Genomic DNA, 72,089 nt, shown 5'->3' on the forward strand with positions numbered 1-72,089 from the left:
CCACAGTGTTTGGGATCCAGTCCTGGCTTCTTCATTTTTAACTGTGTGGTCTTGGGCAGGTGACTAACCTCTCTAAGTCTCAGTGTCTGCAAGGTGGGCATAACGGTACAGGGTTTGGGGAGCATAAACTGTTTAGCATCACTCCTCCACAGAGTAAATGCTCAATAAATGTTAGCTGTTATGATCAGCATCACTGCCATCATCCTTCCTTCCTTTCCATCTCCTGAAGAGTATCCATCTTCTTAATAGATTGTTATATTTGCTCTTTTACATTTGTTCTTGGGCATGCACCCGTCTTTCCTTCTTCTGTTTATGTCCATTAAATTTCTGAACTCAACAGCCAGGGACTCTAGAAACCACATGGATCATTCTACAGCACGCCTTCCCTTCTTTGAGAAAACGCATAGAAACTATACACTGTAAAGCAGAGTGAAAGTGGTAGTTACTGTATCACTGTAAATTGAGATACATTTCAATCGCGTGGTTCATATTCCATTTTAGAGTTCACACCCATCCTTCTGTCTTCCTAGACTTCTTTTAAGAGCTGTATGGAGCCATGTGTTTACATATTACACTATGAGTTACCTGAGGGCAAGTCAGTGTTTAAGTCATAACTCTCCTTTTTTTTCGATCTTTAGCATTCATGAAATAAATTAATCCTTATGTTTATCAGATTTCTGTTATGTGGCAAGTACTGCCATTATGGAAACAGTAAGCTATAATTCCTGCCTTCCAGAAGCTAAGTTAGCTGGGGGAGAGTTCTGTTTCTGGTTAGCATGTGAAAGATTGTAGTAGAACTTCATTCCCACAGTAGCACCAAGAAAAATTTGGTTTAAGAATCATATGAAATTTATCCAGGTTCTGGCCACACTAGACTTTAATTATAAACCAGAAGATCTCTAGAAAATATTAAAATATTGGGAAATTAAGTAATACACTTCTAAAGAGAAAATCTCGGGGAAAATTAGATAATATTTTAAAATAAATGATAATAAAAGCACACAATATCTAAATTTCTGGGATGCAACTAAAGTGATACTAAGAATAAAATTTAGAGTTTTAAATGCTTATATTAGAAAATGAGGAAGGGCTAAAATCAATGATCCTAGTTTCTACCTTAAGAAGCTAGTAAAAGAACAGTAAACAAAGTAAATAGAAAGAAGGAATAATAAAGAGTGGAAATAAATGAAATAGAAAACAAACAAACAATAGGGAAAATAAACACAGCTCCATAAACGATTTTTTGAAAAGACCAATAAAATTGATAAGCCCTTAGTTAGACTGAACAAGGAAAACAATAAAGAGAAAATGCAAGTGACGCATATGAAGAATGAAAGAAAGGATGTTCCCAGGATATTCCCACAAATCCTACACACATTAAAGGAATAATAAGGGGATATTTTAAACAACTTTATGCCAAAAGGTTGGCAATATAAACGAAATGGATAAATCCCTTGAAAAACAGAATTTTTCAAAAATGACACCAGAAGAAATAAATGACCTGAGTATCTGTTAAAGAAATTGAATTCATAATTAAATGTTTTCCACAAAGAACACTTCTGGCCCAGATAGTGCTAATGGCGAATTCTGTCACACACTTAAGAAATCATACCAGTCTTAAATAGTCCCTTACAGAAACAGAGGAGGAAGGGCCATGTCTCAACACTTTCTAGGAAGCCAATGTGTTCATAATACCAAAACCTGACAAAAACACCACAAGAAAAGAAAATTGCAAACCAATATTCCTCATGAACAGAGATGGAAAAATCCTTAACAAAACATTAGCAAATCAAATCCATCAATATATGAAAAGAATAACGTGTCATGACCAAGTGGGGTTTATCACAGATAAATGCAAGCTTGGTTAAAATATAAGAAAAACAATAATGTAATCCACCTCATTAAAAGAATAAAGGAAAAAAATCATATTAACATCAGAGTAAATCCAGGAAAATAACTGACAAACTACAGCATCATTCTGTGATAAAACCTGTAGCAAACCAGGAATAAAACAGAACCTTCTCAATCTGATAAAAGGCATCTATAAAAAACCCTACATGTAACATCATAATTAATGATGGAACACTTTCCCTCAGGTCAGAAACAAGGTTAGGATGTCTACTCTCCTTGCTTCTATTCAACATTTTATGTGAGGTCTTTCCAGTAGGCAGAAAAAGAAATAGAAATTGTAAAGACTAGGAAAGAAGAAGTAAAGTTATCTTCATTTATAATGGCATGATTTTATATACAGAAGATTCAAAGGAATCTACCCTTCATATCCTACTAAATCTAAGAAGTACATTCAACAAGGTTCAAAGATACAAGGTCAGTATGGAAAACTTATATGTCTACACACTATCAACAAACAATTAGACAAGGAAATTAAAAGTCAATACAATTTATAACAGAATCAATATTATAAAATACCTACAAATAATTTTTAAGAGATGTACAAGACCTCTACACTTAAAAATATAAAAGCTTGCTGAGGGAAATTAAGAAAATCTAATAAGTGGAGAGAGATAGGCCATCTTTACAAAATTGTAAAGATGTTGATTCTCACAGAATGGATCTATAGATTAAATGCAAGTCCAATCAAATTTCCAGCCAGTTTTATGTAGAAATTGATGAGCTGGTAAAATAAAATTGTTGGAGAATTTACACAACTTGATTTTAAGTCTCCCTATAAAGTTTTTAGTATTTTTAAATGACTGTTTTAGTCTTTCACATTTCCATGTAAATGTTAGTATTAACTTGTCAGTTTCTAAGACAGTATGGTATTGGTGTAAAGACAGACAAATAGATCAATAGAACAAAAAAAACAAACCCATGATTACAACCTAATGACCTTTCCCAAAGGTGCTAAGGCAAATCAATGGGGAAGGGACAGGATTTCCAACAAATGGTGTTGGAATTCATTCAGCCACAAAAAGAAATGTACTACACATACTTGAACCAACATGGAGGAATCTCTGAAATATTGTGTATTAGACTGAAAGGAGCCAGACACACAGGAATACATGCTTAAAAATTCAATTCATATAGAACCCAAGAACAGGCAAAACTAGTCTGTGGGGACAGAAATCAGAATAGTGGTTGCTTCAGGATGGAGGAGGGTGATAACTAGGAAGGGATACAGAGGAATTCTCCAGTAAAATGGCAATGTTTTATGTCTTGTTGGTGTGTTAAGTGGGTTTTTACATTTATCAAAACTCATCGAAAAATCTATGTACTTTACTGGGTGTTATTTTACGTCCATAAGCAAATATCACACACACAATCTAGGAGCAGGATAAAGGGGAAGAAAAAGACACATGAAGATAAATTATAATATGATGTTGTAAGTGTAATGGTAGAGACATGCGGAATTTAATGGGAGAACATGGAAGGAGGACAAACAGCTTGATTGTTCACAAGCATTCAGCCTAGATCTATGAGAGGTATATTTCTCTACCCATTCTGGGATCCCTTGTCAACTTGCTATCAGGAGCATCTCACTTTCCAGAGGTTGATGGAGGTCTTAACATCATGAACCAATTCTGGTCTGCCCTTACTCCTGCTTACTTGAACCTAGGACAGTTCATTGTGGTAAAGGGAGATCCCTCACTTGTGGAGGAAGAGAAAAAGAGGGACAACCCAGAACCCACTCAGTTGCTGATAGATACTTGTTTTATCCGACAATTTTCCCAGTGCTTACTGAAAAATCCATCAGGGTTCTGAACACCCCAGCTTTATGTATTCCCTCCAGCACCAAATCCTCTCATTGCCCTTTTGTTTTGTTTTGCTTTGTTTTGTGTGTGTGTGTGTGTGTGTGTGTGTGTGTGTGTGTGTTTGGTCTGATTTAACATCAAGATTCAGTCCATCCAAATCTGTTGAAAAATCTGGCTATTTGCAAACAAGGAAGATAATGTATTGCCTCACAAATCATATATCCAAATAAATCCAGATGGATAAAAGAGAAAATTTTAAGTGAAACCAAATTTTGAGACTATTAAGATGAATATTTGTCAGTGCTCTGGGTGGAAAAGGATTTTCAGAGGGAGTCAGAAAAGAGCAATAGATTCCTCAATGAAGATATAAAACTGACATATGTCAAGAAGTCATTACAATATTTAAAAACTTTACAACAATCTGACAGAAAACATTTGCTACAAATATTTCTGAAAAAGGATTTGTATCCTTAATAACTAAAACAGTAAAGAGGAACACTATGACTACAATTTTTTTAAGTAAGCAAAGGACAATATAAATGACTAACAAAGTTGAAAAAAAATGTCACCCTCAGAAGTATTCAAACAAATAACCTTGAGATGCCATTTTAAAACCTATCAAAATAACAAAGAGTTTGAAAAATGACAACACTCAAAATCTGGTAAGGTCAGCATTTTTTTCCCCCCACTGTGGAAGGAGTGCAAATTGGTGCAGTCTTTCTGGAAGGCAGTTAGGCAATTTTGTATCAAAAATCTTTAAAATGTTCTTAACCTTCTATTAAGAATTCCATGTGTGTGAGTCTATCCTAAAACAGTCAGAAGTGTGCACAAATCTTTATGCCCAAAGATGTTTAACAAAAAAGGAAAAGTACCTAAGTGACTAATTAATGATGTGTAATTGATTGAATAAATTGCTGTATATCAAAATGATGGAATATTTTGCAGGCTTTAGAAGTTAGTTTTTGAAAAAGGTTTGAAGACCTCAAAGACACCCAAAATATGTTAATTAAAAAGGATACGCACCTTTATACTCTATAATTTCATAATGTAATAAGACAAAATATACACGTATACCTAGAAAAATACTGGTAGAAAATACACATATTTACTGAATCTTTACTCAAGAGAAAGATGGAGTTCCTGATTTAGGACTCTAGCCCATCTGGGAAGCTGGTTCTATACTGCCATGGGTTTATGTAGAAGGGAAGACAAGTTTCTCACTGTGGAGTATGGAAGGTAGAAAAATGGGGGAAAGGGGAGTCCTCCACTCACATATCCAATAAGCACTTAGGATCACTCAGGGACACCAAGTGCTCTTCTGGACTTCTCCCTAGGGACAGAGGGTCCTAAAGGCATTCCTACATATGACTGTCCTCTTTCAACATACAGTGAAAAGAGCTCTGCTGTTGGAGAAGAGCCAGGTTTGATTCTGCCTCTTTAGAGCTGTTAAGTTCAAGTAATGCCTGTTAAGTAGGAATCTGAATTTACATTGAGCAAAAAAAGGACTCTGATGGTTACAGGACTCTGATGTTTGGGGCTGTCTCACTTGCTCAGGGCTTCTCTGCTTTAGTAGGATATTAACCCTCTTTTAGAGCAGAAAATCTGAGAAGGGGTCACAGGGGAGTGTCTTTCCCTGGGGGCTTTGGAAAGCAGAACCCCAAGTGGAGGATTTGTGGAGAGGTGAAGAGAACACCAGACTGGAAACCAGTCCCCATAAGTCTAGTTGTAGCTTTTGTTTCTCAACTGCACTGTGACCTGGGAGAATTACTTCCTCGGAGCCTCACTTTCCTCATGTACAAATTGGGCATAGTGGCACCTACCCAGCTTACTTCCCGAGTTGGGGAAGATTGAATTAGCTGGATATGCACTGTGAAATTGTTTTGCAATGCAAATCTAAGAAATGATTATGTATCTAGTATACACTGGCTTGTTATGTAAGAATTTAGATCTTGTGTGTCCTTATATTTCCTCTGCTGTGTGATTTTGGGGTATAGGGCATATCATGCTCACAAACGAAAGCACTTCTTTGCTCATCACGAACCTGGCTGAATGGTGTGTGCCACGCTTAACACATGATCGGTAGAGCCACATAAAAATAAACAAAGGAGAACAACCCTCTCTCTCTGAGAAAAATCAGAATCTGAGAGTCACAGCCTTCTCCTTAACCTTTCTTGAACCATGGGATATTCATTATAACAGGGACAGATACAGTAGGTAGAGGGTGTAGCCAGTAAAGAATGTAATGACAGATCTATTAAACAGAAACTGGCAATCATACTCTTGTAGAATAAGTTTGTCATATCTTCTGTAGATGGTCAATATAAACAACATTAAGGTACCATCTGTATATGGATATCCTAACTAGGAAAGCAGGAAATGCAGCAAAGTGATAGAATGGTTGATGTTTGTTTTGTTATTGTTGTTGTTTCCCCTTAAAACTCAGGGGATGGCCATAACTGGTATAATAGTTAAAGAGTGTATGCTTTAGAGTCAGAATAATTTGGAATTGAACCCTAGTTACTCAATTGTCTTGCTGTGTGACTTTGAATAAGTACTTTAATCTCCCTACACCTTGGTTTTTGAATCTGTTAGAGTTATTTTCAAACTCATAGGTCTGCATTGAGAATAAAAGAGGAAAATGTATGTAAGCACTTAGCATCATGGCCAGCACAGAGTATGTGCTCAGCAAATGATAACAATTACCATTCAGTATTTTTAGCTATCGGGATCATTATTTTCAGAGTATTTTTTCTAATACAGAAATCAATTGCATTCTTACAATATGGTATGATTACTTAATACCTAAATACAGTAACAGTTAAAAACTAGAAAATGTAAGCTAAAAAAAGATACCATTTACAACAATAGCAACACACACATACACACACACTTTATTTGACTAGCAATAAATTGAACAAAATATCTGCAATACCTCCCTGAGAAGAATTACAAAATGTTACTAAGATACAAAAGGAACACCTAAATAAATGAAGAGATATATCACGCTTGTAGGTTAGAAGTCTCAATAATGCGAAGATGTATTTTCTCACAAAATAAGTCTATTGATTCAAGACAATTCTAATTAAAGTCTCAACATATTTCATGGAATTTGAAAAGGTGATTTTAAAAGGTATGTGGAACTTCCTTGAAAACACCACAGTGCATAAGAAAGCTATGATTTATGAAATGTCAACATATATGTCAGTCAGTGAAAATAAATTTACAATAAACTTACATTGACAACAAAAAAATTTTTTTAAAATAAAAGTTATGTGGAAGAAGAAAGGGATCAAGATTAGCCAAGATGTTTCAAAGAATAAGGAAGAGAGATTTCACTACCAAATATCAGGACTTACAAGTAGCTGTATTAAGATGCTATGTTTCTAAGGTAGACAAACTGTCCAGTGAAATGGAATAGAGATTCCAGAAATAGACTCTTGAATAGATTGAATTTTATATCTGAGAGAGATGGTATGGAAGGTCAGTAGGGGAAAAAAGGCTATTTAATAAATTAACCTGGTCAGGGGGTATACCAATATGGGAGGAAAAAAAGTGAAATTATTTCTTAAAATAACTCCAGATAACTCAAAGGCTTAAATGACAAAAGAAAACTACTTTTTTAGGATAAAATATAGGTGAATATCTATACTACAAAACTACAGTAATCAAAACAGTATGGTACTGGAACAAAAACAAACACATAGATCAATGGAACAGGATAGAAAGGCCAGAAATAAATCCATGCACTTCTGGTCAGTTAATCTACAACAAAGGAGGCAAGAATATACATGGGAGAAAAGATGGTCTCTTCAATAAGTGGTGCTGGGAAAACTGGACAGCTACGTGTAAAAGAATGAAATTAGAACATTCTCTAACACCATATACAAAAATAAACTCAAAATGGATTAAAGATCTAAATGTAAGACCATGCACCATAAAACTCCTAGAGGAAAACATAGGCAGAACACTCTTTGACATAAATCACAACAATATTTTTTTGGATCCGTCTCCTAAAGTAAAGGAAATAAAAGCAAAAATAAACAAATGGGACCTAATTAAACTTAAAAGCTTTTGCACAGCAAAGGAAACTATTGACGAAATGAAAAGACAACCTACTGAATGGGATAACATATTTGCAAACGGTATGACAGATGGGGTTAATATCCAACATATATACAACTCAACATCAAAAAAACAAACGACTGTATTGAAAAAAGGGCATGAGAATGGAATAGACATTTTTCCAAAGAGGAAATGCCGATGGCCAATAGGCACATGAATAGATGCTCAACATCGCTAATCATCAGGGGAATGCAAATCAAAACCACAATGAGATATCACCTCATACCTGTCAGAATGGATATCATCAAAAAGAACACAAATAACAAATGTCAGTGAGGATGTGGAGAAAGGATAACTCTTGTACACTATTGGTAAGAATGTAAATTGGTGTAGCCACTGTGGAAAACATTATGGAGGTTTCTCAAAAAACTAAAAATAGAGCTACCATATGATCCAGCAATTCCACTTTTTGGTATATATCTGAAAAAACAAAAACACTAATTCAAAAATATATGTTCACACCAGTGTTCATAGCAGCATTATTTACAATAGCCAACATATGGAAGCAACCCAAGCATCCATCAACAGATGAATGGATAAAGAAGATGTGGTACATATATGCAATAGGATACTATGCAGCCATTAAAAGAAAGAGATTTTGCCATTTGCAGCAAAATGGATAGACTTGGAGGACATTATGCTAAGTGAAGTAAGTCAGACAGAGAAAGACAAATACTGTGTGATATCACTTATATATGGAATCTAAAAAATACAATAAACTAGTGAATACAACAAAAAAGAACAGACTCACAGATATAGAGAACAAACTAGGGGTTACCAGTGGGGAGGGGCAGAGGGGCAATATAAGAGTGGGAGAGTGGGAGGTACAAACTATTGGTTGTAAAATAGGCTCAAGGATGTATTGTATAACAAGGGGAATATAGTTAATATCTTGTAATAACTGTAAATGGAAAATAACCTTTAAAATACATAAAAATTTTTAAAAATTAAAAAAAATAAGAGGATACTGGCTGGAAGAGAAATTTTTGCTCATGTGGTCTTAGGACACAGAGACAGCTATTAAATTGTTTTTAATTTCAGGTTTTTATATTATCTTTGAAAATTAAAAATACTTCCATATAAATAGTGTCAGGTCTGTGTGAGTATGTTTGTAAGGTGGAGGTGGTAACCTAGCATTTCAAGTATTATTGTAATCAGGCGTTCACACTGTAGAAAAAAATATAGGTGAATATCTTTCTAATCTTGGGGTAGGGAGAAATTTTTAAACAAAAATGTTAACCATACAATTTTAAATTAGTAACATTTTTATATTAAAATTAAGAACTTCTGTTCATCTACAGACTACTTGGTCTGTTGATGAATGTGGTCTTAAGACCACATTAAGACCATTAAGAATGGTCATTAAGAATACTGCTCAGCAAGAAAAATGAATGACATAGGTGAATTCTAATGTGCTATGCTAAGTGAAAGATCTCAGTATCGAAAGATAACATACTATATGATTCCATTTTTATGACATTCTGGAAAAGGCAAACATGTTGGAAGAGAGTACAGATCAGAGGTTTCTAGGGGTTATGAGAGGAGAGAGGGTCTAACTAAAAAGAGGTAGCAGGAGGGAATTCTTTAGGAAATTCAAATTGTGCTATATCCTGGCTGTAATGCTGGTTATAAGAGCTGACACACATGTAAAAATGTATAGACTTGTACACCAAAATGTGTATTTTACTTTACATAATTTTTAGAATTAAAGAAAAGTTTGCAGAATTTCTACTGTGTACTATAATCTCTAACAGTAGGAGGATGATTTAACCTTTTGAAAGGGAAATTAAACTGCATAACATGAAAATGTAACTTCTGAGATTTCCATGAGTCTAGTTTTCATTCCAAAATCACCTTGCATTCTAATCAATTTCATGTATTCTGGGACTTTCTATATCTGCTGGCCTATAGTGGGCAAGGGGAAAGAAGGCTGCAACTGGTGATGGTAATGGAAGTAAGAAAAGGTCTCTGATTAGAACATTTAAAAATTTCTCTTTTCAATCATGGTTGGTGTTGACAAGTAACTTGAAACCACTGAGCAGATGCTGTGACTGGGAACAGCCGGGGTCCAAGCGCCGTCTTGCCCAGAGCAATAGGGACAGAGTTTCAGCTAATCCTGTGGTTGCTTAACCCTCACCGTGCGTAGTTCCAGCTGGCCTTTTATTTGGGGGTGGGGGGGGGTGGGGATGGTGGGAATAAAAATTTATATTCAAATATGTCAAGTAAAAACAATAAAGGTTCTTCGTGTCTAAAATGACCAAAGGGGGAAAATGGGTGGTATTGACCAGCTGTAAGAGAATAAGACAATGGATGTAAAAGAACTGAGTAATAGCCTCATTATTGAATTTAATACCCTAGTATATGTATCTGTCTCTCAAATGTGCTCAAAGTCCAGGTTAGAGTTCCTTGAAGCATGGGGTTTACTACATAGAAATCCAGGTGGGTATAGGCTGTAAACTGAATAAGTTTTGCTTTCACTTGCAGTGATACCGACACATTCACCAAGAAAAATTAGCTTGAAAAGTACAGGTGTGCTTCCCCAAACAACATTCAAAGAGCCCCCTCCCTCCCACAATTAGAGGAAGCAAAATCCCACACAACCAAAGAGATTAACACTGCTGCGATTATTTTCATTTCAAAAAGGGTCCACTTAAAATATTTACTCTGGTAGTTCCTTCAAGTATGGACCGCCTCTGGGGCATTTAGATTTCTTTCATAAATCATTAACCACCGAGCTGAGGTCACGCAGTGAGGGAGAGTTCAGACTCCTTGCCAATTGAAGATCAATACAAGTAAAGGTGCATCATCTCTGAAATGAGGCTGCGAGTCAGTGGGAGAGATGTGATTATGATGTACACCCATGAAAATGGAAATATGTCTATGGGATGAAGGGAGTGGTCTCCATAATGTGGAGGTGGGAAACCGCTCTTCCCAAAGTGGGCTGCAGGGTGCCACAAGAGAAACAGCCCTGGCCTGTCACCTCTGCCATTTGTCCTCTCTCCGCTCAAAGGCCCATGACTGCAAGTGACAGGTATTGGTGATGCTCGATCCATTCTGCCTCTGGGCCTCACTTGCTCATTATGGAAGGCTGCAATTTCATTTCAGATTGGCAGTGTAAAACCTGTTGTCATATTTTATGTGATGATGTTAAGTCTGCTATGAAATTATACCCAGAGAATACCCCAGAGCCAGCTCAGTACATAGAAATAGCCATTTATCAGATGCAACCCGTAATCTTCCCGCTGCCGTGACCCATTCTGTAATTTTCCCTCAGATGACAAGCTACAAATGAAGAGTGTACTTAGATTCCGGTTATGAGGTTTAAAATATGGATGTGGATATAAAAAGCCAAGCCCTTCAAGAAGAAACCGGGGAATTTTCCCATTAAATTCTAAGGGCCTTTGTCCATCTGCTCTATAATCGTACAAGACTCTTGTGATCCCTTCACTGACCTCAGACACAATTTCTTACCCACTGACTCTATTTCACCTCTGTCACCTCCCTCCCTCGCCCATCACCCATTTATGTGCCCATTCCCCCTCCCACCTACCAGCAAATGCTGTACTTTTCTCATACAAGTTTATAGAATGTCTCTAAGATGAGAACTTCATCGTGTGTGGACATACTGATGGCAACTTTAACCACTGAGTTATTTTTTTTTTCCATAAAACCAACATTTCATGAAGTATTACTGGGTGACAAACACTATATACTAGACCTCTTATACCTATGGTCTCCTTTTATATAGAAGAAACTGAGTTCAGAACAAACTATGTCTGAGACTACACAGAATTAACAGTTGAAGGCAGAAACCAAGGCCAACAGACTCTGTATTTGTTTCCTGGGGCTGCAGTAACAAATTACCACAAACTTCGTGGCTTAAACAGTAAATATTTGTTCTCTCACAGTTCTGGAGGCTGGAAGTTTGAGGTCAAGGTGTCAGCAGGCTGCACTCTTTCCAGAGTCTCTAGGGGAGAGTCCATTCCTTGCTTTTCAGCTTCTAGGGGCTGTCAGCGTTCCTCGGCTTGTGGTCGCATCTCTCCCTGCTTCATCTTCATATTATCTTCTCTGTGTGTCTCTTAAAGCTCCCTCTGGGGGCTTCCCTGGTGGCTTCCCTGGTGGTACAGTGGTTAAGAATCTGCCTGCCGATGCAGGGGACATGGGTTCGAGCCCTGGTCTGGGAAGATCCCGCATGCCGCGGAGCAACTAAGCCCGTGCGCCACAGCTACTGAGCCTGCGCTCTAGAGCCTGTGAGCCACAACTACTGAAGCCCATGTGCCACAACTACTGAAGCCTGTGCGCCTAGATCCCCTGCTCCACAAGAAGCCACTGCAATGAGAAGCCTGCACACCACAACGGAGAGTAGCCCCCGCTCACAGCAACTAGAGAAAGCCCGTGTGCAGCAACAAAGACCCAACACAGCCAAAAATAAATAAAATTAAATTTTAAAAAAAGGCTTCTTCTATCTCACTCTTAAAAGGATACATGGGGGCTTCCCTGGTGGCGCAGTGGTTGAGAGTCTGCCTGCCAATGCAGGGGACACGGGTTCGAGCCCTGGTCTGGGAAGATCCCACATGCCGCGGAGCAACTGGGCCCGTGAGCCACAGCTACTGAGCCTGCGCGTCTGGAGCACGTGCTCCGCAACAAGAGAGGCCGCGATAGTGAGAGGCCCGCGCACCGCGATGAAGAGTGGCCCCCGCGTGCCACAACTAAAGAAAGCCCTCGCACAGAAACGAAGACCCAACGCAGCCATAAATAAATAAATAAATAAATTTTAAAAAATGGTCCACATCAAAAAAAAAATCTTAAAAAAAAAAAGGATACATGGGATTGCCTTTAAGCCTATCTGGGTATACCAGGATAAGCTCCTTAACTTAATCAAAATGCTTAATCACATCTTTTGCCATTTAACGTAACATTCACATGCTCCAGGGATTGGATGTGTATATCTCTTTCTGGGGGGCGGGTATTTTTCAGCCTACTACAGACCCCAAAGCCATCAAAGTCCTAACAGACTGAGGTCCCCATCACTAATCATACATGGGAAATCCTTGAGCTGGAGGGAACTGGAGGGAGGAGGCCAGCCCATGAAGTGCAAGTCTCTCCTTGGCCAGCCTCCACTGACTTGAATTTCCAAGGACCTGAAATTGACAGACTCCTTTAGATTCCAACATGAAACATCACGGTAAAAACCACAATGTCTGGGAAGAGTCATGAGGCATTACCAGCCACAATCTCCTTAACATAGATCAGATTATCAGATTAACCCTAGTCACTCCCAGCCCTGCAGAAGTGGAACACAAACCAGGTCAGGTCTGATAGCTAAGGTGGGATGTTGATGCTTTCTCCAGGTACAACACTGTGTTGACGTAAACAATGGTTTTGAAATGCCCCTTGAGTTGCTTTTCTTTGAGTCCTGATCTGCTGGACACCAGAATATCTAGATGAAAAATAATTGCAGTATTTAATTAATTATGTGTAAGATTTATCTACATAAATTTTATATGCTTGATTATTCACAGAAATTAGCTATCTGGCCATCTCCTTATTGGTTTGTTTGTCAAAATGGCATTTTTTCATCCATTTGTTTGTTGTTCCCATGTCCCTAGGCTGGAAACTCTCCACAGTATTGTTTTTCCTCCTGGAAAAGACTTTTTTTGTAACCTTGTAAGAAATGCTTATTTTTCAAAGAATTTTATATCAACATTAAAGAACGTTTTTGAAAGGATTTTTAAAAATCACCCATAATCCCAACAACCTAGCAAACAAGAGTTTTCACGAGAGAGGAGGACATGCAAACCTTACTGACCATCACTGCACTGCTCCAGCAAGAACTTGAAACTGGATGCAAAAGAGAAACAGGAAAATATTTGCCTCTCAGTTGTGAGACATAAACCTATTTTAAGAATCAATTAAGGCACTTAGGCAGCCTGGCAACAGTCTTATGAGAAAATAGGTCCTTATCATGCCCTGGCACCTGAAAATGCTAACAGATTGGATAAAATAAGTGGGCAAGAGCCTGGTAAATCCCAGGTGCTATACATTTTCAGTGTGATTCGTTGGAGGGTCAGTGATCAAACTTTTGTCATAAGAAATCTGAGTCCTTGTGGAGATTGGGATTTTCCAGTGCAAAATGCTCTGTTGGTGGCTCACCAACATTCAAGCCGCCTCTTTCCACTCTCTGTTGAGTTCAAGGAAGGCACTCTTGCCTTCAGGATACCAGGAAATACTAGAGGAACAGTCTTTTTTTTTTTTCTGAGGGAAAATGCTAACATTTAGATTATAGCTTAAATCCAATTGATTGTCATGGAACGTGATGAAGATAATTATGAGTTAACTGCAGGGGAAAATCATCAGGTTGGTGAGATGGGCTTTGCTGACCCTGCTGTTTCACCCTTTCTGCTCCCTGAAATGCAGCCCCCAACCACTCGTGCTGCTCTCATGGCACACCTGCTGTCACAAAGAAGAGGTGACTTATGGCCCCTCATTCAATCTAAGTTATGAAGGTTTCAACGTGGAACCCCTCCTAGGAGTCTGTGGGGAGCCTGGATGGGGCACCAAGGAATGAGTCTACACTGGAGGCCCTGGATCCTGTGGCAGATGAAGGTAGTGGTTTTCTAAGACTGGGGGAGGGGTTGGCGGCTTTCCCAGAACACCTTGACCTTCAAGTCACATCAAAGGGGTGGCTTTTTCCTTCTTCCAACAAGCTAGATCTTGTTGGAATCTGTCTGCATGTGCATGTGTGTGCATGCACGGGAAAAAGACTGAAAAGTAGAGTGCTTCCAAGTAAGACCACAAATAATTGTGCTTCAGGAAATCACTATCAAATGAGTCTGGTAGTAAGTACAATTAAAAGAGGTTTATTGGGACTTCCCTGGTGGTGCAGTGGTTAAGAATCCACCTGCCAATGCAGGGGACACGGGTTCGAGCCCTGGTCCGGGAAGATCCCACATGCCGTGGAGCAACTAAGCCCGTGCGCCACAACTACTGAGCTCGCATGCCACAACTACTGAAGCCTGTGAGCCTAGAGCCCGCGCACCGCAACGAAGAGTAGCCCCCGCTTGCGGCAGCTAGAGAAAGCCTGCGTGCAGCAACGAAGACCCAATGCAGCCAAAAATAAATAAAAAAAATTTGTAAAAAAGAGGTTTATTTTCATTTGTCTGTTTTGGTTTCATGAAGCTGAATAAGACAGCAGAGAATTTAATGGAGAGTGGCCTGGACTGGAGAGAGCACGAATTTAGCTGCGGGTCCAACAGGAAGCCTCTGTAATCTCTCAGGCAAGGCAGTGAGCCCCTCTCCACTCTGCTGTCCTCATCTGTAAAATGGGCGCTGCAGCTGACCACCTAAAAAGCCATTTCCAGCTCTGGAAATCTGGTTTAACTGTTTTATAACTGCTCTCAAAACCAGAGTCTGCTTTATAACTACACAAAGTAGAAGAAACTTGGATTCCATTACCAAATATCACTTGAGCACCAAATTTGTGTTAGGCTTAATGATGGCTAACACACAAGAGTTAACACATGGGAGGTTTGGCTTCTGGTTTCCTTGCATTTCTGTTCTCAACCTGATTATTTTCAGAGGGTCGGAGACTCACAATTTGGAAGATAGTCTTGGAGGTTTGCTCAACCCATCCGCCCAGGGCAGGAACATCCTGACAGGTGGGCCTTTTGAATGCCTACAAGGTTCACTCTCTCCCCTAGCCATCTACTCCATTCTTAGAAGACTCTTACTTAAAAATATTTTCCTTATAATTAAACAAATTCTGTTTCCCGTTGTCTTCTAGCATCTCTTACAAATAAACTACTTCTTTCTTTTTTTAAAAAAATATTTATTTATTTGTTTATTTATTTATTTTGGCTATGCCGTGTCTTAGTTGCAGCATGCAGAAATCTTTAGTTGTGGCATGTGGAGTCTTAGCTGCAGCATGTGGGATCTACTTCCCCAACCAGGGATCGAACCCGTGCCCCCTGCAGTGGGAGCATGGAGTCTTACCTACTGGACCACCAGGGAAGTCCCTACTCCTTTCTTTTTGATATTTGAAACTTTTTACTACAAACATCTGCAAAAAAAACCCCCACACAATTATTCTGGTTTAAGTGCATCTATAGCACAGCAACTGTTTCCTATCTCATAGATTAGTTGCCTCTGCGGCAGACAACCCCTGTCTATTCACACATCTCTTGAGGTCGGAGAGCATCCTTCCTCATTCCTCAGTCTCTCAGAGGACACAGCACAATTCCTTTCACATGGCAGGTGCTCAGAAAATGTTTCTTGATTGTAGGAATAGCAGCCCTTTAAATATTTGAAGGCTGTTATCAGGTTTCCCCAAGTGTCCTCAGGCTAAAAATTCTAGGTTCTCTCAACTGTTCTGTGTACAGCAAATACCCTTCTTTGAACACCTTCCTCCTGTCAGGGCTCTGCCCACCCTGGCACTTTGGTCCCCCAGACAGAGCCTGAGGATGAGGTGGGCTTATTTACACAGCTTAGGACTGCCTCAGCTCCCAGCTGCTTTACCACCTGGGGACTCAAATAGGCTGGTGGAAACCCAAAAATCCCATGTTTTCATAGGAACTTCAATTAAGTCAGGGCTCTCTCATCCTTCACTTGCATAAATTGAGTGTTTGAAACAGAGTTTCACATTTGTTTCTGTTAAAATTCATTTTATCATAGTTTTAGGCCTCTACCCTCTGAACTGTAAAGATATTCCTGAATCACATTTCTATCCCCTGTCTCACTAGTTATCAATCCCAGCTATGAGTCATCTGAAAGTGGTTCAGCAAGCACTACACATGTCCATGTAGGTTTTTTGACAAAAATATTGAACAAGAAAGGTGCAAGTAAGAGGCTGAACATATGAAACTACCATTTTTAAAGGTCAAAATAGTCAAATACCACCAATAGTTGATGATGCAAACTAACATATTGTCCCAGGAGCTTCCAGGTTGGCAAGGATGCTTCAATCAAGCTTCTCTTGCTGCAACTGCTAAAGTGGTATTCTTCCTCAGTGTAGTACAGGGTGGCCTGCGTGTCCTCATTTTGTCCTGAACAATATGTTGATACACATTATTAATAGCTTTGTAAAATCATAATGAACAAAGAAGAGGTTCCAGTGTCAGCCTACTTCGTTGAGCTCCAGCTCTGTCGCAAATTAGCTGTGTGACCTCCGGCAAGTTAATTGACCCCTCTGTGCCTCTGTTTCTTCATCTGGAAAATGGAGATATTGGTAGTATTTGCATCACAGGATTATTTGAGGCATGAATGAGTGACGTGTTTGGAGCTTGGCGTACGGTGGCTGCTCAGTAAATGTTGACGATGATTAATATAACTCCTTTCCTTGGAAAATCATGCTGAGTCCAGAGATTTTTACTCCTTTGTTCCCCCAAGTACTCACAAACTGTCGGTTAATTAAAGCAGCCTAGAATTTTGCCAGGGATGAGCATCAAGCCCACGGGGTGTTAATTCCTAAACTTTGTTTCCCATTTTTAAGAGTAAGCACATCATTTGTCCTTCCTAAGTTTTTCAGCACGGGTCCGCCCGCCCCATTCACCTCAAGTTTTGCATAAGTTTTCCCAGGCACATCTGCACATCTTTCATCCAGCCGGCAGGTTTGAGTCTATTTACGGTGAATGAGGTGGGCTCTCCCTATTCACTCAACCAGTTAGTGCTCAAATCCTTTCCAGCCAATATCATGCTGGCCATTATCACCTGAAGATCATTTTTCTTGAGAGAAAAGATTAAAGAAAAATGTGAAACGAATTGTTCTGCCTTCTTTGTGTTGCTGTTAACACTAAAATTGAGCCATGGACATATGCTTCCTTGTCTGTCTCCCAACTTCCATACCTGAAATGCCTTTTTAATTGCCATTAGCATCCTTCCCAAGCCTCCACTAATTCTGTTCTTCAGGGTACAGGCACATTGTATCCATCTGTGTCATTCTTTGTGTTTGCCCTGGGGTTGTGTGTTCCTCCTTCACCCTGTGGGGATCCTTTAAAGACCTGAACTCGTCAGGGAACACCCTCCGAGGCAGCTGACCTGTTTCCTTAGGTGCCACGCCCCCATCCTGTTCACCATAACTTGTGACCGAAGAGTTAGAGCTTAAGCCACCTTCCTTTTTGAATTCAGACTATGAGTCACAACTATGATTTCTTCAAACTTTTTGAATTCTGCTTCCTTAAAATCTAGGGTCTATGTGAGAACTTGGACAAGCATTCTCTTCCTACACCATCATGTGATGGTCCCCTGTGGCCCAGGCAGCTGTCAATTCCATGTCAATTCCACTTCTTTCCTTCCAGTTTGGCAGTTTGGATCAAAGAGCAGAAAGTAACCTGTTTCCTTCACTGCATTTTCCCCCTTCTGAGATATTGAGTCATTAGCAAGGGAAATCAAGAATTTATTAGATATTGAAGGTTCTTTTAGAGGAAGGCAGAATGAGACTTCCATGAAGTGTTTTAGTAAACTTTTCATTGATTATAACATAGGTACAGAAAAGCCCTTAGATCCTAAGTAGCTGAATGAATTTTCACAAAGTGGTTGCACCATATCACCACCTACTCATGAAACGTATGAGCTCTGCTGAAACTTCCCTCTTGCCTCATGAATTAGTTTAACTGGAGTCAAATCTGTGCTGGGAAGGTGACAATTTCCGTAATGGAGTTAACACCTGCTGGGAACTTGAACTATGTGTCCAGCACCGTGCTAACCACCTGACACATCCAGCCTCTTTTAATCCTCACAACAGCTCTAGGCGTGGGGCTAATTTCCCTCATTTTAAAGATAAGAAACTGAAGCTTCGAGAGGTTAGGTTACCTGTCTAAGATCACTAGCTAGTAAGATATGAAGCTGGGTTTCAAAACCAGGTCTAGGTAATTCTAGCGACTTCACTCTCACCATTGCAGTAGATAATCAGCCCATAGTTTTCACCTGGCCAGCCAGGTTACAGACCAGGGTTTCTCAACCTTGGGACTATAGACATTTGCAGCTGGATAATTCTTTGTCATGGGGACTGTCCTGTGCATTATAATGTTTATCAGCATCCGTGGCCTCAACCTACAAGATACCAGAAGCACAGCTCCTTCGCCTTGCACCCCACCCCGCCATCATGATAATCAAAAATGTCTCCAGACATTGTCAAACGTTCCCTGGGGTATAAAACTGTTGGGTATAATCCCAGTTGAGGATCACCGTTGTAGATGATCCCATACGCCTCCTTTCTCTCTCCTCATCCATAACATCCATAAATGGTAGTAAACACAGGTGTACACCTTCCTGGTAGGTAGTACTATTTTAAACTCCTGGGATCCATCAGTTTTTTCGGAACTCCTGCCCTGAAGTCACAAGCCTCACTGCGTGGGTTGCATCGAACAATATGAATAAGAAGGTCCACTTCACTTTATCATCCAAATTACGTTCATTGTCATGCAGTCTTCTGAAGCCACAACTACCACTGCTCCTGCCACAACTGTCACAAGCCCTGTCTCTCTTCCCTTTCACATTTCTATAGAAAATCACTGGGCACTTCCTCCCATACACTCCCTTTTTTCTACCTTGCACCCATCATCCTCCACATATACAGCAATCTGTCAGAGTCATGGAAGATAAAGCTGGCATCCTCAGGTAGGGCAATGTGAGAAGCAGTTATTAAAGATATTACAAAGAGGAGAGCATGCTTTGGGGAAACTGAGGCAAGATCATGCAGGACCCTGAGTATGGGAGCTGTGTGGAGGCGTTACCAGTCCTAGGATTGAAGGGCAAGAAGAAGGTGTGGTTACTTGAACTTAGAGAGTTTCTATAAGGTGGATCTCATGGGTGCAAAACAAATAGAAGGCACAGGAGCCCAGTGATTCAGCTTGTATGGTCAGATTCCCAGGCTCAGAGTAAGGGGAGAAGGACAGAGAGATGATATGGAGGGGCCAGGGGATATGTGCAGGACCAGATCGTCACAGTTTTGTCTGAGTACATTCCCTGCTCCCTTCCCTAAATTTCATTTTGAAGTCCTCTTTATCAGATCATAGAGCTTCTTGCCAAACATGTTCATCTTGGTTTTGACAGATGCCTTCTTCTTCTTGCCAAGAGCCTATCGTTCTAGTATCACAAGCCATGGTTTAGAGAACCAAATCCTGTTTTTGGATAGCATCTATAGAGCCAGCTGTTCATTTCTCCTCTCCTCCTGTCTCTTCCAAAATCACAAACCTCAACTAGGAGAAGAAAGGAGAAAACCTGATTTACCTTGTGGGATCTGGGTGGGTTTTTCCATCAGCTTCAGGAAGGAGTGACCATCTTCTAGTCCTTTGCCTGATGTTCAAAGCAGGATTTCTCAAAACTTCAGGTCTGGAAGTTCTCTTGATTATTTTTAAGGGCACAAGATGCTGCTTTTCCCTCAGATCTGTATTCATCCTGAGCAGGAAGGTCTTCAGGGCTCAGGGAAGAGAGCTCCAAGGATGGAAAGTTTCTGTTCTTTCTCTTTCTCCTTCAAACTTTACGCTTGCTGGAATTCCCCTCTGTCTTCTCAGAAATGTCCCCACATTTTTAATACATTCTGTATTATTTCTTCCACCCAGTCTAAGAATACTTTGTCCTCTATGGTAAGCCTTTTCTCACAGCTTTTTACCTTCTCAAGGGAGACTAGAGGCATTTATAGTGAGAGAGAGAGATTGTTGGTGGGGGGGAGAGAGAGAGAGAGAGAGAGAGAGACCAAGTGAGCAGACTGAAATAGTTCCTTTGATGTTCCTACCACCTAAGAGTCAAGTTGAAAAACAACCTCCTATAAATTTCTGCTCCAGTTTGCTTCCGAGTTCCTGGTCTCTTGGGGATTCTTGGTAACAATGCCATTAAGTTGACATGGCTATTTTCCTCCCCCTCTCACCTAACCTCTGATAATCTGCAAGCTATTGGTAATTAGCAGTAAATTGCACTAGCTATGAATCAAGCCCAGTTCTTCTCAGTAAACAGGGTGAGGCAGAGATATTGCGCTCCATCCACACGGACCCATGGTGGAGATACTTCATGCCGATCTTCCTACCTCTTGCCACGCACACTGTTTTGCTGCTGGGCTCCACATTGTAATTGTAGATTATATTATGGCTATGTTAAGACGTCCCTTCTCAATCTAACAGTAAGCTTAACTATTGGATTTTTATTTTTAATTAAGATAGCCGAGCACTTTAAAACAGTGCTTACAATAATTACACTTAAGAACAACTACACACATATACAAATACAAATAATAAATTTGAAGAAAATGATCATAACAATCTTTAATTTATGTGACATTTTTCATTTTTCAAACTGCTTTCAACACTTTAAAAATGTTCATAGCATTTTTGTGACACCTGTAAGACATGTATTAGTTTTCCTATTATAGAGGAGACAACCCAGGAAAGACATCTGATTTATTCTCACTGTTTGACTTCATCAGTCTTACATTTATTGACTGATGAGATTAAATCAACATTTTTAAGTTCCACTGTCAATATCAACATTAATCCCTGATTTTGATAACTATAGTATAATTATGTCCTGTTCTTACAAAATATACACCAAAGTATTTAGGAATAAAGGAACACAATCTGTTACTCATTCACAAATGTTTAAAAAAAGAAACATTGGGCTTCCCTGGTGGCGCAGTGGTTAAGAATCTGCCTGCTAATGCAGAGGACACGGGTTCGAGCCCTGGTGTGGGAAGATCCCACATGCCGCGGAGCAACTAAGCCCGTGAGGCACAACTACTGAGCCTGCGCGTCTGGAGCCCGTGCTCCGCAACAAGAGAGGCCGCGATAGTGAGAGGCCCGCGCACCGCAATGAAGAGTGGCCCCCGCTCGCCACAACTAGAGAAAGCCCTCGCACAGAAACGAAAACCCAACACAGCCAAAAAAAAAAAAAAAAAAAAAAAAAAAAAATTACATGAGTGTGTATATATATACGTATATACCTATATACACCTACGTATCATCTATGTATCTATATCTATCTATCATTTATGTAGAGAGAGAGTGCAAACAAAGTTCTATTGGTCACCTTTACAGGTAGATAGGACACTACCCTATTAGCAACCCTATCTGAAAATTGGGAAATAAAAATAAAATATTTAAAAATTTCTACTAGTCTTATATTAATGATGCAAAGGTCATTTGTTGAATATTTTCTTTAGAAGGTACTCTCCAGGTATTTGCTCACACATCACAATCAGTAAAAAATCGATTTTTTTCTTCTAGTTTTATTGAGATGTAATTGAAACCAGCAGTATATAAGTTTAAGGTGTACAGCATGATTAGATCTGACTTACATACCTCATGAAATGATGACCACAATAAGTGTAGCAAACATCCGTCATCTCATTTAGATACAAAATAAAAGAAAAAAAAATTTTTTTTCCTTGTGATGAGAACTCTTTGGATTTACTCTCTTAACTTTTACATATAACATAGAGCAGTGTTAATTATATTAATCATGTTGTAATTTACATCCCTAGTACTTATTTTTCTTATAACTGGAAGTTTATACCTTTTGACCACCATTAGCCATTTACCATCCCACCTCTGGTAACCGCAAATCTAATCTCTCTTTCTATGAGTTTGTTTTTAAGGTATAATTGACCTACAACACTGTTAATTCCTGGTGCACGACATAGTGATTTGACATTTCTATACACTACAAAATGATCACCATGATAAATCTAGTTACCATCTGTCACCATACAAAGATATTACATTATTATTGACTACATTCCTCACTCTGTACATTTCATCCCTGTGACTCATCTATTTTGTAACTGGAATTTTGTACTTCTTAATCTCCATCTGTTTCACTCATCCACCTAACACCTTCTTCTCTGGCAACCACCTGTTTGTTCTCTGCATCTATGACTCTATTTCTGTTCTATTTGTTCATTTGTTTTGTTTTTTAGATTCCACATATAAGTGAAATCATGCAGTATTTGTCTTTGTCTGTCTGCCTTATTTCACTTAGCAAAATGCCCTCTAGGTCCATCCGTGTTGCTGCAAATTGCAAAATTTCATTTTTTTTATGACTGAGTAGTATTCCATTGTATATATATACCAGTTCGCCTTTATCCGTTCATCTGTTGATAGACACTTAGGTTGTTTCCATATCTTGGCTATTGTAAATAGTGCTGCAATGAACATAGGGGTTCATAGTAAAAAATTGTTTAAATACACTCCCCTACGTGTGTTTGTTGCTTTATTTACAAATAACATACAGTACTAATGTACTGATAGGGAACACATGAATAGTAAATAAATCATATTTTAAAATAATACACATTTTGTTTATTGAGAAGAGAAAAGCCCTTTTTTCTTTTTTAAAATTAATTGATTAGTTAATTAATTAATTTATTATTATTGGAGTATAGTTGCTGTACAGTATTATTTATATAAGTTACAGGTGTACAATACAGTGATTCACAAGTTTTAAAGGTTATAATCCATTTATAGTTATTATAACATATTGTCTATACTCCCTGTGTTGGACAATATATCCTTGTAGTTTATTTTATACCTGATAGTTTGTACCTTTTACTCTCCTACCCCTTAATTGCCTCCCCCCCCACTGATAACCTCTTGTTTGTCATCTTTATTCGTGTCTCTGCTTCTTTTTTGTTATATTCAATAGTTTGTGGTATTTTTTAGATTCCACATATAAGTGACATCATACAGTGTTTGTCTTCCTCTCTCTGACTTATTTCACTTAGCATAATGCCCTCCAAGTCCAACCATGTTGCTGCAAATGGCAAAATTTCTTTCTTTTTTATGGCTGAGAAGTATTCCACTGTATATATACCTATACCACATCTTCTTTATCCATCATCTATTGATGATTGCTTCCATATCTTGGCTACTGTAAATAACACTGCTATGAACATTAGGGTGCATGTATCTTTTCAAATTAGCGTTTTCATTTTTTTCAGATACATACCAAGGAGTGGAATTGCTGGATCATATGGTAGTTCTAGTTTTTTGAGAAACCTTCATACTGTTTTCCATAGTGGCTGCACCAATTTACACTCCCACCAACAGTGTTCAAGGGTTCCCTTTTATCCACATCTTCGTCAACATTTGTTATTTGTGGTCTTTTGGATGATAGCCATTCTGACAGGTCTTTTTAATCCCACTGAAATTAACAAATGATATATGGAGAGAGCAATGTTATTGAAGATGTTCATTTACTTTTTAAATATTGGCTTCACACATTGTGATTCAGCAATTCAAAGTGCTGGTTCCAAGCTTAGTCTACCCTGATTCTTCATTTTAAAGACGACCACAGTGAAAAAGATATCTCACAACACGTGTAGATCCAAATAGGAGAGGTGTATCATTGCCTGCACATACTGGCTTTCACTGAAATTTGGCTAGTGAAATTCCATTCGTCTCTGCTGTAAACCACTTCTTCTTGCACACTAATCAGAAGGCATTGAATTTTATTATTTACAACTTCTGGATTTAAAACCCATTGAAAGCCCTTGTTTTGGAAAAATTTTAAGAGGAGTAGTTTCTAAATTGTTTCTAAATTATTTTTAAAAGTACAGATATGAGTGTTTTAATAGGTGACACATTTTTTTCTGGTGACAAAATCACATGTTCATCCTTCAAAATAACTACTCAAAAGCACCAGTTGCTTTTGAAACATTGTTACTTTCTCATTTTTGTTACTTTGAGCAGATTAAGTATCTTTATTTTTTTGACAATATATGCTTGGATATAAACTACTTACTGTCATAAATTGTCATAGAAAGTTAGTAAATTTGAAGCACTTCTCTTTTGGTAAAAGAAAAATGTTAATTTCCATCTCTAAGTCCACAACTCTTCAAAGTAATTTTTCACGAGTTCACCAGTACATTTCTATGAGATATAAACAGTTTTCCTGGTCACTCCTCATCTCATAAAACGTACTGTAGGACTTGCCTGGTGGTCCGGTGGTTAAGACTCCGCACTTCCACTGCAGGGAGTACGGGTTCCATTCCTGGTCAGGGAACTAAGATCCCGCATGCCGCACAGTACAGCCAAAAAAAAAAAAAATGTACTGTAAAGATTCTTCAATGTTTTACTATTCTTGCTTTAATGAAACCAGCCACACCAGTGATGTCTTATAGCACTTGGAGTACATGCATTGCAATTCACTGAGAGCAAAATATCAAGTGAGGTTTCCGCTGCTAGCCCCTCCTTGCACAGAATATACACGTGGCTTGTGGCCACCAGACAACAATATGGTGAGGTCATCACTGTTGGTCTGTGTGTTAAGAAATAGTAACACTCATTTATTTCAATTTAGCTAAAACTTAAATATATGGTTCTAATATTTTATCCACGTACCCCAAAGGATTAACTTGCACTTCCCCTGGGGTACACGTAACTCCTCTTTAGGGATCACTGACTTAAAGAATATATTCCAATTCATCTTTTCTTCCTTTCAGTGCTGTATCCACCATAATGTGGCATCATTTCCCCATAGTGTTGCTTTTCCATCATTAAGTTTGAACTGCACACAGCTGCCCATTCCCTAATGTCTTCCATGTATTTCAGTGCTTTCCCTCTCTGGACCTCAAGACTTACAGATCTACCCAGAAAAGTATGAAATGGAACATCATTTTACTTTCCAAAATTGATGCTAATTAAGATATAAGCATAAATATTGACTATAATTGTAAGATATTGGAAACAACCTAAATGGCCATATGTAGGCGAGTACAGGACGTTACACAATAGAGCACCATGCAATTATGAAAGAGAATGCAGAAGATCTCTATGAATGGAACTAGAGTGATTTCCAGGATATGATGGCAGAGACTCTGTTTTCTTGTTTGTCCCCGGTTCCTAGCTCAGAGCCAGGCAGGTAGTAAGTAGTCAATAAATATTTTTTTAATCAATAAATAAAATCAGGCAATATCGAGCAGCCAGAATACAGTCCCAATTCTGGAAGAAGACACAAAGGTCTCTGAGCAGCAAATAGCAGTCACAAAGTCTAAGTGGGTGATGTCTTTAGGGAGGCAGAGTGACCTCCATGACTTCACCTAAACAGTGATGTGAAGAATGAAGCAACTGATTAGAAGATGCAGGACATGCCAGGCCCAGAGAAGTAATAGGTGGAGTAAAGGCAAGAGACAGAACCATCAATGACAACAACGACAAAGCGGACCAAGAGGCATCCAGTGGGGCTGTTAGGGACTCCCTAGTAATGCAGCATGGACGCTGACATTGGTCTCTTCCAGGAGTCCCTTGAGCATCAGCTGTAGTATAATGTGATGCATAACTGGTGTCTGTAGTGATCACCACGTCACCACATTCACTTATTTATTGTCTATATGCTCCCTCCTTTGAAAACAGACATGAGGCCTCTTAGTCATTAAGAACAATTAAATCATACTTCATATGGTTCATCGAGCAAACAAATTTCCATCAAAAACTCTTATCAAAATTGGTAAAATCAAAAACTTGGCCAATCTCTATTATGAAATTTTAAAATATAAAATTGCCTCTGGAAGGACAAAGCTTCTGTCACTCTGGAAAACGAACAGAAACTCTTTTTTCCCGTGGTAGTACCAGTGTTACAAGCTGCCATGGCTCCTGGTCAGGGGAGATGCAAGGAGAGGGGAAGGGTGCTGGGGGAGGGAGGTAAGGCATCTAGGGAAAGCAGAGTAAAAGGAAAACTGGTGTGGCAAGTTGGAGGCTGAGAACATAGGAGCTAGGACAGCTCTTTTCGTCCGCCTCAGCCCTGGAAAATGTCTGTGAGGCCCCTGGGGTTGCCGTTGAAGCCTCTGCTCTGGGGCACAGACCCACACCAGCCCACAGGCTCCACTTCCTAGCTTGATTGGGCCTCCAGCCTCCACCCAGGTGCCTCAGATGCCTCCTCACCAGGCAGCTCTTTGTGCAGCTGAGGCCCCTGGGCCTCCAGCCCTGTCATCCTTGCCCTCTGCTCTAGCTCCAAGCCTGCTTTGTGTTCAAGCCTCCCCTACTCTCAGCCCAACCTACTCTGTGCTTCCTCTTCTCTAATTTGACCTCCCATTGCTCCCCCCCACCTCTCAGACTTTTTCAATGAGTCTTCAGAAACTCCTGCTCTGGGTTAGGCATATTCAAGCCACATTTCCCACCTGTCTCGGCCTTAAGCGAAACCTAAGGACATTGCTTCCCCCGGGGCCCTCTCTCAGGAAGGTGGCTGATTCTCCACACTTTCCAGACCTTCAAGTCATCCTCATTTGCCAAGGCTGCTTCTGCACCACTCTCTTCTACCCTCAGGTAAATATCCCTACTCTGTTGAGTCTGACATCACTGTGCTTTACCACCTCCCGCCCCTCTCATCTCTATCGCTTAGCAACCTTTTTCCATTTCCCCAAATGCACTGAAACTGATCAGACTCACAGTCTCCCTGTTTATCCCCTGGTGACTTCAGTTTCCATGTGGACAGCCAGGCCAGTTCCCAGCCTAACTCTTCATTGACCTCCTCAAGGTCACCACGAGTCTTCTGTGGCCATTTCTCCCATGGAACCCAGAGTCTTTCCTGGAGTTCTGCTCTCTGGTCACAGTGCACTCCTTCCCATTTTCCTGCTAAACCTTCTCTTCAATCCCAGAGCAACTTCCATTCTGAGGTTCCTCTGGTTTCTCTCAGTCTTTTGGGACCCACTTCCCTTTCTTCCTTTCAACCTGGACCCAGGAGAATCTGGGTCCAGCTTTCACCACTGAAACTGCTGTAGCTAAGATGGCCAGTGCCCTTGACATTGCCAGATCCAAGGGACAATGTTCATTCTTTCTTTTCTGGAATTCTCTGCTCCACATGACACCAGAGTCACTCCCTCCTTCTTGAAATACTTAACCCTTTGGCTTTGGAATCTCACCCTCTCCTGCTTGTTTTTGTACCTATTGGAACAATTCTTTGCTGTTCTCTATGGACTTCTCTCTCCTGCCCCTGTTGTAAATGTTGCTGATGCTTCAGGGACTGCCCTTGGTTCTTGACAGGAGGAATGGGCTATTACAGGAGCAGGGTTTGTTTACTTAGGTGTCCAATTCCCTGATTGCACGCTCATCGTGTGTGAAGCACAGTGACTGCTCCTTTCCATACCAGCTGCACAAATGCTGATATTCCGCAGGGCCCTGTACTTGCCCCCTACTCTTTAACCATGCACACTTCTCTGGGTCATGTCATTCACATCTCATGGTTTCAGCTATCACACATGAACTGAAGGTTATTTCCAGCCCAAGCTGCTCTCTAAAATCCAGGTTTTGTGACCCAACTGCCCTATGGAAATTTTCACCTGGATTTTCCATTGGTCCCTCAAACTCATTAGGCTCAAAATGAAACTCGTCACTGAAGATACATGCACCCCAATGTCCATAGCAGCATTATTCACAATAGCAAAGACATGGAAACAACCTAAATGTCCATTGACAGATGAATGGATAAAGAAGATGTGGTGCATATATACAATGGAATATTTCTCAGCCATAAAAAAGAATGAAATAATGCCATTTGCAGCAACATGGATGGACCTAGAGATTATCATACTAAGTGAAGTAAGTCAGAAAGAGAAAGGCAAATACCATATGATATCACTTATATGTGGAATCTAAAAAAAAAAAGATACAAATGAACTTATTTCAAAACCAGAAAGAGACTCACAGACATAGAAAACAAACTTATGGTTACCAAAGGGGAAAGGGGGGGGGGAGGGATAAATTAAGAGGTTAGGATTAACATATACACACTACTATACATAAAATAGATAACCAACAAGGACCAACTGTATAACACAGGGAAGTCTACTCAATATTTTGTAACAACCTATAAGTTATAGGAAGAGAATCTGAAGAAAGAAATAATATCTATCTATCTATCTGAATCGCTGTGCTGCATGCCTGAAACTAACATATTAAAAATCAACTATACTTCAATTAAAAAAATAAAATAAAATACAAACACCCCCCCGCCCCAAACTCGTTATCTGCCTGTAAATCTTTTCTCCTTTTGATTGTCTCCAACCCGTTTCAAGGTAGAGATTTGAGCTCCATCCATGGTCTCACATCCAATTAGTCAAGTCCTGCTATCACCATGGACATACTCTTTGTAGCCATCCCCTCTTCTCTACCCTAACTCAAGCCTCTATCATCTCTCAGCTAAATCACTCTAACAATTTCCCAGCAGGTCTTCTTCCTCCAGCCTGCTTTTGTGCTGCCGACACAAAGGTAATATAATTCAGATCTTGTCTCCTGTTTAATCTCTTCTAAGTTATTTAACATGTTGTTTAAGACCCTCGATGAACAGGTCCCTACTTAACTCTCTAGATTAATCTCCCTCTACCACCTGCCTTATACTTTTCAAATGAGTAGCATTTGTTTTTCCTCTGCTTAGAATAGCTCCCTTATTCCCTCATTACCTAAGTAACTCCTACTCAACCTTTAAGACTCAGATTTGTTGTTCGTTTCTCTAAGAAGCTGTCTCTGCTGTGTACCATTCCTCTTCATCCCTTTTCCCCTTCCCCCAGAACTGGATTAGTTCTCTCTCTTCTGATCTCCCATAATGTATTGTGCAAACTCTATCTTGGCACTTGGTGCATGATATGTAAATATTCCTTTTACGTGTCTGTCTCTCTCATAGGACTAAATTCCCTAAGGGCAGGAATTATATCTCATTCATCTTCAACTCTGATGCCTTGTATAGTATTTGCCTCATTTTATCACTAAATAAATATTTGTTTTTGAACCTAAATAACCCAAACAAGGATAAATTTATGCAGTAGAGGGGTGATATGGAGGGAGAAGAGGCCATGGTGATACACATCCTGCCGTGGCTTCTGTGGTTCTGTGGCTGCCTCAGTGCATTGGCTTCTGCTGAACCAGTTGGAAGGCACTGGAGAGCAGAAGTGACCATCACAGTTAGTGCCAGTGAGTGTACCTCTGCCTGAAAAAGTTCCTCAGCCCTCCCACAACTCTCAGGCCACTGGTGTGGTCATTATCCCTTATGACCACGTACCCACCCGGACCCTGCCCCTTCTGCACTTTGTTTGTGTTGTTTTCTTGGATGCAGAAGGCCACTTTTGTCTTTGATGACCGCAATGCTCCCCAATGCCAAGGCTCAGCCCAAGTGTAACGTCTCCATGTACCTCTTTCTAAGACTCCCTCAATTTGTATTTAACTCCCTTTCTCTAAAATCAAGTGGATGTTATCATCAACATGATACAATTTAGTTAATATATAGTATCTTGGATAGACTTCTATTTTTTTTCACATGGCTGTCATAATTGACTCAGTCCCTTTGGTAAAAGATAAGGCTTCTTGAAAGTAGGGGACCATGTGCTCATGGTACTTACTCAACAAGTACAAAATTTGCCTAAGTACAAAATATCAGGCCTATACCAGGAGTTGGGAGGAATAGCAACTGAGATACAAGTTCCATCCTCAGTGGACTCAGAGTCTAGTGCAGTGTCTTTTAAGTAAGGGTGTATGCAAGCTGGGGAGAAGAACAAGAAGATCTGTTAAAATTTAGGGAGAAAATATTATAATTTCTAACAGTTCTAATTTCTCTTTCTAATGTTTTAACAAACTTTTTATCTAAAAAAAGAGATTAAGCTTTACTAATATGTAATATGAGGATTGATCCTGGTTGCCTCAATTGATATTTATGTCTTATAATCATATGTCATGCATGGTATAAGAGGATCCTCAGGGAAGAGTGGGAGGTCTCAAACTTACAGGGATTGACAGTGGAGACCTCTGTCATTTAATCACTTTCAGTGTATTGTGATGTATTGCAGTTTGATATGCTTGGTTAAGAGGATTTGCAATTATATTATCTAGCTTTAAGAAAATTAACCCTCACAAAGAGACAAGCGGCTTAAAAGAAATTCATTTAAAGACGTCATAAATTAAACATAATACTAATAATGCAGGCACGAACAAACAAGAAAATGGCAGCTGTCACTCTGTCCACTGCTAAAATGAACCCTTCATCAGCCACATTTTAATAAAAAACAATGTTGGTCTAAACAGATCCAATAAGAACATGTCCCAAAATTCTAAATTATCAAGAATGTTAATTAATTCACAATGAAATTCAACCTATGTGTATCTTTTACCTTGAGATATAGCTAATGATAGTTCAATGCTATCATAATAACCAAGATTTAAAAATATTGAGCCTGAAGTTTCACTTCTGCTTAAGATGTAAAAAGTTGCAGAGAATGTTGTTTCCATCCTAACGATGAGAAAAATCCAGATAAAAAACAAAATCTTAAGTTTTATTGAGGGCTTCCCTGGTGGTGCAGTGGTTGACAATCTGCCTGCCAAAGCAAGGGACACAGGTTTGATCTCTGGTCTGGGAAGATCCCACATGCTGCGGAGCAGCTAAGCCCATGCACCTCAGCTACTGAGCCTGTGCTCTAGAGCCTGCGAGCCACAACTACTGAGCCTGCATGCTGCAACTACTGAAGCCCGCATGCCTAGAGCCCGTGCTCCGCAACAAGAGAAGCCACCGGAATGAGAAGCCCATGCACCACAACAAAGAGTAGCCCCCGCTCGCCACAACTAGAGAAACCCCACGTTCAGCAACGAAGACCCAACACAGCCAAAAAAAAAGTTTTATTGAACCTATCAGAAAACTGAGGTCACAAGACAATAGAACAACTTGAGTTCCAAAGAGAGACAAACCCTTCTAAGGAGAGACAGGAGACACAAACTCTCTCACCTCTGGCAGAGCACATGAGAATAAGGTACAGTCTATGACACAAGTAGGGAAGAAGAAATAGCTATAATTCTAGGGAACTGCCAAAGGCCAAGTGTGGGCTAGTGTGTCAGTCCAGAATAGTGAGAGCCCCAACCCAAGAGAGTTCATACTGTTCACAGACTCTTATTTTTGGACCTCTACTGAGTGCTCATAAAAAGACTAGAGATAGAACATGTATACAGAAGGTAACTGACAGGTGTGAGGGTCAGACACAAAACACCATGCACTTCCCCAGACTCTTCTTGCATGTGAAGCAAAAGCTGTAAGCTTCTGGGGGAGGAGCAGCAAAGATTGTTGCCCAAGGCACAGAAAAAGATGCGTTGTGGGAGGAAGGAAGGGCATAAGAAAAGACTATCTCTAGGGGAGAAGCGGGAGGAGCAGCAAAGATTGTTGCCCAAGGCACAGAAAAAGATGCATTGTGGGAGGAAGGAAGGGCATAAGAAAAGACTATCTCTAGGGGAGAAGCACAAAGCCATCTTGAGCCCAAAATCCTAAACTAATATCAAGTAGAGGTTTCCTACCACTGGGAGAGGGGAAGCAAACTCCTGCCCAACATCGACCATAAATACAAGGAAGAACTTGGTTGCCATAAGGAAGAGGAGCAGGAATGCAGAGAGGGACCTTGCACCTGAGGCTCAAGTACATAGGTTCACCCCTTAGACTGGGGTAGAACAACAGGGAAATTCTTTTATCCCCAATGGAAGTAACAAAGCACCATCTGTCTAAAGCTGGAGATGGGGCAAGCACATGGTGAGAGATCTTCTCTGTGATGCAGGCATGCAGGAAAGGCATGGTGGAGCAAAAATCCTGAGAAAAGCCTCTGGCCTAACAGTTCCCACCCTAAGCACAAGGCAAAGACAGCCCACCACTAGGAGAATTTGAAGTCTGTGGGGTACTGATGGTAAGCATAGCATCAATAAAACCCAAACCCAGCTCAACTCTTGACTAGATTGACTTTCCTGACTCAACCCTCCACATTAATGGCCTAAGAGAAGAAGAGTAATGCTCATTTCCTGGCATAAATAATACTTATTTTATTCTCTCCTGTGCTACATGTAATGTCTGGTATTTACTCAAAAATACCACACACACACACACATGCACATACACCCTGCTGTCAAGAGACAATGCAATCAACAGGAGAAAACTCAGGTAACACCCAAATGTTGGACATACCAGACAGTGACTTTACAGCAACTATGATTAATGTGTAAAAAGATATAGTGGAAAAGGTAAACAACATGCATAAATAGATGGGGAATTTCAGGAAAGATGGAACTGCTTGAAATAAAAAACCCAATATTGGAGATGAAGAATGTCTTCAACATATTCATCAGTAGACTGAACCAGCTGAGAGAATCAATTAACTTGAAGATCTGTCAATAGAAATTATCCAAACAACAATCCAAAGAGAAAGAAGAATAAAACAATGACAGTAACAACAAGAGAACAGAGCATCCAAGAGAGCTAGAACAGTATTAAACATTATAACATACTTGTAATTGGAGTCCCAGGAGGATAAGAGAAGGACAATGGGGCAGAAAAGTTATTTGAAAAACTAATGGGCAAAAATTTTCCAAAAATAATGAATGACAGTAAATCACTGATCCAAGGAACCCAGACAACCTCACAGAGGATATATGCCAAACAAACAAACAGAAACACCATACACACACCTAGATACATCATAATCAACCTGCTGAAAACCTAAATCAAGAGAAAATTTCAATGGCAGCTGGAGGATAAGAGGGAGGAACACATTATATACAGAAAAAGATAAGAAGTAAAGCAGACTTCTTATCAAAAACTATGCAACCAGAAAGAAATGAAGTACATCTTTAAGGTACTGAAAGAAAAAATTAAAAAACAACTACCAACTTAGAATTTTATATCTAAAGCAAATATTTCAAAAACAAAAGGAACATAAAGACATTTTCAGAAAAATAATAGGTGAGAAAATTCAGTGCCAACTGACCTGCTCTGTAATCAACAGTAAAGGGTGTTCTTCAGGCAGAAGAAACATGTTACCAGATAGAAACTTGTATCTACACAATTATGTAAAGAGTTCTGGAAACAGTACTTTTTTTTTTTTTGGCTGTACTGTGGGACTTACAGGATCTTAGTTCCCAGATGGGATCAAACCCTTGCCCCCTACAGTGGAAGCGCGGAGTTACAATAATAAATACTAGCGAAGATGCGGAACAACTGCAGTGTTGCTGGTGAAAATGCAGATGGTACAACTACTTTGTAAAACAGTTTGTCAGTTTCTTATAAAGTTAAACAAATACCATACATGCCAACAATCTCACCTCTAGTTTTTTACCCAGGAGAACTGTATACTTATGCCCTCATATATACCTGTATGTGCATAGTTATACCAGATTTATTAGCTATATTCTTAGTATCTAACTGGAAACAACTCAGATGTCTATTAACTTGTGAATGGATAAACAAACTGTATGATATCCATACCGTGGACTACTACACAGTATGAAAGAGGAAGGAACAACTGATACAACAATATGGATGAATCTCAAAAATATTATGCTAAGCAAAAGATGTCAGGCTCAAAAGTTTACATACTCCATGATTCCATTTTTATGACATTCTGGAAAAGGCAAAACTACAGGAACAGAAATCAGATTAGCGGTTGTCTGAGGCTAGGTGTGGAAAAAGGGATTGGCTACTAAGGGGTACAGGGAACTTTTGGGGGTGATGGAAATGCCCTATATTTTTATTGTGATGGTTATATGAATGTATACATTTGTCAAATTCATAGAAGTGAACATCTGGGAAGGGTGAAGTTTATTCTATAAAAACTATACTTAAATGAACTGACTTTAAAAATTAAGCATCCAAAAGCTGAATGCAAATCTCTTGAGTTTTCCAGTGATGTTTAAAACATGCCATACTCAAGGTCTAGTACTTTTGAACATTTCACTAAATATAATGACAAATGTTTAGAAGCTTCTTTTGAGGTTTCTTACTTTATAGCAAAAGCCAAACACTCTGCAGGAAATGGCAAAACCAATAAGGTGACGAACTAAAGTGCATTCCCATGTTAGCAAATCCCACTGACAGATGCTTGAGAAACATTGCTGAAGATGTGAAGAAACAAGTATTAGACCAATTTACATGGTGTTGGAAGTTTGCTATTTAGTTGGATGAGAGAACAGCAGCTATTTCTAACATGCTGCAGCTCATGGTACTTTACAGATTCTGTTTCAATAATGAAATACATGAAAAACTTCTCTTTTTAAGAGGGCATTAAAGGTAAAGTGTATGGGAGAAGATACACTCACAACTGAAATGATCTTTAATAAAAAAATGACTTATGGAAAAACTGTGGAGGTGTAACCACTGAGAAAATGGCTGCTTTAATTCAAATAAATATAGGATCTGGGGCCAAAGTTTCTATCACAAACAAAATTGATTCACTAAATAATTCCACTGCAAGAATTTTCCATAAGGAGGTTGGAACAGAAGGGTACAGGATGTAGCCATGTAGTTAGTTTTAGAAATATGAGTTCTTTAAAGTATGGGTGAATCTTTGCAATATATGAAACTAGAAGAGAGCATATATTCTGCTGCCCCACAAGGAGATATCCTGGCTAGCACCAGCTAGAGACCTGCACGCCGCAACTACAGAGCCGCGTGCTCTGGAGCCAGCGCATGGCAACTAGAGAGAAGCCCGTGCCCGGCAACGAAAGATCCCGCGTGCTGTAACTAAGACCCAGGTAGCCAATCAATCAGTCAATCAATCAATAAATAAATATTAAAAAGAAAGATTAGTGTTCTAAATTTATTTTTCTTTGATGATAAAGGGCTGTAATAGCATGCTACCAGCAGATTAAAAATAAACAAACTCACGCTCAATGTGTCTCTTTAAGTAAAATATATATTTTTAAAGGAGTTAAATGATAACTTTAAAAAAAAAGAAGTTTGTGCTGTGGAGAATGCATTTTGAAAAGAAATATTTGGACATTTTTCTATCGTTACGTCATTTTTTTGCCACTGAAATAACGGAAATATGCCACATATTAAAATCTCCTGTATCTGAACACTTAAAACACGTGGAAATAGAAATTTCCAAACTGTTAAAAACTTTTTCCAAATAAAGAGTTTCAGGGCTTTGAACCCATTTGTTAAAAAGAATAATTCACATTAGAAAGAAAATTGCTAAACAAATTTCAAAAAATCTTTGGCATATTTGTTAGATAATATAGAAAAATGAGAATCATAATTTAGTACAATCAATGATGATCTTCTATTTGGATCTTTGAATCTTTGTATTACATCTTTTTCTGCCATATTAGCCATTAATAAATAAATTGAGCTTAAAACCAGACCATCAAATCATGTTATCTCAAAAGATTAACCAATAACTATAGTAAAATAAAGCTTATTGCTCTTTAAAAAAACTATATATTACCAATAATATCTTGTGCTGTTAAGAGGTTTTTGTATGATAATAAATAAAATTATTTTATAAATACTGCTAATTTTATGTTTATCACCCTTTTAAAATGTCTTTTTGCGTATGCCTTATAATTACAGAATATGCTACTACAATAGTACATGTATAAAGTTTGTTAATAATGAACATACATACACTGGATATGTATGCTGAACATTTTTACTGATGGGGTGCAAAATTTAAGAAAATAGATTGGAAATAGCTGTCTAGTTGAATTAACAAATAATTATAAAGCCTCCGTAGTCCGACAGTGTCTGGCACAATACGAGACTCACAGGAAGTATTCAAAACTTACTGTGACTCTCTGACCACCTCTGAATGAAAAATGTGGTAATTTATATATGTTTTATGTGTATATATACCTCTCCCTCAAAATATGCATTTCATTTGGTGAGTAATTCTTCTGCATGAGTATATTTGCGTAGAAAACCATGACCATAGAAGCAGCAGTGCATAGTAGTTGCAGTTTCTGAATTTGGACCACCTGAGTCTAAACCTTGGCCTTATAATTTATTAACTGTGTGACCTTGAATAGACTACTTCTCTGTGTCCCAGTTTCCTTGTATGCAACAGGGCCTACCTCATGGCTTTGTGGTGAAGATAAATGAGTTAATATGTGTGAAGTCCCTTGACCTATGTTTGACATATGGAAAGTGCTCACTCTAGGCTACTTGCCAGATATATACATATCTATCTATCTACATACATACACACACAGATACACACACACGCACACACTGGATATGTGTATATTTTGTGTAATTTCATTTATATTTCCTGTTCTCAGTATATATTTATTTATATATATTTATATTGAATAATAAGAATCATGTTATTAACAATATTAATAACCCACACTTATTTGGCATGACTAACTAAACTAAATATTATATATTTAAATATATTATACATAAATATATATATATATAAACGAAAGACTAAATAAACTAGGCATTAGTTTAAGCACTTTACACAGATTATCTTGCTCATCTTTGGAAAAATATATAACATAACATACTTTTGTTATTCCCATTTTACAGATAGAAAACTGAGGTCCAGAAAGGTTAAGTAACTCACTTAAGTTCACACAGCTGGCATATGATAGAGTCAGGAAGTCTGGCTTTTTCTACCTCTCCGCTGATTTAATAATATTATTTGCTATTAGGAGTAATAGTTCATAATATCTTTATTTGCCTGGTGCTTAGTATTTTATAAAATACTTTCATATACATTGAGATTCATAACCAGCCTGTGAAGTGAGTTGGGCAGGATCATTATCCTCACTACTATAGGAGAGAAAACTGGTACAACTGAAACCATGGGTGTCTTTTGGAGGAAGTGTTTCTGTGTTACAAACATCCTGGGTGCCTCTGTACCCAGGGAGTCATTTACCATAAATGTACTGAGTCCTTATAACATGTCAAACTCGGACGGGGTGCTAGCGATATGAGCCACAATCCTCCCCAGAAGCATTGCAGCCTAGTGGGAGACCAAGGTATGGAAACCAAGAATCACAGCACACAATGTAGTCTCTAAGGGAGATATGAAAAGAGTGCTTATGGAGCACAGAAGGAGGGACCATCTGTGCCGGAGAGGTCTTAGAAAAGGCAAGGGTGGGGCCTTTCCTGGAAGAAAGAATGCGTGTGTGCGAGTGTGAATCCATGTTTGTGACCATGACCGTGTGACTAGTTGGATCTGAGTGTGTACCTGTTTACACGGGCTTACTCATGGGTTAATTTATGCACATGCAGGCTGTAAGTGTGAAAGCAGAAAGCCTGAACGTAAAAGAAAGTGTGCTTGGATTCACACACACCATAGCGGAATCTGACCTGCCCTGGATGGTCTCCCCATTTCTCCTTCCTCCCCCCAACACCAGGGTAACCAGTTGCTTGCCACTCTACCAGTTGCCTTGTGAGCTATGGTGATTAGACCCACCAGGTTTTCAATCTGTCAGTCTGAATGTGTAGTGGTCTAATAGAGCCCACCAGCTTGTGTGATTGGGGGTGAAGAGTACAAGTATCTGTGGGTGTATATCTGTTTGTATACTTCTGGCTATGTGTGAATGCTTAGCGTTGACTGCTCCTAGCCAGAGTGGGAAAACCTCCCCTCTCCCTTCATCTTCACTATCTTGGGAGTTCATACCTGTTTCCATTGCCATCCAAATGTGGCTGGCTTCTGCCTTCACTTAAATGTCCTGGGATATGTAAATATACTTCTGTGCCAGGACTGGACAGAGGCAAGGCTGGAAAATGCTGGTGCCCATTATCTGTGGAGGCACTCCGTGCTCTCCCCCATTCTGGTCCAAGAATCTCCCACAGGATGAAAAATGTGTTCAAAGGCAAACAGGAATGGTGACAGCCATGAAGAACCCAGAGGGTCACTCCTAGGGGCGAGCTGGTCAACACCCTCCCCTGATGATAAAACCTGTTTTTATGGTAAAATTGATCAAGGAGGGAAAGCGAGGACTTTTCTCTCCACAAGTGCTACCTCAGGGACTAAGGAGGTCGGGGGGTAAGGCTGCAATACTCTTTATTTCTTTAAACTTGCACAATCAAAAAAGCTAAAATGTTTACAAATAATACGCAACTGGTGGTGACTAACAGTATCTCTATAAAGTGGCCAAAGAGTTGAACTAGATTTTCCCTTTTGTCATAAGACATATAAATTCAGGGCTGCGGGGTCATGTAAGGCAAAGGTATCATGTGCTGGAATACACTGATGATTTGTGAGTGTTTATGTCCGGGCCCAATGCACTGCCACACAGCTAAATATTCGCATGTAAAAATAAGCAAGAATGAACTGCAATAATCAACACATGCAGTATGCCATATTTTAAGTTTAATGAATGAGTGGGTGAAGAGAAAAACAAACATATTCAGAAAAGTAGAATGGTCTCATATATTGATCCTTGAAATTACAATACCTGGATTCTGTTCTCAATATCAGCAATGACTTAATCTATTGAAAGGTTTTTATCATATATGGGAAAATTAGTCCAGTGGCAGGGTATCTCTCAAAAATATGAATATGCTTAATCAAGCCTTGTTGAAGTGTCTTTTAAAATGTAAATGATTACAAATAAATGTTAGCTGTTGCATATCGGAATATATTTATTGTAGCACCATATATAGTATATATTTCCATGTTCTGGACACAAACATTATCCTAAACTTTAAGGGAAGATATTGGTTTTATAATGTGCCAGGAGAGTTTGTCCATAGTCAATATGTTGTTTATTTGCACTTAAATATTGCATCAATAATCTGAAAAAGAGAAATAGCCTGATTATGGCTAGAGATTCTGATTAGAGGCTAAGGTTTCTATCATGGACTGCTTTCAACTGTTATATTTTATGGCACAGATTCAGTGGGAATCTGATCTGCTAAAATATTTGGGCTGTGAAAACTCCCACACTGTGACAGATGTCAAGTCCAATTAAGTGACTCATGTCCAGGTTTCTGTCCAATAGGATTTCCCATTAAATATCAATTTAGGGAAAAAAATTCCATCCCCCTTCTTAAGCCTTTATCTCTTCCACCATCTCCAGGCTGAATCAATTGGTACCAGGAGAGCCAAGAAGCCACACACTCATCTCTGCCTCTTTGCTCTGGCTCTCCCACCCTCCCGCGTCTTTCTCGGCTTCCCTGTCACTGTTACTCCGGGAGACGTTCACTTTTCACCAACCTTTCTCCAAACATCTCCAAGCCACTGACTATATATATTTTGCTACAAGGTAAAGAAAGGATGGGGTGGGGGGTGGGAGATGTAACCAAGCCTTGAAAGACTTTGAAACTGGAAATATGTGTCTGTTTATACAACATACAAGTAAATGAGGGAAGAGGAAGAGGCAAGCTAAGCCCCGAGTTACAGTATTGTGTTCCTGGGAACTGGGGAGACATCAGCTGAACAAAGCCTTATCTCAAAAAAAAAAAAAAAAAAAAAAAAATCACTTCTGAGCAAGATCGAATCTCTGCCTTGCACTTCCCAGTTTCTGCTCAGTCGTATTAAGGGAAGGAAAGGCGTTCTACAGGAGCGGAATCTTATCTTAACCATCTTTCTTACTGATTCTTCCGCTATTAGAAAGTGGAGGAATCAGCCCTTTGATGTGATTGTGTTTATCTCTGCATCTCTTTTGTTATTTATAGAGACCTAGAAGAGGAAAAGAGGCACGAGACTTTTCAACACATCGTTTAAAAAAAAAAATCAACAACGAATTTCCCGAAATGTTTGAGAACAATTAAAAGGAAAAGCCGTTTTTGATCTATCAACTAAGCGAGCAATCATTCATATCGTCCACATCCTGAGATATTATCGTCCCTCGCTGTGGACACCAGCGAAATGACAGCTGCTTTTTCATTTTTGAATGTAATAAATATTTGCTGCTTCTAATATATTTCGGCATTTCTCCCTGCTATTCCCTGGGATTTTAACTCTAAAAGATTGGAGAAAAGATTATCGAAAAGGCTTTTACAAGGTAAGCCTCCTTTAAATGATTTTTTTCCAGCTTGGAACTAAGTTAGATGATTCATATCGCATTTATAGATGTATTTCAGTGAATGGCTGAAAAAACCAAAATGCATACACGACATGCTATTTACGAATATTTTAAAAAGATTTCTGGAGAAGAATTTAACATGCTTCGAGGGCAGCCCGGGAACTTTTTATCCAAACTACAACTATGTTGTGGTTTATTGTGATTTTCCATTACTCGCCTATTTATTTATACCCTTTCAAGGCGAAGGTGTAGCTGCAAGTTGTTCTACTTAAAAACGTATCCGTGAAAAGCCCACAGGGAGTCACATGTATTTCGCTTGGAGCATTTGTTTTTATTTTGCCTTAGAGGACTTGTTTTCCTCGCAGGGAAATGAAAGCTGCCTTGGAGCCAAATTCGCTCCTAAGCAAGTGCGGTGCTGGGAGCGGATAGCACAGCCCCCGCTTTTGTCTAGGAGCAAACGCTGCCGCACGTCGCCGACTCGATCTCTCTTCCAGCGAGTATCCCTCCAGCGGCGCACTAGGGGCCCGGGGCTCGCAGCCTGGTCCTCCCTCCCGGTGCCCGCGATCGGTGCGCGTAGCCCCCGCAGGTGCCTCCCCGCCTGCCGGACCCTTTCTCGAAGCCCGAATTTCCTCGAAGCCCCACGGCTGGGAGCGGCCCCCTCCCCGGAGGCGCGCGATCGGGGCTGGTCCTCCAGGCGCCCGGGAGGAGCCGGGCAAGGAGGCCTTTCTAGGATCGCATCCTTAGAGGAAGGCTGAGGACGGGCTAGCTCGGCCTCGGCCAGGCCGCCCGGGGACAGCTAAAGGCTCCCGACTCCGGGCCCCCGAGCACCAAACTTTGCGGGCGGGGATGCAGCTCGGGCCGGGGCAGCAGACGCGGCGCCCGCCTCCCCCCGGCCCTTCCCTTCCCTCCCCTCCCCAGCCTCTCCTTCCGCAGCCACCCGGCCGCCGACCTGTTCCCGGGAGGTGGTCGGCAGACTGCGGGCGCATTGTCTTATCCCACGTCGCCGTGTCCCTAGGTCCCCGATGTGTGTGGCTGTCTGCGTGACAGATGGTGCTTCGGGAGCCTGCGAGGGCATGAGAGTCCATTTGCTGTTGAAAGGAGCCTCCGCGTTTGTTTAGTCATCTATTATTTCGGAGAAGCGCGAGGAGTATGGGGAAGCCTTCCCGCTCCGGGACGCCTGCTCTCCGTCCGCGCTCGGGGCTGGGTTCCTCTGGAGTCCCGGCCGCCCCGCGCCCCAGACCCGCGCGCGGCCCGCGGGCGCCCAGTTCTCCGGCGGCTTCACCCCAGGCCCTCGGGGCGGGAAGCGCGCTCCGCGTCTCCCCGCCCCCCCGCAAACCCCAGATGGATTCGTCGTTCGGATTCATTCGTTTGTCAGGGTCGGAGAAGAAGTAAGGGAGGCGGAATGGCCGAGTTGTATCTAGCCGAAGGAGGCACGAAACCCAGGAGCGGCCTCGCAGGCCTGCGGTCGTTCCCCGGAGCAGGCCCGCAGGCCGGTGTGGGTCTCCCGCAGGCCTCGGTGTCAGGCCCAGGATGCGGCCTGGGCCGAGGCGAGGCCTCGCTGGCTCCTGAGCCGGGCGGTGGCGCGGGGCTCGGCTCTCGGGCCTGCCCGCCTCGGCGCGCTCCCTCCCCGCGGGGTCCGCTCCTCGGAGCTCGCCGGCCTGCCGTGGGGAGGCGGCCCGGGCCGCGCGGAGGCCCGGCAGGCTAGGCCCTCGCCCGCTCTCGCTCCTATCCAAAGAAGACCCCCATTCCTTTTATTGATCGCTTTTCTGACTCCCCCTCAGCCTCCAAAATGATGCTGAGTCCAGACCAAGCCGCCGACTCGGACCACCCCAGTTCGGCGCCCTCGGACCCGGAGTCGCTGGGTGGCGCGGACGCCAAGGTGCTGGGCAGCGTGTCGGACCTGGAGCCGGTGGAGGAGGCCGAAGGCGACGGCAAGGGCGGCAGCCGGGCCGCGCTCTACCCGCACCCGCAGCAGCTGAGCCGCGAGGAGAAGCGCCGCCGCCGGCGCGCCACGGCCAAGTACCGCTCGGCCCACGCCACCCGCGAGCGCATCCGCGTGGAGGCCTTCAACCTGGCCTTCGCCGAGCTCCGCAAACTGCTGCCCACGCTGCCCCCGGACAAGAAGCTGTCCAAGATCGAGATCCTGCGCTTGGCCATCTGCTACATCTCCTATCTCAACCACGTCCTGGACGTGTAGGGCCGGGGTCGCGGCGCGGGGCCGCCTGGCCGGGAGCGGGTAAAACGCGGCCAACCCGGGAGGCCGCCGCGGCGATGGAGGAGGAGGCGGTGGCCCAGCGGGACGGCCGCCGCCACGGCCTTGGACCGGGTAGGAGGCTCGCACCGTGTTCTCTCCTGTCGGCAGGGCGACTCTGGAAGGTTTCCGACTCCAGAAGGGTGGGGTTGTCTGGCGAGCCCTGGGGCTTGTAGGGAGTATTTTCCAGGCAAGGCGAACCTCCTGGAGGCACCGAGACGAGTGGCCTCCAGGCCTCCCCTCCACGTGTTAGGATCCCCTTAGGGGTTGTTGCTTTAGCTCACTAGAGACTGAGTTCTCCTACATTCGTCTCCCACAGATCTTCATGTTTTGAAAGAATGAGGGCAGAAGCTCAGAGTCTGGGCTTCTAACTTTAGACTATCTGGATTTTTTCTAACTGACAAATCACCAAACATCGTGAGGGGAGGGGAGGGAATCTCCTCCAGGGCAGAGATTCAAGACACAGAAAGGTGGAACAGGAAACTTTCTGATCCGTTGTGAAAAGAAAGATTATATTAGAATCCAAGTAAAACAGACGAGCCTAGAAGATATGGTAAGGTTAAAAACATGCATTGAGAACAAACAGATACTGTGGGAAGATTTGAGTTTGGTGAGATTTTTAACCCCAAGGTCTGACGCTAATGTAGACAGGAAAATCCATATTTAAATGGAAATATCTGATTGCTTTTTCAGGCGAAGTGCCCCTTTATATATCCAAAAACATCTATTTGTGACCTTAAACATGTGGACCCATAGGTGCAGTTAGAAAAGACAACCTATTTTTATTTATGTTAGAAGGAGTAGAGTATTTTTTTCAAGACACTTATTTTTCAGAGTGGTGATAATTTTACTTTGGACACTCTGTGCCAATTTATTTATAGTCAAGTGTTTACACTTTCTCCTGTGGAATAATTATGTCTAACTTTTTACGTGTTTGTTGAGATTATACTGTGGTCTTTCTTTTTGCTCTAATTATATTGCACTTGTATAACAAATTTCCCACATCTCCCTGTTTCTAAACATATTTTATATATTAAGATGTTTGTTCCTGAAAGGTTCTTTTGTTGTGACATCAGCAACACTAGCACTTCACTGTTATAGTTTTTTAAAAAAAGTCAGTGTTGTTATCCTTATCTGTAGTTATGTCTGAAAAGTACTTTGCAAACCGTTTATAAGGAGAGTAGCTTCTTTGTGTGTGTGTGATGTTTGTGTGTGGGATGATTTTAGGAAATTAAGTTATTTTCCTAAAAAAAAAAAAAAAGAATTCAGAACTACTTTCCTCTGTGACAACCAAAAAGAAAAGTCTATAACCTGAAAATGTTTCATGTTCTCAGCTGTGAAACTCTTAAAACAAGGAGTGTATTTTAGAGACAAGGGAAAAAAAAAAAAAACCACATCTGCTATCCAAAGAATTTAGTCTTTTTCAGGGTTTTTTTGTGTCTCTGTTGCTTTATATAATGCAATATTTTGTAGTGAAAATAGATATAATCTGGTTTCTATCTGACGAGTTTTTCATATCTCATGAATGGTGCGCTGTTTTGCATATAAATAAAGGTATCAAATAAAGTCATCTCCTTTATTTTAAGCATACTGTCTAAAAATAATGAACATACTGGCTGAGCATGAAATATCTTAATGGACTCAATTCCTCAGAAAGGAGCTAAAATTAAAAAACAACAACAACAAAACCAAATCTTAACATGTATTGAGATATTTGATGCTCTTCCTGAAGTTGGATACTGATCAATCTATAAATAGATGCCCCACATATGATGGTGACATAAATCATGTTTCTCTCAATGAAGAAAAAACATTATCAGTGTTTATATAAAAACATTGCTTGAATCATAGATTCTTTTGCTTTAAAAGCAAATTTAGTAACTGACCCAATCTCTTCAAATTAGAGTTGGGAAACTGGGGTCCAAAGAGTTTATATGCCCTGCACTAAGTCACATGGCTACTTAATGAAAATGAGAAGACCCCAAGATGATGACTCTTAAGTCCTCATGGCACTTATTAAGAACAAGGTGCATTTCACGATTGTACTATAGCACTCAGACATCTAATCAGGACATAGATTTAGGACATGACATCTGCAAGCAAGAAAAAATAACTAAACCCTGGACCAACCTGGAGATACGAAGAATGTTATCTACAAAAGCCCATACTTAATATAATAATGTGGAATACTCTGTCTATAAGCAGAAGACACGAATAACTTAAAGACTATATATATGTGTATATGTACACACACATATATAGAATATTATCTACTGTGAGTCTATATCACACCAAATCTCTGGTTGCAAAGTAAAAAATGCAATTATGTGGATGCTTGGTTTTATAGCTATAAAATATCTGGGATTCTGAGCATTTTTCACTTTTTCTTGTAGTCAGGTTCACAGATATCTGATCAGGGAGACTTCATTCTCTTCTTCAGCTGAGGAGAGCACTTCCTAGGACATGAAAAATAACGGTGGCTTCTTTGGCCTTGTATCGGGACCAAGTTGTGGTCCCTGCAGCAGTGGTTAGTTGCTCGGCCTGCACACACACACAACCTTTGGACTGAGTGTTTGCAGGTCTCCCTTCCCACCTCAAGGAGTGTGGTGAGGTAGCTACTCCCCGTCCTAATAGCACTTCTCTGTGGTAGGACAGAAAAATCGGCCCTGCTCCTTTGCCAAGGAAACGAAGTCAACTTCTAGCCTCCCTTTCCTGGTTTATGAGCCCAACTTCCAACTGACCAACACGGTCCTCCCTCCGACACCTAGGAGGGGCCTATTAGCTCCCCTCTCTAGACCAGGTCCCTTTGCCCTTGGAGTTGGACGTAGGGCAGACGTGGACAAAGGGCAACATCCCTTCCCAGGTACACAGCCCACGTGATCTCAGGAGAGGATCTTTGCAATGTCACTTCAAATCCGAGGCTTGTGAGAACCCCCCAAAAAGAAGGGCAGCACTGTGGCCTTCTGCTGGACCAGAGGCTGACTGGCTGCCGCCTAGCACGTGGCAGGGACTGAGTACTCCGCCACGCATAAGGGAGTAGAGTCTTCTCCGAATAATGCTGATGGTGATCACTCAGTCTTACATTCAACAAATATTTATTGAGGACCTACTGTGTACCAGGCATTGTTCTAGGTGCTAACAATAGAGCAACAAGTGAGACAAAGTCTACTGGAGAAGAGCAGTACCCTGACGACCATAAATAATAGTTAACTTCAGGTATTGCTCAAGGCTATGGAGAAAAATAAAGCACGGTAAGGAAATAGAGAATGGCAGCTGAGGGTGCTGGTGGAGGGTATTATTTTAGCTAGAGCTGTCAGGAAAGGCCTCTCTGAGGAGGAAACCTCTGAGTAGAGACCTAGCTCTGCCTAACCAGCAGCCTCCACAGTTGCTGCCCCTCGTGCCCTTTCTTCTAGCATCCTGTTAACCTGACCTGTGCTCAGGCCACCAACGCAGCCCTTGGGGATCCCTCACCATTCCCCACGGGCGGCAGCCTCATCCTTCAGCCCCAGCTTGCTCCCTCTGTAGGAAGAGCTGGGACCACAGTTCCTCCAGCTGCTCTTCTCCCCTTCTCTCTGTCCCCACTGCTCAGCAGCTCACCAGGGCATTGCTGCTCCCCAGAAAACGCAGCCCCACCTGGCCCAGCCGACAAGGACACCTGGGCTGCATATTTCTATGGCCAAATGTCCCCTCACTTCTACCACTGTTTGGAGACGTCCAGAGAAAAGGGGCAAACGTTCTGGGCAAAAAAAAACCCCAAACAAACAAAGAAAAAACCCACAATAAAACCCTGCGCTTGCATGGGGAGGAGAACGGAAGAAGCAGCAGCAGAGGGCGTGGGTGGCGGGATGCAACGGGAAAGAAGGAGCAGCCTGAGGTCAGGGGAAATGGGTACGGAAAGAAATGAGGCTGGTGGAGGTGGAGGACTGGGGCCGGGAATGCCTGCTTCCCATATGGACCCTGTTCTTGGGGCTTCCTCCAGTGGCCCTGCCCCTCGAACAAGCATCACCTGATGCTATGATGAGGTTAGTAGACAGAGCCGACCTCTGTTAACACTGGGATTTATCCAGTTCCCATCACTGCTGTCTGTTTCTGGATGCCTGTCTTCCTCCCATGTAGGTTCAGGGCAGCAGGAGTTCAGGGGGTGGGGACAGCTAATGTGAACGTGTGTACAGCTGATACGCTTTTTCTGGGCTTAGAAGGGCTATCTCATTTAGTACTGGTAGTGGTAGAAATATTAATAGCTAACATGTATTGAGTGTATACTGTGTGCTTACCGAGTTAAGTGCTTTGCAGGCATGATCTCATTTAACTCACAACAACCCAATGCAGTAGGTACTTTTGTCTCCATTTAACATATGAGGAACTTGAGGCTTAGAGAAATAAAATAACTTGCCCAGGGTCACAGAGTCATGTTTGTCAGTTCATCCAAATCCCTGCCCTTACCCATCATACTCCATGGCTTTCCTTTGCCAGAGGGACGGCTGGGCCATGCACATACCCCACCCTTAGCTCCTGCACCCCATCTCTCCACCCACGTGATCAGGGGAAGCTTCAGATCAGACATACCAAAGGAGTGCAGGATCTGCAGTGCACGCACGAGCCACCCAACCAAGGGGACACGTGGAGGCTAAGATTGGGCCTCTGTTCCGCTTGCCGGGTCAAGCCTGTGCCCTGACTTGGGGCTAAACTCTTGGGAAGACACTGCAGGCTAGTGGCAGTCCTGAATCAGCCCCTCCTACGGGAGTCTGGCGCTGACACTGTCCATGGTGCTACTCTGCACCACCACACGGGTGAGCCTGGCTCCTCGGCCTGCCCCATCCACACCCCTCTGCCCATCAGGGCCCAGCCTCACACTACACTTCATCCCTTGCCTGGACCTTTTTCTGGACTCTTCAATGCCTATAGAAAAATAAAACTCCGATTCTTTCTCTGGGCGCAGAAATCTTTCACAACCTTGTTTCAGATCGTCTCGAGCATCACCTTCGGCCGCTCTCCCTGAAGTTAAATGTTCTTGCCAAGTTCAGATTTCCCCACTTCCCTGGAGACGCCTGTCCTTTATAACCTCCACTGGTTTTCCCTCTGCCTAGAAGGCTCTCCTCCAACTTTATTTTTGCCCAGAAAATTCCAGTGATGCCATTGTCACCCAACTCAAGTGTAACCACTTTACAAAACTTTCCTCAATTTCTTTGGGCGGCGTGAGCTGCTCTGCTCTCTGAATCCCAGGTACAATCGTCATTATGCCAGAATTTATCTTTCTCCCATCCCTGTGTTTGAGACCTAAAACTCTGGGGCCAGGTTCAGACCCTGGCTCCAACTTACTCGAAATGTATGATGTTGAACATGTGACTGTATTTCCTTCCTTTTCAAATGTGTGGGATGGGACAGTGCATGCACCTTTCTCAAACGCTGCTGTGAGGTTTCCATGGGATAAGGCAGAGTGTTTCCAGAGTAGGAAGAACATAGTAAGTGCTTGGTAAATGTGAACGATTATTAATAACTTTGTATTTATAGTATGCATAGGAAGCTGTATGAGAGAAGCTAAAAATAATAATACGTTAATAATTCATTTATGTATTCATGATTTGTGGTCTCTACCAACTGTATTCATCTGCATATGACACATTATTAACTCTACAGACAGTCATACAGTAATAATCCCTGTCCTATAAAACAGAACACATCATAGGTAAGTAAATAGTAATCCATGGAATAAACCATAAACATACACATCTAAGTTATGTACAGGTCTGAGAACCCCACTCCACTCCATGTGGGAGGCCTGGCCAATGCCTTTTCTTTTATCATCTTGGTTTTTCCCATCGCACTGAATGCTGTGAACTCCGGATCTCCTACTAACTAGCTGTGGCCTTGAAAAATTACTTAATTCTGTGCCTCAGTTTTCTCACCTGTAAAATGGGGGGGCTGATAGTAGTACCTACCCTGTAGCTTTATTAGGAGGATTAATTAAGTTAATTCACATAAAGCACTTACAACATATCCAGTGCACCTTCAGATCTCAATAGCATTTTCTGTATTGGCTCTTATGGCAGATAACTTTTTCAAAAGTTAAATAGTTAAATTACTTTTGAGGTAATGAAGAGAGAAATTGTTGAAATTTCCTAATGAATTTTGCTAAGTATTTCTGGGTCAGGAGGGAGGTTCCTCATCTCCTTGCTAATCATTCCAGAAAGATACCAAGAAAAGGCAAGAGTTCATAATGCCATTTGCAGCATCGTGGATGGACCTAGAGATTATCATACTAAGTGAAGTCAGACAGAGAAAGACAAATACCATATGACATCACTTATATGTGGAATCTAAAGAAATGATACAAATGAACTTATTTACACAACAGAAATAGACTCACAGACAGAAAACAAACTTATGGTTACCAAAGGGGAAAGGGGGTCGGGGAGGGAGGGATAAATTAGAAGTTTGGGATTAGCAGATACACATTACTATATATAAAATATACAACAAGGATCTACTGCATAGCACAGAGAACTATATTCAATATCTTATAATAACCTAAAATGGAAAAGAATATGAAAAAGAATAAAATATATATATATAAATCTGAATCATTTTGCTGTACACCTGGAACTAACCCAACATTGTAAATCAACTATACTTCAATTAAAAAAAAAAAAAAGAAAGAAAGAGTAGGGAAGATTTCATGAGCTTCTTGAATCACAGGAAAAGTGGTAAGATTTGGTGGATGGAGGAGAAGGGGCGGCCTCCCTAGGATCACCTGGAATCAGGATGGGAGAAGTAGGAGGAAAAGGATATGGGGGTCTGCCTGCCTGAGAGGGTCAGACTGATGGAAGGGCCAGAGAGGAAAGAAGATCCTCCAGAGCTGATTCTGTGGAGCAGTATGAGGGCTGGGGATTATCCCCTGAGCAGCAGGAGGTGAGCCGCACTGGAGGGGGAGGTGAGGACGAGGGGGGGAGGTTACCTTAGTTCAGGTGTGAGTCAAGTGGGGCCTGGTGAGTAAAACTCAATCTGCATGAACTTTCTGAGCAACTACATTAAAAAAAAAAAACACAAAATAAACAAACAAACAAAAAACACTTTTATGGATGATTTCAGAACATCTACCAAAGCTAAGGGGATAGTACACTGGTTTCTAATGTAACTGACATTTCTTTGTACACTTACCCATGCTTCCTCATTACCACTTTGGGCGATTTGAAGCAAATCCTAAATATCACACCATTTCATTTATAAATACATCAGTAAGTATCTCTAAAAGTTAAGGGACTCTTTTTCTTTTATTATTTTAACAAAACTGAAATGCCATTATTACAGTGAAACAAATTAATAGTATTTCCTGAATACTGTCAGTGAGCACCTACATTTTTGAGGGGAATTTCACAGCTGGTCTAACCCATGTTTCCTGATTATCTTTTTCCGCCAGCCAGTTGGATTGTCGCTCTGGTAGTCTTCCTTCTGTTTTAAAAATCCATCCCCTGTCCTCCTTAACTTTGGCGTGTTCTCTTACTCACATATCGGACAAGAGTGCCCCTCTGGCCACCCTCCCCCTGCCCCATCATGGATGGATGTAACTGGCCACTTCGGCACAGAAGGCCATTGCATACTCACGGCTGCTGGGTGGGCCGTGCTGGGGTAGGTGGTAGCTGGCCAGCTACAGCTCAGGGTGACGGAGGAGGGATCGCTAGCACACGACAGAGTGGACACAGGGCCAGAGCACAACTTAGGCCGATTTTAAAGATGTAAAAACCAACACTCTGAGGGGTTAAGTGACTCACCCAGTCTCACACCCTCTCAGCGGCAGAACCACCTAGAAGCCTTTGACACCAATCCCGCGCTCGTTCTACACACCGACCTCACGCTGTCTGCCCTGGCGTGTGGTTAGTAGCCCGGTGACTAATAACAATATCAGCAAAAACAACTGCAAACACTTAGCACTCACCCTACGCCAGGCACTTCCCATTAACTCACTTAATCCTCCGACAGCTCAGTGAGACAGGGGCTCTTATTATCCCTAAGTTACAGACAAGACACCAGGACACAGAGAAGTCAAGTAACGTGCCCAAGGTCATGCTGCTAGTAAGGACTTGCATGGGAAAATAAAGCTGAAGGGCAGTAAAATTCAAAAGCTTATACTTTGAAAAGAAGGAAGAAATACAAAAGTTTCTCTTTTGTGAAAATCATATGATAAAAAACTACAGCAATTGAAAGAGCAAATTTTCTCTTTTAAGCAGCCTGGGCCCTGGACTAGACATTGGCCCCCTAGGCTTGTCCTCTCCTGCTGAGACACCTCAGTGTCACAAAGAAGAGGTGACAAGGTGTAAATGCAGGGCGCGTTGTGAGCGTGGCTGTAGAGGACTGGGGACTGACAGCGCCACATCTTATTGGTCTGCATCAAGCCTCAGGACAAGCCAGAACGAGTCACTCTAGCGGGACCATCCTGACAGCACTTTAGTCTTCGGAAAAGGTTCAGAAAAGCCTAGCGGTTAGTGTCCTGGCCCGATTCTAAATAAATGGAAAAAAGAAATGAGTGTTCTCACTAGGGAGGCTGGGGGTGGGCACTGAACACTTACACAAAGAAAGTGAGCCCATCCAGGAATGGAATGTCTACTGCGTCGTGGGTGTGACAGACGCCAGTGGTCTAGGGCTGTCGCACCTACGTATCTCAACTCCCCTGTCCCTCTGTTTCGGAACTTAGCTATCAGGACCCCCAGTGGCAGCCACTTTGTTTTAGTGTCTTGTGGTGTGAGCGGGAGGAGATGTTACTTACTGCAATAGCTAATGATTAATTTTTTAAAACTAATGATTTTTAGTGGTTGGAACCTCAGGCGGGCTTTGATGTTCTTGGTCTGTGGGCCGAATGCGGCGATTGGCTGAGCTGCAGGCCGCGCTGCTGCCCCTGTGCTGTCGTATTTGCATGTGGGCCCGGGTTTGTCTTTGGCTGCTTGCACGGTTTGGGATGAGACCCTCGCGTCCCAGGGGAGGGGGGCAGGTGTTGCTCCAGTCGAGCGAATGGAACCAAATTACAGGCCCGTCTGTCACCTCCTCTGGGAGAAGGTGGAGGGAGGGAGAGGACGGGTGATGGGAGGGAGGGAGGAAGGGGGAGGCGGGGGAGGGGAGAGGACACTCTGCTTGCCTCCTGAGGAGCCCGGCCAGCGCGAGACACAGGGGATGTGGAGCGGGGTGACACTGCCACCCTGGGGACGCGGCGTGGGCCTGCGACCCCAGGCTCTTCGCTGATCCGCCGCGCTCTGCGGCCACTTAGGCCACGTCTACGCGGCTCCGGCCAACACTCAGGCTGGAACTGGTTTTCACTAAATTGACTGACGTATTTTCTGACTGCACTGATTTGGGGGCTGAGTCTCTATTCCGCCAAATCTCCTGAAAAGAGACACACATACTCTCTCTCTCTCTAATTAAGCCACACCAATTTGCACGTGTAGACACAGATGCACCTCCGTGATTGTAGCCCTGGGTGGGCACAGCTACTGCACCTCTGCAGGGATTTGTCCTTCAGTGAGAGAGCGAGAGAGGGGGCGGTGGTAGAGAGAGATAATGCTGATTCTATCCTGGTGATGTCCTGCAGCTTCATTAACATTTGGAAGTTACTTTGAGGCCGCCAGAGATAAGCAGAGATAATGTGAACACTTTGCTGTCTGGGGCAGCCTCTAGAGATGCCTTCTCCTGAAGGCCCCAGTGTGGCAGAGCAACGTTTTTCTAAGCTACCTGAGAAAAATGCAAACAGATGATGTGGGCCTTTCATGAAACACCATGAACAGGAATAATAAAGTGCCATCATTTTGCTTTCTCTCATAGAGTGGTACCAAGAATATAAGAGAGAATGCGGGGAGCGGGGGAAACCTCAAACCAGATAGAGTGGTTCTAATAAGAAACAAGTTCTTGTCAAATTCTCTAGACTTGTGTGGAGAAAACCATGTTTCACATGTCTTACCCTTTCTTCTCCCTGCCTCTGGGGTGGGAAAAGTCAAAGCAATTGTCAGCTCCCACTAGCTCTTTCAATGAGAAAAGAACTGAGGCATAGAGTGATGACGTACTGCAGGCCCAAGAAGAGACACATTTCTTCCCTTTTTCTTCAACAATGAAATGATTGACAGAGATAATTCCCTGAGAGGAGAAAAGAATTGCTCGCAGATAATGGGCTGTGCTCAGGTTGTGGCTGGTAAGACCCTGTCCATCCGATGTCAGGTGATGACTGAAAAGTAAAAAATTAATTCCATTACCCAGCTGTTGTTGCTGCGGGGTGCCAAACTGCCCAGATGTTTGGAAACATCTGCGTATTTGACAGCATGTTTGCACCATACATCCAGATGCTTGCTATTGTGTAGACAAAGGCCGAACCTAGACGTGGAGAAGGAAAATAACTAACTGGGAAGAGGGAGGCCAAGAGATGGGGGAAGAAAAGGAGAAATTAAAGGGAAAAAAATGTGAAAAGAGGTAAAAGGGAAAACAAGTGAATATTCAAAAAGAGAACAACTTTCTGTTTCCTGATAGCCCACCTCCTGGCCTCACTCTTACCTGGCTTCCTGAGAAGCATTTCTGCTTGTCCACGTCTGGGTGAGGGAAAAGGGGACAAAAGGATGACCTGGAAGACACCCAGGAGGAGACTAGAGGAGCTGTGCCCAGACATTAGGCTCTCCCTGGGTGGGTGGCTGTGTGTCTGAAAAGAGGTGCAACTACCAAGTGAAAAAGGGATGAATGTATTGGGAGAAGGTGTTCTCACACACAGGAATGAAAAGGCAAAATTCCCGTCAAGGATGCCCGCATCAAGCAAAGCATTGAAACGTCCCGATTAGTCAACTCTATTTCCAGTTATCAATCAGGATGATGAGCTTGGTATAGACAGAACCAGTGATGGTGTAACGGAAGGAAAAGGGTAATTGACTGGGGGAAGGTTGCGTGGTTGGGTGACAGATTTAGAGGAGGGGATGTGATGTGATTGAGGTGATGGTGGGAGTGTTAGGCTTTCAGAACAGCTCACAAAGCCTCCTGTAATTCCCAAGCTGTCTGTTATCTATGAAATGCAAATCAGGAGGGGAGTGACATCATGTCGGATTCTGGCCACAGGGAGTAATTATTTAGACATTAAAGGCTACTGAAGGGAGTGGTTGACAATATTAATGATGTCCAGATGGACAGAGTGTGATGCTAAAATTATTTTCTAGTACAAAGGACAGGGGAATTTTTATCAGGTTTTCTCTTCTATTGGACGATCTGTATCTCTTCGAGGTATGCCCCTCAAAGAGGTGGTGACACTAGGAGATGGCCTCTGGAATCAAAGCACAGTGGGTTTTGCAGAAGGGGCCAGTCTCCAGCTCCTTGGAGGAAAGGCACAGTTAACACGTGAAAACATTCACATAATAATTATGATTATAAAAGGAGGAAATAATCTCAAGGTGGTGTATGTAACAGGCTACTGTTTGGAAACCCTTCTCTTCCACCACTTGCCCACCCCACCCAGGCTTTCTTACCCAAATGCAGCAGTGTGCAGCAACTTCTTGTCTTCGTGGCCCTCTCTCCTCCCCTCCCCCTGCAATACAAACACTAATCCAGAAGTACCGGTATCGACTGTATAAGCACAGGTAATGATATTCTCAGTTGTTGATAAACATGAAGAGAAGTGCAGTCTGGCCAAGCCCACATTGTGAACAAAAAAAAGGAGGAAGCCACATCCTGGGATCCAAATTGGGAAAGATGAAAGAAAGGTTAAAGAAAATCAGCTTCAAGAAGAAGATTAAGAGGCAAAGTATGCTGATCTGAACTGTAGATCTAACAATGCTGCCTGGAGTTCTACTCTCTTCCCAGAGCAGGAAGTGAGATTTGAGTGGGAATCCACCAGGCTTTCAAACCTGCCGCTCATCTTTCTGACCCATGCCAGACTGAATGGTGCAGCCAGAAGAAACCAAAATGTGTCTCCAATATATGTGGCGTTCCTGCATAAAATTAAAGGGATCGGGGCACAGTGATGCTTTAGCCTCTTACATTTGAAAGTCATTAAATGGGTAAAGAGGAGGATTCAGAAAGTGAATAGATAACTGCAAAGATGGTTTCAAAGATTACCCTCTGGTAATTCTTTTTGTCTTAGGTTATATACCACTAGAGATACATAGTCATATTTATTGTATTTTTAAATTACTTGAAATAGTTTGTCTCTGTATGCTAACACCACCAACTGGATTTATAGTTGGGAATCATTTATTTCATTTTGCTTTCAATTTTCCAGAATTGCTTCTTTAAATTTAATTTTGTTTTAGAATTATGCAGACTATTTACATGTTTCAAAAACCATATCTAGGGACTTCCCTGGTGGCACAGTGGTTAAGAATCTGCCTGCCAATGCAGGGGACACGGGTTCAAGCCCTGGTCCGGGAAGATCCCACATGCCGCGGAGCAACTAAGCCCGTGAGTCACAACTACAGAGCCTGTGCTCTAGAGCCCACGAGCCACAACCACTGTCCTGCGTGCCACACCTACTGAAGCCCACACGCTCTAGGGCCTGTGCTTCGCAACAAAAGAAGCCACTGCAATGAGAAGCACACGCACCGCAACGAAGAGTAGCCCCCGCTCACTGCAACTAGAGAAAGCCCACGTGCAGCAACGAAGACCCAACACAGACAAAAGTAAATAAATAAAATTATTAAAAAAACCATATCTATAGAATTAGGTGTATATATATATTTTTAAAATAAATTTATTTATTTTATTTATTTATTTTTGGCTGCATTGGGTCTTCGTTGCTGCGCGCGGGTTTTCTCTAGTTGCGGCGAGCGGGGACTACTCTTCGTTGTGGTGCGTGGGCTTCTCATTTCAGTGGCTTCTCTTGTTGCTGAGCACAGGCTCTAGGCACGCGGGCTTCAGTAGCTGTGGCATGTGGGCTCAGTAGTTGTGGCTTGCGGGCTCTAGAGTGCAAGCTCAGTAATTGTGGCACAATGGGCCCAGTTGCTCTGCGGCATATGGGATCTTCCCGGATCAGGGATCGAACCCACATCTCCTGCATTGGCAGGTGGATTCTTAACCACTGCACCACCAAGAAAGCCCAGAATTAGGTATATTTAAAGAATCAACTTTATATTCCCATCATCTCCTCCACTATATTTCCTCCCTCTCCCTACAGAAAACTTGTTTTTATGGTTTATCCTTCTCCTTTTTATATAAGAAAAAAATATATATATAAGCAAAATATGGATAGAAAGATATCATACCTTTCAATTTTTTAAACAGTGGCATGTTATATGTACTTCTTTTCATATTGTGTTTTCATTTAATATATCCTGGAAATCACTCCATAAGAACATGTAGACATAGTCACATGTCTTTAAAAAATATTTTAAAGGTGTAATGGAAAGATAATAAACTACAAATGTTTACTCCCAGAAGTTTCCTTGTGCCTCTTTATAATTCATTCCTCCATCTACCCTTGTCCCCAGCCAATTTCCAATTTTTCTGTCACTATAGATTCAATTTCATCTTCTAGAATTTTACATAAGTGTAATCATATTATCTCTATTCCTTTTTCACTGGCTTCCTTCACTCTGCACAATAATTTTAAGATTCATCCATGTTGTTGCATGTATCAGTAGTTTGTTCCTTTTTATTGCTGAGTAGTGTTCCATTAAATGGATATACCACAATATTTACTCATTCACCTACTTGTGGATATTTGGGTTATCTTCAGGTTGGAGCTATTCCACATAAAGCTGCTATGAACATTCATGTGCCAGTATTTGTGTGAACATAATTTGTGGATTTCTTCAAAAGTTAAACATACACTTATATTACAACCTAATCATTCCACTCCTAGGTATTTCCTTTTTTGTAGCCACACTATACTCTCTTGTGTAGAGTTACCAGTTCCTTATTGATGAACATTAGGGTTGTTTTTAGTCTTTTACTATTATAAATAGCACTGCAATATATAATCTTGAGCATCTGTCCTTGGTATTTTTGCCAGTGTATGTGAAGGGCAGATGCCTGGAAGTGGGATATTTACCCAAGTTTTTCCAGTGGAGGAGGGGCTAGTAAGCAGAGAAATCATTTAATTATATGCATTCTCATAGTGATTGGATTCTGGAAACTTATCAGAGTAGAATCCAAACGTGAACCAAAAGTATCTGAAATTACAGTCCATTCCAACATTCTCCTAGGGCAAATAATGACAAGCTCAAAGAGAGATTCACTTTAAATTCAAAGTTCCAATAGGTTAAAAGCACAAGGATGGAAAAAGGTATACTATGCAAACAGTAACAATAAGAAATCTGATGTGGCTATATTAATAACAGACAAAGTAGAATTTAAGACAAGAAGTATTACCAGAGGTAAAGAGGGTACTTCATATGATAAGGTCAATTTACCGAGAAGACATGATCCTAAATGTGCATCCTCCTAATAACAGAATTTCTCCTTAATCAAATACTAAATTTCCATATGCAGTTGAATATTGCTGGATTTTATAAGATCTTTTTCCATTGTTCTGTCTATCTGAAAACCATCTTGTTTTCATTATGGTTTACAAAGCTTTGTAAAGTTCTTTTAATACCTGGTAGATCTCGGCCCTCAACCCAGCCCCACTGCTCTTCTTCTCAGAGTTTTTCTAGCTATTCTTGCTTGTTTTTTGTTTTCAGAATGGACTTTATAATCAACTTATCTAGCCCAGAAAAAAAGGTCTGATAGTATTTTTATTGTATTACATTAAATTTGTAAACTAATTTAGGAAGAGAAGATCTTTTTTTATGTTGAATCTTCCTATTCAGGAAAGTGTATTTTAGAATTACCATATGACCCAGCAATCCCGCTACTGGGCATATACCCAGAGAAAACCATAATTAAAAAAGACACATGCACCCCAATGTTCATTGCAGCACTATTTACAATAGCCAGGTCATGGAAGCAACCTAAATGCCCATCGACAGACGAATGGATAAAGAAGTTGTGGTACATATATACAATGGAATATTACTCAGCCATAAAAAGGAACGAAATTGGGTCATTTGTAGAGACACTGGTGTATCTAGAGACTGTTATACAGAGTGAAGTAAGTCAGAAAGAGAAAAACAAATATCGTATATTAACGCATGTATGTGGAACCTGGAAAAATGGTACAGATGAACAGGTTTGCAGTGCAGAAATTGAGACACAGATGTAGAGAACAAACGTATGGACACCAAGGGGGGAAAGTGGCGGGGGGTGGGTGGTGATGGGATGAATTGGGAGACTGGGATTGACATGTATTCACTGATGTGTATAAAATGGATAATAACAACCTGCTGTATAAAAAAATAAATAAAATAAAATTCAAAAATTCAAAAAAAATAAATATAACACAGACCACAAATATGAGCCACATATGTAATTTTAAATCCTCTAGTAGCCATACTAAAAAATATAAAAATAAACAGATGGAATTTAAAAAAAAGAAAGTGTATTTTTTCATTGATTCAAATCTCTTTTGTTTATTGATCTTTAACTTATAGAATAAAGCTATAGACAAATTATGGCAGGCTTAATAATACTTACAAAACAGATGTTATCAACCTTGGAAATGCAAAAGAAAAAGCACAGCTGATTGTACTTGCAGGAGAGAAGGGGAGGTGGAAAGAAGTGTAGGGCTTTTACTATCCTTAACTTACAGATTAAGAAATCAGAGTTGATAAAATGAGAAAGAGGGGTTTACATATTTTTGCTGAAGTTAGAGAAATTTAAAAATAGTTATTTTACTATGTTGTGGGAATGAAGAAGGGCGGAGAAAGGTGTATAAAGTATTGCCCACCTTAAATGGAGTTAACAGGGAATGTCTAACTGATAATCTGATGATTTAGAGGTATGGAAGGAACCACTGTAAGAATTAAAAACAATTAGCATTAAAAGTGGTTGCCTCTGGAAAGCAGACTTGGGCAGAGGGGCAAAGGCTTGTGGCATTCCATTTTTGAACGATTTACTTCCGTAACTTTTTGCTTAGGTAAATTTTTTTTAAATTTTTTATTTATTATTTATTTATTATTTATATTTTTGGCTGTGTTGGGTCTTCGTTTCTGTGCGAGGGCTTTCTCCAGTTGCAGCAAGTGGGGGCCACTCTTCATCATGGAGCGCGGGCCTCTCACTATCGTGGCCTCTCTTGTTGCGGAGCACAGGCTCTAGACGCGCAGGCTCAGTAGTTGTGGCTCACGGGCCCAGTTGCTCTGCGGCATGTGGGATCTTCCCAGACCAGGGCTCGAACCCGTGTCCCCTGCATTGGCAGGCAGATTCTCAACCACTGCGCCACCAGGGAAGCCCCTGCTTAGGTAAATGTTTAAAACTAATATTAATGTAACACAAATTAGAAGATAGCTTTATATTGATCGACTGTAAATAAAATATTGTGATTTATGAACATTTCCCTAAGTAGGAGAAAGTAGTTGAGTCAATAGTAATTAGACTTCTGCCTGGATATTAGCAGACAATAGTCAATTAAAGATCAGCCTCACACTTCTGATATAGTAGCCTTGGGGGAGTCAGACCATGGGAATATGGTTATGTAATGGACGGTTTCGGAAAGTAGGACACCCTTAAAGATCTGGGGCCTGTTCTCAAACTTGGGTTGGTAACACTTAGGTTGCCTTCTTTACATCAGTTGGACACCTATAGATCCAGCCTTATTTTGGAGGTTTTCCTCCTGACCAGCAGAGATGGGAAGTTGCTCACCAATTCATGTGAGATAATCCCTAACCCTAGGGGGAGCACGCCAGGGCCAGGGGTGGGCAAATAAGAACTAGATGATAGCTATCTTTCTGTCTTTCCCGTCTGATCTCTGTGCCCCAAGAGGGACTTCTTTTCTGTTTATCAAGTTCCAGGAGTTGATTTGATTCCTCATGCATACTAGGCAAAAACAAGTAGGCTGTAAATTACTGAAGTGAGTTTGCTGAGTTCAGTCTACAATCACAGGCAGTAATTTGGGAAAGTAAATGATGGAGTAAAAGATCAAGGCTCCCTCAGTCAGGGCTTTGAAAAGCCCCAGGCTCAACCACACAACCAGCCCCTACATCCTTCCATGCCTCTGCAGCCAAGCTTCTCCCCTCTCCCAGCTGCTCCCCTCTGGCCGAGGGTTACTCTTTTATGTCTTTTATTTTTACCTTTTAGTGCTGTCCATTTATTCATTTATTAGATAAAAATACGTGGACTGGTGGGGAGAGAGTGGGAGCCAGGGAACACAAGACAGAGTATGTAATGCTGTCTCCAGTCTTATATCATTTCCCCCCTACTTTCCCAGGTCACATCTCAAGTGTTAACTTTACCATGAGAAGTATGATCATTAGCAGACTGTATTCTCAAGGCTGCTACCCACCACATCGTCTTTCTGTGGTGAGCCTACAAGGCCAAGGGAATTATGATCTGAAAGAGTCCTTGGTGATCATGGAATAAAAGCAATGAAAGCTGGAGAGCGCTGCAGGACAACCCTCTACCAAGAACAGAGAAAAACTTGGCAATGACAAGCCCCCTCGTAGTCTCCAACCTCTTACCTCTGGGCCTCACGGAGCACCTTAGGTGTTAGCTTTCCAGGAAAGTTGTCCACCAAAGCCTAGTTAAATAAAACAGAATGATAATTTCCTATGGAGTTTGTTCAAAGCCAAAGTTATATGATGGTACATTTTGCATGTCCAGTCCAACCATGGTGGGAGAGTGTAGACAGGGTCAGCACAAGGACAGTCAAGTCCCAAATCCTTCATTCCCAAATCCTGTGTGATGGAAAACACCCCATCTCACGTGACTTTCCTGATACTTTTCATTGGCGATTATCACATACTTACACTAGGAAAATAAAGTGTTTGTAAACATTAGCCTGGAACAAGGAAGCTGATGGTCTGGGCATTGACACAGTTACTAAGGACAAGGTGACCCAAGGTGACTCAGATATGGGCAGGAATGAAGAAGAGAAAAAGAATTGACAAGAGAAAGGGAGGGAAAAGGCCAGCAGGAATGAAGGAAAAGTAGGGGAGTTTTGTGTCTGGGAAGGAGTTGTGACAGAATATGAGTTGGGGAACATGTTTTCCTTTGCCCCAAGGCCCACCCTCTCTTGTCCATCACAAGCTCAAAGGACTGGGCTCCCCTCAAAGCCACGTGCAGGAGGGATCCCATTCCCTCTCACACTGGGTGCACAGTTAGGGGTCTCCTCTCTCTAACCCTCTCCTTCACCTGACTTGGGACAATGCATAGAGTTGGAGCCTGTGCTCAGCTCATTATTGGTGAGGGATGGAGCTGCAGTTATAAACTACCTCCATTTTCTGGTTTCTCTCAGGCAGCTTGGCCCCTGAGGCTGTGGAGACAGTTAATCTTCAATCAGTCTCCACTCAGATAAAGTCCACGTCCTCTCTGAAGAGCAGACATCTTCCCTGGACCACTGATACCAGATCTCTCTGGTGCCTGGAAGCCCAGCTTGGCTGCCCTGACTCGGATAAGCTTCCCTTGGCCTACTGCCCTCGCACGCCTTCTCCATCGAATTCAACTCCAACAGCCTTGCTTGCAGTTCTGTTTTGCAGGCTGGGTCTGCCTCACCCACATAGTTGCTATCACTGGTTGCCAACATCCCCTATATTCAACAATTCAAACATTTTTTTGGACTTCAGGTTCATTCTCTAGTTGAAAGAAGTCTGATAACAGAATTTACTAACACAAACATAGGGCAAAAGCGGGTAGGGTGGAAATATAAATTAAACCTTATGGGAGCCCAAGAGAAAAGGTGATTAATTACAACTAAGTGAATCAGGAAATGCTTCATGGACATTGTATATGCACCGGGCCTCAGTGGGCAGGTTGCAACAGGCAGAATGGAAAAATGCATTCCAAGGGGGAGGAATGCCATAGGACAAGGACAAAGCTGAAAAAGTTCAGGGTCCGTGGAGTTCTGATCATTGAGGGTCTTGAATGCTGTGCTCAGAAATTTGAACTTCATTCTGTAAACCGTGGGGAACCAAGTGAAAGTTTCTAAGTAGAGGAATGACATTATCAAATCTGACAGTATGGACCATTTATGGAGTGATTCCTTCCTGTGATCCAGGCATCGTGCTAAGCACTTCACAGGCGTTCACTCACTTAACCTTCATAATGACCCCTGAGCATGGTGAACTCACACAGTAGTTTGAGGACGGACCAGAGGCAGATGGTTAGGGGAGAGAGAGTAGGAGAGGACGTAACTTCAGAGGCTTAGGGTCCAGGGATAAGGGCCTGGACTCTAGAGTCTGCTAGCAGCAACATGACAACTGGAGTTAGAATTCTGAGAATGTAGAATCAGAGGACCTGGTGGTCAATTGGCTCCTGGAATCAAGGAGGGCAAGTGCCTAGGAGATGGAGAAGGAAAGGCTCCAAGTAAACAGCAGACCCCCGGCTTGGCATGTAGGTCCCCTCCCTCCCACCCGAATGCCAATCTCAGGAGGATGGGGCATTCTGCCATCCGCTGACTGTAAGAAATGGAGATTCAGGGGAGTTACAGCCATGAGGGTTTTTCCAGTTGTTCAGCTGGAAGACCAAGTAGGATGTAGAGGCAAATAGATCAGGAGTAATGAAAGCACTTCCCTACACGAAGCACTATGTGGCAGGCCCTGTGTCAGGCACTTCATAGATCTCATGTCATTTAATGTTAATATCAACCCTGTGATGGTCCCTGATTTATTATAAGGAACCTGAGATTCAGAGACATCAGGTAACTGGTCTGAGCTCACATAGCTACTAAGGGGAAGAACTGAGACACACACTCAGAGTCTGTGCTTCTGACTAGTGCATGAAACTGCCGAGGGGAAGATAGACTTCTCAAAAAGAAAGCAAGACAAGTCTGGCTGAAGTTGGGTTCATTCTCACATCTATTCATACATGGATTAATTTATTCATTAACAAATGAATTCATTAATTCATTAATTTATTCAAACACTAAGCAATTACTGAGCACCTACAATATGGTTGGCACTGCGCTAGGTATTTAAGATAAAAAACTAATAAGAGATCATCTCTGCCCTTAATGAGAACAGTCTAGACGTGGAGACAGGAGGGAAGGGGGCAAAGGACAACCTTTGAAAGAATGACATGGCCATTGAGGATATGACATAAACTAGTTAGAACTGATTAGGCCTGAGGTAGCAGAAGATTCAACTTCCAGTAGACCTTGAGCGTCATTATAACGCTCATTGCAATAAATTAGCACATGCTACATGACACATCCACAGGTGCCATGACAGTTTCGAGGGGACCATAAAAGGCCAAAAGGTGGGCGGTGGCCCAATTCCTGGAAATCCCCTCCCTTTCCCCAAAATAGTTGCAATAATCCTCCCACTCATTAGCCTATGGAATTACCCAGCCTATAAAAGCTAACCACCCCCATATTTCAGGGCAGCTCTTGCCTTCTGAGATGGGCTGCATTCTGTCCATGGAATGTGTATCTCTACTTTCACTTTCCTATGGCTCACCCTTGCATTCTCTCCTGCATGAAGCCAAGGACCCTCACTTGGCAGCCCGTCCCAGGGACTCATCCAAGACCTGGGACATGACTGTCCCCTGGCGCCCCATTTTCCTGCAACCACTTACAAAGGTTATTAATAAATCTGCTTCTTAGCTATCATTTTGCCTCTCGCTTAATTCCTTCTGCACTGAGATATAAAGAACTGGAGCTTCATTAAGTCCTGAGATGAGTTGTGCTGTTTCAGTTGGAAGATTGTGGGTTCGAGTCCCATCTGAGGTACAGTTTCCGCGTGGAGGCAGACACGTGAACAGCTAATTATAACACACAGAGGAGAGCAGGCAGCTAAGCTGGCTTGCCGGGTGAAGAGGAAACTGGAGAAGACTTTTCGAGGTGATACCCGGGCTCAATCCAGAAAGAGTAGAGGGTGGTTACGCTGAGGTGGGGAAGTGAGAAGAGATCCGTGAACCAGAAAGCAGTGCTGGTGCAAATGCACGGACCGGATGAGAAACAACAACGAGCTCTGTGCCGAGAACCAAAGGCAAGGACGAAAGGCAGAGGAGGCAGGAGGCTGGAGGAGGGGCAAGAGGACGTTCCATTCAGAGTCCCTGAGCCTGAATTTCACCCTGCAGGCCATGCGCAGCTACTGAAGGGCCAACTTACTTTCAATAAAGCTCACTCGGGCTGCAGTGGGGAAGAGACAGGAGGCCAGGAGATGAGGGAGAAAGCTGCTGCGGTGGTCCAGGTGAGGGAGGACAGAGATGCAGAGGAGAGGGGAGATCCGAGAAATGTTTAAGGGTAAAATGGGCGGATCCTGGGTGGAAACGAAGGGCCGAGCCTCCCTGAGGATGACTCACGGCCTCAGCTCCATCCTTCAGCAGGCTTCCCACACTCCCCAGCTCTGCACGGTTCGTTTGCATGGTGATCTATCCTTATGCCCAGTGCAGGCGGCCTGATTGGACGCCTGTGGTTACCAAGCACAGCTACTGGGGGCGCTGAGACTCCACGGACCAAGGCTTCAGTCCTGCAGCCACTGACCGAGAAGGGTGTGCCCTCTCCATGCAGGAAAGGGGTAGCTCAGAAGGTCTGGGTTTCTCAAACCCTGCACATTTCCAAGAAAAAACCTGACTTCAGGAATGGCCGTTGGCCAGCCCCTGGGTGATGAGCTCTGAGTGCCTGGAATAGTCTGCCTAATAAAAGTGTTTTTGTAGGACTGAGGCCTTGGGCCAGGTGTTACCAGTTTGATCAGATAGTTTATGCAAACAGTGTAATTCGTGGTGAACACCTGTTTTGCTCTGGGGGCCGGAGTCCGGGTAGCTGAGGTTAGTCACACAGCACAGCATGACTACGTGACAGACCCCTCAATAAAAACCCTGGACACCAAGGCTTGGGTGAGCGTCCTCGGTTGGCAATATGTTGTATGTGTTCTCACACACTGCTACCAGGAGAATTCAGCATGCCCCCATCACTCTGCTGGGAGGGGACAGCTGGACGCTTGCATCTGGTTTCTCCTGGACTTTGCCCCATGTGCTTTTTCCCTTCGCTGATTTTAATCTGTATCCTTTTGCTGTCATAACTCTCACCGTGGGTATAAAAGATTTCCTGAGTCCTGTGAGTTCCTCTAATGAATCATCCAGCCTGAGGGTGGTCTTGGGGGACCTCTGACACACTCCACCCTAGGGGGACAGCAGCTGGGACAGCTGGGGAAGCACGCAGCCCAAACGTGGAATTTCAGCCCAGAGTAAGGCATCATGAGGGTCAAGTCCTGTGCAAACGACCTAAGTGGAACACTGTGTGTGCTGCACAGAACAGGTGGGCAGGAACGCCCAGAACACCAGAGGCTATTTTCCAGTTTATCCCAAATCCAAGGTCACTCTGCTGTTCTCCCAGTGGCCTCTTGGGCCTGCTTTGATTCTGACCTCTATTATCCAACAGAGCACGTTACCTTTTCATTTTCAGCTTTTTCAAACAGCCTAATGTCCTCCCTCCACCCTTCCAGTTTGTTTCTTTTGCCAGATAGTTGTAGCAAAATTGGACCCATAACTGTAGGCAATTTCCAGATCCTGTAAAACATTATTTACCCTGAACAACAGATGTGAGCATCTACAGTATGCCCTAGAAACTCAATACATCGCTGGGCTGTAAATGTGTAGGTTATTCGAACAACATGCTGTAACACAACAGGGAAATTAGACTTCTCAGTAATGGGTATATGAACTGCAGCCAGGAAATCTGAGGTGTGATTTTGTGTGAATACAAGCTTTTTGTGCACAACTTTTACCACTTCGTCAGTTTATTTATAGAACATGAGAGAGAATTAATGAACAGTACTCACCTCCGCTTCACATTTATCTGGAAAAGGACTTTTAGATTAACAGGTATTTCTGCTTAATTTGCAGTTCAAGCTCATCCTTGTTTTCAACTCCAAGCCTAGGCACTAGAAACTTTTTGTAATATTTCAGTTAAACTAATGAGCTTTAAGAACATATTCTAGTACATCTTTGTAAAGCAGCCCTGAGGTCTCCCCAGGCCCTGACACACCCTGGCTTAGTTTCCTGTTTATTATTTCCCACTCTCTGTTACACTGGGGCCCTCACTTCTGTGCTTAGATCAGTGGAAAGCAAGACAGAGGTTCTTCATCTGTTTATGACTTTGTATGAGGCAGGGTTCACAGCAGGAAACAGAAATCTGGTGTTTTAAGCAGAAAGGAACTTAATACAGGAAATGCGGGAGGGCAAAGTTATTGGAAGAGCCAGAGGAGTGGATTCTAGGCTGGGCTCCAGAAAGTCAGCCCTGGAAACGTTGAGCTCAAGTCCACACTGCCGTGCCTGCTAACCAAGCATCCATGGCCTCTGCCACCTCCACCACAACTGCCTCTAGGCACCAGGAAACTAGAAACTGACACTGCTGCAGGACATGCCTGTGTCCTTGACCTTTGCTCCTCAGCAACAACAGCCAGTGGAGCAAGAAGACAGCCCCTGCCTCACTTCCATGATTTGAATCCTGCTTATGCATGTAAGTGGCAGAACCTAAATTGCATGCAAGACCCTAGTTGCAAGGAAAGCTTGGGAAGTGAAATGCTGAACTTTCCAGCACCTGCAGGAAGCATACTAGGAGGTGAGGAAGCTGAGTCAGGCAATTTGCTGCATCTACTGCTGCATCTACTGCAGCTGTTAAAGTCCCTTCAAGTCTAACATTCCACATCTGACCAGGATCCCTGAGCAGGGAAGGGATCTATATCTCTAGAGAAGAATATAGAAGAGGGAACTATGCCTTCTGCTACCATCTCCTCTCCCACTGCCATTTCCTTGGGAAGAAGTGATTTCCAGGTCATGTGCTGAAGCAAGAAGAAACCCAAAGACATGTGAACCTGAATTCTGACTGAAGCTTTGCCCTAATCATTTGGGGACCTTCATGGGAAGGGTACATAGCTTTTAAAACTATGATTCAAAAGTTGCAAGAGATTTATGTCTTGTAAGAGGTAGAGGTACTATTCTTTTAATCTGGGAAAACTCTTGGAATAGAAATTTAGATATGTAAGTAAAAAGCAGGGCCCATAGTTGTGAAGTGGGGTGCTTGAGACACCATAGCTGGGAGAAAACAAGTGTAAGCTATCGGACGAAAGTTATCTCGGTTTTAGGCAAAGTTGCCTCTCTGAAGACCCTACTTATTTTGGGAAAAAAAAAAATTTCTAAACAGAGATTTCAGTTCTTCTGTTGCTTGTTTATGTGAGCCTGTGTGTGCGCACGTGTGTGCACGTGTGTGCACATGTGTGCACGTGTGTGCGCATGTGTGTTCTTGGCCAATTAGTAGCCTCTGGAGCAGAGGCTGTTTTCCTGAATGTCTTTTGTCGAGTTCTGGGCAAAGCTTTGAGGGGCAGCTGCACAGATCCACACAGAGATGAGGAAAAGATTTCCCCCCCACTTTTCCATAAAATTCAGCACAGCTCTGCCACTTTAAGGACCGGTGGTGACTAGGAACATCCTGGAATGGATCTTGCCTTCCTAAAAAAGGGAGGACATCATCTAAAGTGTCACTATTGCCATTCCTTGAAGCTTCATGATTCTTCCAGAGGAAGAAGATGACAGGTGCCATGTAGTGGTTTGTGAGCTCAAGAGTGGCACCTCTTCTGGGACTATCCAAAATATGGGGGTAGGGGAGAGAAGGAATTGAAGAGGTGAGGCAGGTGGGTGTTAGTGGGGACAAAAATAAAAGCTTCTACTGGTTGTTAGTAATATAATTTTACTTTCATCCACAGATTGAGAAAGCTGGCAATCTAGACCGTTTACAGTTCTAAGAGGGGACAGGGAAGAAATACAGAAGGTTGGGAACTCACCAGGTGGCATTTACTAACATGGACCTCATCAGACGGTGAGGCTGAGCTTGTCAGTCTTCGGTGAGTGATGGCCGGTCTGTCTCGTTGGGCACTCAAGAACTTGAGACCAGGTTTTGCTCCTTCAGAAGTCCTCTCTCCATTTTACTCTCATTCCAAGCTCCCTTCCTCAGATACAGATATGTATACATCCTTCCCATCCTTGAGGAAATTGCTTATATTCTATGGTCTTTAGAAAATTATTTTGAGGATTGCGGATTAGCAGGTAAAGCATTAGCACTTGGCTTATGGTGATGGTGAGGATGCTGATTTAAGGAGATCATAACACTCTCAGGAAAAGGTGTGAGGGGATGAGACAGCTTCACTGAAACATCTTCCTCTTTGTAGCCCAACTTGCCTCGCCCACTTAACTTCTAGCTCCTCTGACTAGTTCCAGAAAGACGTTCAATCTAGCTCCTTGATCCTAAGAGTGGGCACTGACTCTAAGTCTGTAGCCGGAAGGGGTCCTGGAGACAACCCTTTATTTTACAGGAAAAGAGCCAAGACTTGAGAGTTTCTGTAACTCTCCAACTCTATCATTTGGGTTTTCTACCACCTTCATCAAAATATTTAGGGAAACTCACTGATGGCAGAGATGCCATAGCTTTCCATTTTCAAACTCAGCAAAGGTTAAAACCTCCTAGCCTTTTCAGTCAAGCATCAATCTCTTAATTTTGATTGCAGTGTGCCCCCAAAAGTGCCCTGCTTAATTGGATCTTGGCGGGGGGGGGGGACCTTCCTTAACTCTGAAATAGGGAGTGTAGGGAGTAGTCAGGAAAAATAAATATTTTAACCAGAGATGTTTTCGTTTGTTTCATTGGTTGTTCTATGTATTTCTGTATTATCTTTCCTAAAACAATATGAGGTATGAAAAGCAAAGCTTAAAAAACAACACACACATAAATGGAATAGGGTACTTGAATGGGGAAATGGCAGAGATTTGGCTAGTAAAAGAGAAATGCATTTGGGACCTCTGATCTTGAAGAATATTACAGAACTGTTACTTGGATAAATCTGAAGGGAGAGTCCAAGGAACTTGAGAGTGGATTTTAGGAATTCAGGTGGAAGACATTATACTGAAGTGTCTCAGAGTTTGTGCAATTGAATGTGACTATAATTGGTGACGGGACAAAAGATTGTTTGAAAGTAGGGTTTTTTAACCTCAGCACAATTGACATTTTCGGCCAGACAATTCTTTGATGTGGGGACTGTCCTGTGCATTGTAGAATGGTTAGTGGCAGCCCTAGCCTGGAGTCATTAGATACAAGTAGCAATTCCACAGTCTTGATCACCAGAAATATCTCCAGACATTGATAAATGTCTCCTGGGGCACAAAATCATCCCCAGTTGAACCAGCGTTTTAACGAATAAGCTTGCGTGTCCGTGTGTAAACTCACATTAGCAGAGGGAGTAGGGCAGAGAATGAGGTTGTTAGCATTTGGAACCTGGAAAGTTAGCAGTTCCCTTTTAATTTTACATATTTCTTTTAAGGGGTGTCTTCAGAACCTCAGCAAGTACCTCCGTTTAGCCTTTCCTCCTTTTTCGAAAATACCATCGGCATCTTCATTGGTAAGGGCTCCCCCTACTGGACATGTTGTTATTAATCCTTCAGTCTCCCAAAACTAAGATCTGGCCCCTTGTGCTAGGATATTGAAGCAACCCACCACATTTTATTTCCTGTCACAAATACACTGAAGAAGCTCAAAGGTCATCTACCATGCCACAAGTGGAGCAGTTTGGAAGCACTGTTCCACACGAGGGCTGTTAAATTCAAAGACATCCTGGGAGAAGGGGAACAAAGTTCAGTGCAAACGTCAGTGATCCCTCCACTCAGAAATAGGTTATTGGGGTTCAAAGGAGGCAAAGAGGCATATAGGAAATTGTTGCCTGGAGTATTCCTTGCTTCCCTCCAAAGCAGGAACTTCTGTCCCCTCAGTAATTCTCTGCCTGTGACCACGTATCTGACCCCGAGAGGTCTGTTTCCTTGACTCAGAGACTGAGAAAGGCTCTTCCTTTTTCTCTCCTTACCTCCTCTGTGGCACCGTGGGGCCTGGGAACCCCAGTCGTGTCTTAAATACCTGTCTCTGAGGTGGCACCAAGCCTAATAGTGGTTGAATTTCTAGAAGGAATTCCTTCTATATTGCCAGGCCTTTAAAAGTCCTGAACACCTCCACGAAGAATGTAACCGAGGAACCAGTCCCCGGTGGGCATCCACTGATCTCAGGAGGTGTTAGCAGCAGAATTCACTCATTCAATAACTATTTACTGGGTATTAACTCTATGCCGGGTACTGGCTTAGGTGCTAAAAAGAGGCGTGATCCAGCCTTGAGGAAATTCACCATAACGTAGGGAAAACTGATGAACAAAGTGGTGGGATAGGGAAGCACAGGGTGCTACAGGAACACTTTCAAGAGTGCCAGCAGGGATTATCAATGATGGCTGAAACTGGAAACCAAAGGACGATGAAGGGCTTTGTAATAGGTGGTTCAGGTGAGCATCATCTGAACACAGGGACGAATCCCCACATCTCTAAAAGTGAGACAGCCAGTCATGTGTTCCTTCCAGCGTGAGAGACTAGGAAGTACATAGCACCACTTAAGGATTATTAATTAACAACCAAAAAAAAAGGGTACTGGATCTAGTCAAGTCTCTGGATTTAACTACCTATTTACAGGAAACATAGAGGTTACAGGAACATGGTAAATGACACCAAGAGGATGCAATCAGACAAATTCAGAATGAGCGAAATTCTACAGAACAAATAACCTAGTTTCTTTCTTTTTTTAAAAAAATTTATTTTAATTTATTTATTTTTGGCTGTGTTGGGTCTTCGTTTCTGTGCGAGGGCTTTCTCCAGTTGTGGTGAGCGGGGGTCACTCTTCATCGCGGTGTGCGGACCTCTCACTATCACGGCCTCTCTTGTTGTGGAGCACAGGCTCCAGACGTGCAGGCTCAGTAGTTGTGGCTCACGGGCCTAGTTGCTCCACGGCATGTGGGATCTTCCCAGACCAGGGCTCGAACCCGTGTCCCCTGCATTGGCAGGCAGATTCTCTACCACTGCACCACCGGGGAAGCCCCCAACCTTGTTTCTTAAACAAATAATTGGAATGAAATAGCAAAAACCAAAACAAAACAAAACCAAAAAAAACAAACAAGAAAAGAGGAGCTGTTAGAGGTTAAAAGAGATTTAACACATTAAGACACAAACCAACCAAATGTAACTTGTAGACCTGACTTAGATCTTGATTCAAACAAATGAACTATGAAAAGACATCTTGGGGATAATTATCTGAAATTGAACATGAACTAGATATTATATGATATTAAAGAATTATGAAATTTTTTGAGAATAATAATGGTATTGTGGTTATGTTAATCTTAAGAGTGCTTATGTTAGAGATAGACAAGGAAGAGCTCACAGATGAAATGATATGGTACTTGAGTTGTCCAAAATAGAATTACTTGCACAATTAAAAGGTAAGTGAAAAGAAAAAGAAAAAACGAAAGTTTAGAGACAGGTCTTTCTTGTTCACTATTAACATACAAGAGACACCTCATTTAATTAAGGTGTTGAGTAGAAGGCCTGACTATAGAAACCAGATTCCAACGATGTAGAAAATTGCAGGGAAGTCTTCTGGAGGGGAAGCAGAGAATTCAGGTAGGATGTGTTCTGAGACCTTGCTATTGAAAGAGTGGTCCATTACCCAGCAGCATTAGCGTCTTCTGGGTTATTGTAAATGCAAAATCTCAGGCCCACTTCCGACCCACTGAATCAGAAACAGCCTTTTAACAAGATCCCCAGGTGACTCAAATGAACGTTAAAGTTTGAGACCCACTGCTCTAAGTGCATGCTCATTTTTTAATGAAGTTGCTTCATTATCCACCGCGAAAGCTCCGCGTGACCAAATCTAAGATTTCATGCAGGATCCCCTGAGAGCAAAGATTTGTGTATTAATCTGTTGCAACACCTACACTGGTTCCTTTACTAATGGCTGATCCACCATCTATTCCTGGCCCCCAGCCACACAACATCCTCCCTGCCATGCTTTCTAATTGGTAATGTGCCACCCATGACCTTGACCAGATGGTGTACTGCCTTGAGACCCCTGGCCTCATCAGCTGATTCCACACTCAGGCAGAGTCACATTATAAAGGGAGGCTAGTGCCTGGAGCATCCATAGAGATGGATGGGCCCCCAAAGATTGTGGCATGCAATTAAAGGGAAAGAACTCTATTAAGTATTTTTATGAGAGGCCAAGGCCCTTTACAGACAAGGGTCACCAGTCCGGCTATTAATCTAGTCTTGCTCTGTCCTTCAAATAGAAAATACTTTACATATGAAGAGATATGAGGAGGGCACAGGGGCAGCTGTGGAGTGCTTCAAATCCATTCCGATAAGTGGGACTCTCTTCTACCCTCTCTTTTCCCAAGACAGGAAGAAAGGTTTATCTCCATTAGTGTTATCTATCCTTTTGGACAGAGTCAACTTGGGAACAGCATCTACGTCTTCTTTGTG

The 72,089-nt window shown here is 42.1% G+C and overlaps 1 protein-coding gene across 1 annotated transcript; it reads left to right on the forward strand.

Annotated features, from left to right (window-relative positions):
- The first annotated feature begins 35,451 nt into the window (after positions 1-35,451).
- Positions 35,452-46,544, forward strand: NHLH2 (nescient helix-loop-helix 2). Its single transcript, XM_082467413.1, has 2 exons — positions 35,452-40,504; positions 42,307-46,544. Exon 2 carries the CDS (start codon positions 42,315-42,317, stop codon positions 42,720-42,722), a length of 408 nt encoding a protein of 135 aa, XP_082323539.1. The 5' UTR covers positions 35,452-40,504; positions 42,307-42,314; the 3' UTR covers positions 42,723-46,544.
- The last annotated feature ends 25,545 nt before the right edge of the window (positions 46,545-72,089 follow it).

The sequence above is a fragment of the Balaenoptera physalus genome, assembly GCF_965194825.1.
Source record: "Balaenoptera physalus genome assembly, chromosome: 1".
Taxonomy (NCBI): Eukaryota; Metazoa; Chordata; class Mammalia; order Artiodactyla; family Balaenopteridae; genus Balaenoptera; species Balaenoptera physalus.

Excerpts from the sequence above, each read along its gene's own strand:
- NHLH2 (XM_082467413.1), top strand. The coding sequence starts at position 42,315 with ATGATGCTGAGTCCAGACCAAGCCGCCGACTCGGACCACCCCAGTTCG.